This window comes from Peromyscus leucopus, chromosome 8b, assembly GCF_004664715.2.
Source record: "Peromyscus leucopus breed LL Stock chromosome 8b, UCI_PerLeu_2.1, whole genome shotgun sequence".
In the NCBI taxonomy this organism is placed as follows: Eukaryota; Metazoa; Chordata; class Mammalia; order Rodentia; family Cricetidae; genus Peromyscus; species Peromyscus leucopus.
In genome coordinates, this window is record NC_051086.1 from 37,544,419 (window position 1) to 37,613,070 (window position 68,652).

General features: G+C 50.5%; 1 protein-coding gene across 1 annotated transcript; it reads right to left on the reverse strand.

Moving 5' to 3' along the window:
* Positions 1-7,761: 7,761 nt before the first annotated feature.
* On the reverse strand, positions 7,762-57,582 carry Anxa6 (annexin A6). Its single transcript, XM_028880033.2, is given in 27 exon segments — positions 7,762-8,195; positions 9,697-9,819; positions 11,333-11,391; positions 13,312-13,407; positions 14,344-14,437; positions 15,284-15,301; positions 19,268-19,321; positions 19,850-19,929; positions 21,365-21,455; positions 21,548-21,661; positions 21,953-22,047; positions 23,303-23,384; positions 25,318-25,396; positions 26,664-26,722; positions 27,957-28,079; positions 29,632-29,690; positions 31,144-31,239; positions 31,598-31,691; positions 32,369-32,425; positions 33,267-33,346; positions 34,524-34,580; positions 34,583-34,613; positions 36,533-36,646; positions 37,087-37,181; positions 39,446-39,536; positions 45,987-46,030; positions 57,476-57,582. Coding segments are annotated over 26 exon segments (2,019 nt in total). The 5' UTR covers positions 46,005-46,030; positions 57,476-57,582; the 3' UTR covers positions 7,762-8,135.
* Positions 57,583-68,652: the final 11,070 nt, after the last annotated feature.

Consider the following 68,652-nt stretch of genomic DNA (forward strand, 5'->3'; position numbering starts at 1 on the left):
CAGCTCCTTTAAATTGTTGGTTCTGATGAAGGGGTCCCAGGAACTCATGGTTGAAGCACCCCAAACTGCATCTTAGTCCACTTTTTGTACCAGGGAAGCCCCTTCTCAGAGCCAAGTTACAGACTGAGGACATCGGATATTGGGATCCGAGAAAAAGTTCAGTTGCTCTGGAGGAGACTGCATGGCTCTTTTCTGGGCCACAGAGCACCACACACGATGGATATAAAAGGAAAAACTAAAGCTCAAAGTCACTTCAAGGAAATGGGGTATGTGTAATCCCATTTGATTTGAATTTGGATTTGAAAACTGGGATTCAAGGATGAGTTTTGCAAAATGGTGCTTTCCAAGGAAACAGATACAAAGGCGTGTGTTGAAAGATGTTTTGTTAAAGGAGAGGATCCAAGGACAGATGTTGCAAGGCTGTTAAAGGAAGTGGCTCCTTAGGCCTCGGGACTGGAACAAAGATTCAAAATGAGCCAGTTGGCGGTGGCACACACTTTTAATTAGAGCACCCAGGAGGCAGAGGCAGGTGAATCTCTGAGTTCCAGGCCAGCCTAGTCTACAGAGTGAGTTCCAGGACAGCCAGGGCTACCCAGAGAAACCCTGTCTTGAAAAACAAAAACAAAAGGTTCAAAATGATCTTTACCAATGTCCTCACTGGGCAGAAAGGGAAACTGAGGCTCATGAAGGGGAAGGTGAGGACCCGGGGCGAGGCAGGGAGCTGTTGAGGAGTTAGCTGGGACCCCTCCACCCTCCGGTCCTTTCTTTTGCTCCTCAAGTGTGTGTAGTACCTTGATGTCTTTGCTCCAGGTCCTTGGGGCATGTTCCAAGGTCAAAGACTGAGACGAAATCTGTGTGCCTGGGACCCACACCTGCCAGATGACAGGGACTGCAGCTTGCGGGTGACTGGGGTACATCAGAGAGGAAGGAGCAGTGTGATGATGTGGCCTAACCTCAGAAAGGAAGCCTGGTCACTGGGGAAATTCCCCGGTGAAGTCGTATGCCTATGTAAATAACTAACTCCCATTAGCTTGGACTTCAGGATGGGTGAGGGAGAGAGAAGAGGAGGAGAGGGTATGAGAAAGATCTCGGAGAGGGTCTAGGGCCTTGATATCCCTGGGGGTCCAACAGCCTGCTAGGCTTCTCGAAGGCTCCATTTCATTGTCCTTACAGCATCTTCCTGGGTCAAAGACTGGGAGGGAGCCTTGGAGCCTTTGGCTCAGTGAGACTGTCCTTGACTAAGAGCAAGTGTATCCCAGTTCGGTGGAGACTGGGTCTGGGGAAGGTGGCGTGATGACCGTGATGACGATGATCACGGTGATAGATTTGCCGCTGACAGAGGCGACAGAGATGGGGTGTGAGTCCGAGAAGTCTCTCAGCAGTTTCATTTTGGGTTTTCATCTCACTCACTGGGGAATTTCATTTTGGGAACAGCCCAAAAGGCATGAGGCAGGTAGTGAGTGACCTTGACTCACCTCGGGCAAATCCCAGCACATTGCATTTTCTAGGCCCCATGGGGGTTGTTAAAGTCTGGCACTGTTAACCTTCCTGGAACACTCCTGGCAAGGTGTCCACAGTGGGAACATCTCTCTGGCCTCCGTGAATCTCTCTCACCTTGGGCCTTCTGCTCCTTCGGGAAGGGGCAACCTACTCAGGATTCCACTTCTTTCTTAGGTCTGGGACTATGCACCACCTGGCTCCCCAGGGCTTGGCCTGGTGGGGCAGAGAGCAAGCCCTGGCTGGTGGGCACTACATGGGGCCTGTGTTTCTTCTTCACAAGACCAGGCAGGTGCCCAGGCCCAGGCTGGGCCAGGTGTTTCCCATGTGGTGATGTCCTTCTGGTGTGCTTGTGGGCCTAATCAATTCGGGTTTGCGTGGTTACCAGTGTGCTTCTGAGCAGTCCAGCAGGTCGTGTCTTACCGTGCCTAGCAGCATGTGCCTCTCTTTGGTCTGCCCCTGGGGGCATGGCTGGCAGTGATCTGACTTTCTGTATGACCTGTAGGGAACGGGGCTGGGTATATATATGGGAAACTGGGGAGTGGAGTGTCCCCTTTCCTTCCTCCCTGCTTTACCAGCCCCTCCCAGGTCAAAGTCCAGGGCTCTTTCACTGGGTGCCCAGGAAGGGTTTTAGCTGGCAGCATCGCAGACAGATGGTGATAGCTGAGAGGAAGGGGTGGGACCATCCACGGGAGGAAATGCATGTGCTGAAAGCTTCTGAGAACAGCTGGGCCTGGGGGAGGGGCCCACTCCCGGACAGCTGGGACGTGCGCGTCCTTACGCAGGCTGTATGGCCTCTATGGGGGCTCTAGCCTCACATTCTGCCTTCAAAAAGCCCCTCCTGCCCCAACCCCACCGTTAGGTTCCAGGTAATGACACCTCGCTTCCTACCTGTCCCCATCCCCTCCTGAATTCATTGCAGGGTGGGGGTGTGCCCTCTCTTCTTGTCACCCCTTCCTCTCATCTTTCTTCTCCCCTGCACCCCAGCCCCCCTCTTTGAGACCGTGTTAGCAGCTTCATCCGCTTGTCACCTCACTTGAGACAGGGGCTCGTGCTGAATACGGAGCTCACTGATCAGCTAGATTAGCCAGCGAGTAAGTCCCAGGGATGCCCCTGTCTTCACCCCCAGCCCCCACATTGCCACAGCAGGCTTTCTTCTTTTTAATGTGGGTGCTGGGGATCGAAGCTCGGGTCCTCATGCTAGTTCGGCAAGTACCACACTGACTGAAGTGTCTTTTCAGTCTTGACCTTGAACCCGGTTCTGCTTCCAACTTCCTGAGGATTGAACCCAGGCCTTTTTTTGCATTCCAGGCCAACACTACCAACCGAGCTACACCCCCAGTCTCTAATGATCCTTTTTCTCCACTTAGGTGGGGGCACAGTGTAGGGACTCCAGTGGGCATCAGGGGCTGTAGAGGCTCCCTGTGAGCATGTCAGTTATTAAGAATGAAGAGCTGATGTCATCGGGGTCAGTGGTGGCGCACGCCTTTAACCCTAGCACTCGGGAGGCAGAGGCTGGTGGATCTCTGTGAGTTCAAGGCCAACCTGGTCTGCAGAGCGAGTTCCAGGACAGCTAGGACTGTTACACAGAGAAAACCCTGTCTTGGAAAAAAAAAAAAAAGAATACAAGAGCTCGTGTCACGGAGTTGACCTTCCGGTATGGACAGTACTCTCAGAGATGCGCATGCGCTGCTTTAACTTTTAGCTCTGAGGTAGACGCACCTTTTCCGCCCCCATGTCAGAGAAGGAAAATAAGACATAGGAAGGTCAATGAATTCCCTACTGCTAGTGGTTGACTGGGACTCAAACTCATGCCTGTGGCCCAAGATGGAAGCTGTGGCTAGCTAGAATTTCCCTCTAGCCTCCCTCCAACTGTGAAATGAGGAAGTTTTCTCTGCCAATCCTGCTGTGATGTTGTCTTCAGGCAAGTGTTTCTACCTTTAGGAACCTCGCTTACAGGGACAGGAGAGCCCTGTAAAGGAAACAATGGCTGCCTTGGGTGAAGCTTCTCCTGGGAGGTTTGCTGAGGCTCGGCTCTGGCTTCAGCTGAGCTGGGGAAAGAAAACAGCAGGAATTCCACAGCAGCCAACCGTCTACTGTCTGTTAGCAGAAGTGTGAGCAGATATGGGGTTCAGCTTTAGCCAGGGCAACCCCCTCCCAAGCTGCCGCTTCCTTCAGGTGTTTCCTTGTGGTCCCCAAGCCCAAGGCTTCTGAAAAGGACTTCCCTGAAGGGAAAAATGCATGGTCCGAGGAAAAGGGACTAGGGGACCAGGGATGCAGGCATATAGCTTAGTTGGCAGAGTGCTTGCTTGGCAGGCACAGAGCCCTGGGTTTCAGCCCCAGCATGACATACTTTCGCCATTTGGGAGGCAGAGGCAGGAGGGTCACAGGTTCAAGGTCATTCTTAGTTACACAGAGTTTGAGGCTAGCCTGTGCTACACGAGACCCTGTTCTAGAAACAAATGGGCTGGAGAGATGGCACTTGTGGGCTCTTGCAGAGGACTTGGATTTGGTTCACAGCATCTACAGGGTAACTCCAGCTCCAGGGGATCGATCTAGTGTCCTCTTCTCGTCTCTGTAGGTACCAGGCACATGTGTGATGCGTATACATACATGTCAGCACTCCCCCAACTCAACACATAACATAAAAACAAACAGCAAAAAAGAGCAGTAAGGACTTGGAGGGAAGGTGACTCCAGTCTGGAAGCTCATCTCAGAGGGTGACCGAGATGCCGGAAGGTAGGGGGCATTTATTAGAACCCCAGACCTTGGAGGGACTGTGGAGTTCCCATTCTAACTCCTGTGACGGCCAAGCACTTCCTCTCTGTACAAGTGATGGTTGCCTCCTCTGTCACTGAGGGAGGTGAGAATTTCTGAGGCCCGTTCAGTGCCTGGAACCTCAGAGCCATCCTCCCAGTCTCCCACTTTGGGACAGCGGTGCTTTGAACCGCTGTCGCTTTCCTTTTAATTTAACCCCCATCACTTTTGTGCCTTGAACTTGGGCCTCCAGCGCTGTTGGGGAGAGAATCACACAGAAGAGGCACTCACTGAAGCCCTGTGAGGATTAGAACCCTCACCCCAGTTCTGTTCCCTGGCACCAGCATGGTACACAGCAGGTATCAGTAAACAGAAGCTCGTGAATGAATGAATAACGAATATGAGCAAGCTGCTTCAGATTCAGAACGACTGTCTTCTGTATGAGCATAGCTTGCGGAAGTTGGTAGGCCATGCCTGCAATCCAGCACTCAGAAAGCAGAGGCAGGAGGATCGGGTTATCTCCATCTCCAATAGCAAGTTTGAGGCCAGCCTGGGCTACATCATGAGACAAAGCCTCAAGGAAAAAAAAAAGGGAGAAAAAGTATGGCTTGTTCTTCAGGCACAAGGAGGCTTCACCACCCCATGCCCACAAGCCTTAGACTTTCCCAGAGTCTAGGAAAATCCTGACATTTCAGACCCTCTGGGACTGGATGCAAACTAACATGTCTGTCACAACCACTTCACCCTATAAACACTGAAATCCGCCCTTATGAGCCATCCCTGAAGAAGACTCACTTCAGCTGAGACAGAAGGAAAAAGTGTAGAGGCGCCAGACATGCCTTCCTCAGCGGAAGCCCTGGGCTCAGCGGTTTGCATTCCTGCTTCCCACAGTATTTTTGTGATTACCCTGTGGAGTCTCCTCTTTCCTAGCCCTCACATTCCTTTGCTTTTTTCCCCCTAGCTCATTTCTCTTTGAAATATTTAATATACGTATGCACATATATGCAATTTTCAATTTTTTTTTTTTTGAGACAGGGTTTCTCTGTGTAGCTTTGGAACCTGTCCTGGAACTCATTCTGTAGCCCAGGCTGGCCTTGAACTCACAGGGATCTTCCTGCCTCTGCCTCCTGAGTGCTGGGATTAAAAGATTTTTTTTAAATTAATTAATTTATTATGTATACAGTGTTCTGCCTGCATATATGCCTGCAAGCCAGAAGAGGGCACGAGATCTCATTGTAGATGGCTGTGAACCACCATGTGGTTGCTGAGAATTGAACTCAGGACCTCTGGAAGAGCAGCCAGTGCTCTTAACCTCTGAGCCATCTCTCCAGCCCCTAAAGGATTTAATGTATGGGTGTGAGTGTGGCCAGAGGATTGCAGGGTTCTGCTCTATCACTCACCGCCTTCTTTCCTCAAGGCAGGGTCTCTTACTGAACCCGGAGCCCTAGTGATCATTCCTACCATCTTTCCTACCAGCTGGAGTTACAGGAATTCACAGCCATACACTGCTTTTTAAAAAAATTTTTATTTTATGTGGGGAGTGTTTTGCCTGTGTGCGTTTGTGTACCACTTCATGCTTGGTACCTGAAGAAGAGGGCATTGGATCTACTAGAACTGAGATTCTAGAATGTTGTGAAGAGCAGCCAGCATTCCTAACCACTGAGCCATCTCTCCCAGCCCCCATGCACAGCTTTTTACCCGCGTGCTGGAGATTTAGATGTAGGTCTTTCTTCACCCGTATGCAGCAAACACCTGCTGAACCATCCCCTCAGCCCCATTTTAAGATGGGGTCTTGATATGTAGCCTAGGCTCACCTCAAACCTATTCTCTTGCCTTGGCTTCCTAAGTTCTGAGATCACAGCTGGCCATAGTGACCAGCTTTATATGTGTCTATGAGGGCATCATTTTTCTTCAGTTTGAGTGTCTCTATGATCCAAGGCTGACATACTTCTTGACGTCCAAGCCCAGAGACATCACGGGTTTACCTCTTAGCTCCTGCCTCTGAGCCTGGCTCAAGGCAGATGGTGATGCTGGCTGCCTTCAAGCCAAGTAGATGCTCGGTGGAACACTTCAGAGAACCTCTCACTGGATTCCCACAAAGGCTATGGGAGGAGATTTGGGAGCCCATGTTACATATAAGCAAACAGAGGTTCAAAGAGGCTACAGCTCACAGCACCGATAAGAAGTCTGACTCCAAAACCACGAGCCATTTTGTTAATTGTTAAATTGGGCAAATATCCCAAAGCACTCTCAAATGACCCTCCCTCTGGGGTACCTGGACTCCTGGGAGCCTGCTGGAAGAAGGAAAGAGATCTGACAAGCTAAGTGTTCTTAGCTTCAGACTCATCATCATGTCCGACTCTTCATCACGTCCAATCCTTCACTATACAAATGGGAAAACCGAGGCCCAGTGAGGCCAGTGAATAACTGCAAGGTCACCCAGTGAGGAAATGACAAATGACCAGACCCAGAATCTCCAACTGTCCATGTGGACAGCTTCTATCACGAACACCCGGAGTACAATAACCTTGATGGGCCAGCCAAGGGGGCAGGGCTGAGCCCTCTGCCCAGTAGCCAGCCTCCCATCACAGGACCTAGAAAAAAAAATCAGATCCAAGTGCAGAGCAGAAGGTGGCTGTGGGAGGAGGGACAGTGAAGCTGCTGTGGATCCTCATGGCTTATCTCCACCCACCTCTCTAGATGAATCTACTGATGGCATCGTGTCCTTGAGGATGTCGGAGAGGAAGTACGAGGTTGGCTGTAAGGGGAGGGCATTCAGGGGGGCAAGGACTGGGGGACCTGAGCCCCAGGAAGGCTGGAACTTCCTGGGCTTGATGTAGACTCCCACTCTGTATCTTCCCAAGAAGCAGGAGGAGGTGAAGTCCCATGATCCTCCAGTCTCCATCTCCCAGCACTGGGATTATAAATACACAATGCACCTTTTTCTTTGTTTATATATGCTTGTTTGTTTTCATGCAGGGTCTTTCAGGATCCCTGGCTGGCCTGAAATTGCTATGTAGACCAGGCTGGCCTTAAACACACAGAGATCTGTCTGCCTCTGCCTCCTTAGCGATGGGATTAAAGGCGTGTGCCACCCTGCCTGGTGGCTACCCAGCTTTCTTAATATGGGTTCTGGAGATTGAACTCAGGTCCTCATGTGTGCACAGAACTTGCTGAAGTGAACTATTTCCTTAGCCCCATTTCTTCCCCTTGTAAAAGGATGAATACGATTCAAGCTGCAGGCTCGGTCTAGGAGGTCAGAGTTAGAAGGGAAGTCAAGGTATTTGGGCCTCTCATTTTGCAGATAACAAAACTGAGGGCCAGAGAACAGAAAGGAAGGGCCCAACGTCTGAAGCCCCGGGTGTCGTGAAACCTGGGCATGGAAATTCCTCACTCAGTATTTTAGCAGATCGGATGGTGAGAGCAGGCAAGATCACCACTCTATCAGACTAATCTATCTCCTTCAGCCCAGAACGCTCACCTGGCACCAGCCACCACAGCCCGCCCTTCAAAGCACACACATCACTCATTTTATAGCCAGAGGCTGGGTATGTTTTGAGATGTGACAAAGCTGGAATCAGGGCAGGGATTATATTGAGGGCTGGAAGCTAGGGAGGGCTGGAGAGGAGGTAGAAGGGAGGCAGGGGTGAATGTGATAGATGGCTGTGGTTCTCTTGCCACTCAGCCACGAGCAGGAGGGATAACAGAAGGGACTGCCCGGGACCCTCAATGGCTAGAGAGAGGCCCAGCTGAATGACAGTCCAACTCCACCCCTCACCCCTCCTTCCTTAGTCTCTGAAGCTGGAACGATGGCTTGGTCAGGTCACGGTGGCTGGTGCTGCTGGCCACTGCTTGGCAGAGGGCCACCAAGACCAGTAGCTCTAGTCTTCTCCACCACAGAGAGCTAGTAAGGCCTTCAGGAAGTCTCCAGAGGTGTCACCCTGACAGGACAGAGAGAAAGCAGAGTGAGAAAGGAAGAATTCTGGTCCAAATCCCCCAGCCTCCTAGTGGCCATCAGCCTCGACATGACCCTCGGCATCTTGGTCACCAACCCAGTTGCTGTACCAAGGCCAGCGAGACCTCTCTAGACACACACCCGGTACCTCCAGGGATCGGCCCTTTAGAACCTGACCCAGCAGAGCTGCAGGGCACAGTGCCTCCTCTCCTTTTGGCAGCAGCTTGGATCCCCCTGCCAGCCCAGCTCCTGTCCGACCAGCCCTGCAGCTTCCCACTTGAAGGGCCTGAGGCCTCCATCTTGCCTCAGGAAGCCAGGCACATTCCTCAGCCCTTGGTACCCACTGTCTATAGCCATCATCTGAGAGAGCCACCCTGCACCAAGGCCCAGGCCAGCAACAAAGCTGGTAAACACCACTTACTCGTCTGATACACCACAAGAGTCTGTCTGTAGTCAGGCCAGGAAGCCAGACCCTCCCGAGTGGCACAGAGCCCCATTTAGAAGGGGCTTCTATTACTTAGAATGTTTTTGGTTTTGGAGACAAGGTCTCATGTAGCCCAGGCTGGCCTCCAACTCACTATACAGTCAAGAATGACTTTGGTCTATCGATACTTCCAGATTAAGGATACATGGCTACTTGGAAAATTCAGAGCTGGGAATATAGCTCATTGGTAGTGCACTCGCTTAGGATGTGTGAAGGCCTAGCTTCAATGCAGAGTACTACATCAAATAAATCAAAACTCTAAAAGAGGGGCTAGGAGTGAGGCTCGGTTAGCAGACGGCTTGTCTACCAAGCATGAAGCCCTGGGTTTGATCTCTAGCACTGTATGAACCAGGTATGGCAGCACACACCTGTAATCCCAGCAAATAGGAGGTGGAGGCAGGAGGATGGCAAGTTCAACATCAGCTTGGGCTACAAAGTGAATTTAAGGCCAGCCTGGGCAGTATAGTGACCCTGTCTCAAAATAATTTTTTTTAAAGAAGGGCTGGTGTTATAGCTCAGTGGTCCAGTGTATACTTAGCATGTGTTTCAGTCTCCACTACCAGTAAACAGAAAATAAATATTGAGTTGTGTTCTTAAAAAACAGATCAGTTTTGTGGTATGTAAATTAAACTTTAGCATGATTGACACCACAATTAGTGCTGATAATCTGTTACCACCTGACCAATCTGTAAACTATACTTTAATAAAATTACAAGAAGTAAAACACCAGGGGCCAGAGAGATGGCTCAGCAGTTAAAAGCACTTGATGCTCTTGCAGAGGACCCAGGTTCGGTTCTCATCACCCACACGGCAACTCACAACTCTGCAGCTCCAGGGCCAGGGGATCTTCTGAACTCTATAGGGCACCAGACTTACGTGTAGGCAAACACACATACGCATAAAATAAAAATATTTTCAGAGCAAAAACAACGAGGCGGGTCTGCCTTTAGCAGTTCCCCGAATCACACGGTAATCCAAGAGCCCGCGGAGCAGCCTCCCTCACCTCAATGGTCTGGTGTAGAGACTTGTCATATTTCTCAATGAATTCCCTCCGAATGTTGAGCAGATCTATCTCACTCCGGGAGACCATCACCCTGGTGAGGGTCTTCTCATCCGTGCCAGCACCCTGGTGGAGTCAAGAAGGAGAGATACATGGGGCACGAGGGAGAGGCAGAGCTGGGTCAGCAGATGTCTGCCTGCCTGTCGCTTCTGCCCTCCCAAACCAGGCGGGTTATTCCATCGCCATCTTCCACAGACAGACAGTACCAATCAAACTCCCTTGTGTCTTCCACAGACAGTACCAATCAAACTTCCTTATGTGGAGGAATGGCCAGACAGAGGGCCTGTGTGGGCTGAGCAGGCCCTTCTAAAATTCACATCCTCCTGGAACCTCAGCATGTAACCTTGGGAACAGAGTCTTTGTGTGGTTGTGGTTTGGAGGATGCATCCTTCCCCAAATTCATGCACCGAAGGCTTGGTCCCCAGTGCAGTGTTCAGAGCTAGAGCTTTGGGGAAGTGGATCTTTGGTTTCCGACTTCCTCGACAGGTCAGTGCACTGATGTATATACAATCTGGCGGCATTGCTGGGAAGCGGGGAAGGTGAAGTCAGTCCTGGGGGTGTTAGGGGATGGACTTTGTCTCTGGTCCCTTCCTCCCTCTCTGCTCCAGGTTACCAGGAAGTGAGCAGCTCTGTTCTCCCGTGTGCTCCCTGCCATGACATTCTACATCACCACAGGCTCAGAAGCAATGGACCAGAAGACCATGGGCTGAAGCCTCTGAAGTTCTGAGCCCAAATCCATTTTTTCATCCTTTAATTTGATTTTCCTCCCAGATATTGCACCACCGAGATGGAAAGCTAAGTAACACACCATTGTCATGAGTTAAAATGAAGTCATGTTGGATTAGGGCCCTAAACCCACGGGGTGGCAGCTTAGGGGAGCAGGGACACAGACATACACACAAAGATGAAGGCAGAGGCTGGAGTGATACAGCCAAACCCAAGGCACACAGGGGCTCCTGGCAGCCCCCAGGGGACAGGGGAGGGATGGGAGAGGAAGGAACAGACCTTGCCGATGCCTTGATTTTAGAACCAGAGATTATGTTCTTGTCATTCAGTTTATGGAAATTCACTACAAAAGTCTTGGAAACTAACATAGGATCTGGAATATGTGAGCACCAGGGCTTCCTCTCCTCCACCTCCAGCTCTGCCACTCATCGGGTATATAGACATGGGCCAAGTTTAACTGCCCTGTACTGTCTTTGTTGTTCTAGGAAATAAGGGGGTTACCATGGGTCCATAGCATTGCCATGGGGGTCAGCTGTGGTCGGAGGTAGACACAAGGCCCAGGCTTTGACACAGAGTGAGTTCTCAAGCAGTTGGGCTGGATCATTCTTTGATATGGGGATCCATCTTGTGTACAACAGGGTATATTAACGTCCCTGGTCACTCCCCCCAGATGCCAACAGCAATATTCTTTTAGATTTTGGCAACCAGAAATTTATCTGGATATTAAAAATATCCCTGGGTGGAGGGGTACAAAAATCACCCCGATTGAGAAAGACTATCCTTGGGCCAAAGGCAGATGCTGTGCCTGTTGGTTTGGGAAAGACAGTGCTCATGAACAGGTCAGATGCCATACCTTCATGGACTTGTACAGTTTGTCAGCAAAGAAGAGAGGCTTGTTCTTGACACTCTGAACTGTAGGGAAGAGGAGAGAGAAGCAGGGAATCTGGTCAGAGGCTGTGTGCCGCTCAGACCCTGGGCAGGGCTTTTCTCTATCTACTGCAACTAACAGACAGGGTCTGAAGGTCACTGCTAACCTGCCTTGCTCAGAGGTGTCACTTTAATCCCCTCCACGGTGCTACTCCCTTTTCTCCTCCCTATGTCCATCTCCCACTCTGTCATGTGCTGCGTCTTTCCTACAGTGAAGATGTTTGAAGCTGACTGAGGTCAGCAGAATGTGTAAATGGGATTTAAGCCCTAGGGGATGCTGGATGCAGGGCCACCAATTGAGTGCATTAAAAGCATGTGAGAAGATGGCTAAAAACTGAGTTTCTGGGTCTGGAGAGATAGGTTAGGGGTTAAGAGCACTTATTGCTCTTCCAGAGGACCCAAGTTTTGTTCCCAGATCTTCCTTTGGGCCACTTACTACTGCCTATTAACTCCAATTCTAGGGGACATGACACCTTCTTCTGGATTTCACAGGCTACCACACAAATGTGGCATACACACACACACACACTCACACACACACACACACACACCAACAAACAAAAAAACACCCCAAAAAACCAAAACCTAAAAACAACACGAGTTTTAGACTCCACTCTAGAGATATTCTGAGTGGGGTGGGGTGTGTGTGTTGGGGGCTAACAACTTGTGTGTCACTTGAGGACTGGGTAGAAGGCCAGTTTTCATGTCCTGTCACAGAGTGCAGAAGCTGAGACAGGTTCTGTGTTCTCCCAGGGACACACAGCAATGACGTGGCAGTTCCTACTTAGCTCCCCAGCTTCCAATCTCTATGCTGTCCTTTCTCTCTGGTGTTGCTGTAGGTGGTAAAGAGCCATTGTAAGCAACACCTCCATTTATCTAATCTAAAACACTTTTCCTCCACATTTTAGAATTCCTGAAATTCAAGATGCATTTTGCAGTTGATAGAGAGACTCTGAAAGCCTTCTATCGCCACCTGCTGGTACAATAAGGTAAGTACAGGATGCAATATTATGCTTAGCTCTGTATGGATCCATATTTACACAGCGAGAAATGAGACCCAAAAGGCAAAGACACCTTTTCAAAGTCAACATCTTTGGTCTGTGAGGTGGCTCAGCAGGCTAATGGACTTAAAACCAAGCCTAAGGACCGGAGTTCAATCCCCAGGACCCACACAGTGGAGAGAACCAACTCTATAAAGTTGGTTCCTTTGACCCCCACACACATTCTCTGGTACGCACAGACCTGTACATGCATTTATGTGTACACACACAAAACAAATAATAAAATGTAACAAGAAACTGAAAACCAAAAAGCCACCGGGCGGCGGTGGCACACGTCTTTGATCCCAGCACTCAGGAGGCAGAGGCAGGTGGATCTCTGTGAGTTCGAGGCCAGCCTGGTCTACAGAGCAAGATCCAGGACAGGCACCAAAACTACACAGAGAAACCCTGTCTCAAAAAACCAAAGGGGGGGGGGAACAAATGAAAAAAGTGGTAGCTGGGCGGCAGAATGTGGTATGAGAGAACATGCTTAAGTGTATACATTACATGCAGTGTGTGCCCTGTGAATGAATGCATCTTGCATGTCCTGTGAATCTCATGTGTGCATATTCGGTGTGTCTTGTACGATACACACACACACACACACACACACACACACACACTCCAATCCTGCAGAGCACTGCCCTTTCTGCTCTCCTGGTCCTCTCCCTGGGATGTCCTTTTCTCACCCTGCCCCCAGAGCCTTGAAGATGTCCTCAGGCTGTCCCCTACAATCACACTTTGGCAGGAGAGGTGACCTGAGAAGGTGTTTAGTTCCCAGAATGGTGCTAAGGTTACATTCCTCTAGGGAACCTGCCCACAGTCTCAGCAACCCCAGCCCCTTCCCCCGGGGCCTGCCAGTTACCGATGGCCACAAATGCATCCCTGACGTCCCCAGACATCTCCTTCTTGATGACGTGCTCTATGTCATAGTTGGTCATCTTGATGAACTCCTGGAAGACTGGCCAAGAGAAGTGAGGGAGAGGTGAACACCAGCTGGGCAGGGTCACCTGACCTACCTACCCCATGAATGCTCACACTACGCTCACAGTGTAAGCTGTGCACTGGGTAAGGCTGGGGTGACAGGCAGGTTCTGGCCCCAGGGCTGTCCTAAGGCTTAGAGCCAACTAGGTCACAGTAGCACCTGCAGGTCTGGCCAATAGCTCCAGGGCTTGGCAAGGTCTGTTATCGCAGGCTGATATGCAAAAGGAACTATACCTGGACCACCCAGGGTGGTCTTCCTCTCTGGGTTCCCTCTTATTCCCCGACACGCTTACTATATAATAATCAAAATGGCACCCAAGCGGCTCTGCGCGCCCTGCACAGGCTGACTGCTTTATGTTTATTGTAGGCTTGGTATCCTAGCAACCATGTGAGGTACAACTAAAACCCCAATTCTTAGATAAGGGGATCCAGGAACAGAGGCTCAGTCATCTGCTCAGCCACACGGCTGATAAGTGGGGGACTGGAGTCAAGGCGACGGAGCATCAGGCTCCCAGTATCTGGGTGTTGAAAAGGACTGAGCAGACACGTGCGAGGCAGCGAGGGTCTCAGCGACAGGGGACTTCAGGGTTGCCACTGCACACAGCTGTGGTGGCCCGTCCTGGGCCAGCCCCACCCCCCTCTGCCTTGTCCCTGGCAAGCATCACCAACGGACCATGACAGCACACCTCAGAATCCTTCACACACAGCCTGTTTCTGAGGCGAAAGAGGCTGCCCCTTCCTTATCCTAGGTGTTCCGCTTGCTTCTGTAAGGTGGGGAAGGGAGTTGGCTGAGGGCAGCCTCGGGCTCTGGAGTCCCCTAACACCGGAGTAAGGAGAGGGCTGGCAGGTTCAGGTCAGATTTGGGGCTCCACTGCCACACTGGAAGGGGTGGGGGTTCTGCAGGCAGGCTCACCTCTGCGGAGGTGAGGGTAGCTACGGGTGCACAGGACCGTCATGAAGCGAGTCTCCAAGGATGTTTTGTCTCCGCTGGGGGTGTCCGCTATTTCCTGCAGAGCCCAGGTGGGGCAAGGGTTAACATGAGAAAACCGTGGTTAGTCTGACTGTCTCTACCCAGGCTCAAAGCAGGCAGGGTGGGGTTAGACCCGCTATCCAAGGGGCTTGAGGTTGGTCCCTTCTCTTCTCAACTCTGGAGCATTGTGGTCGTTCCATCTCCCTTTGAAGTCCTCAGGACCCAGAGATGGGACTGGAGCTGGATATAGGGACTTGGTACTTCTGCCCAGTCACCAGAGAATCCCTCTGGGGAGCATGGACATGTGTGTGAAGGAGCAAAAATGTCCTGGCCAGATTCCCTCAGTTGGGGTCAAGGGCAAATACATTTTATTCTACCATCTAAAAGTTTCCACAGTTCCCTAGCTAGCTATGATCCTATTTGGATTCTCTTTTAAAAACCCACTTTGGGGTTAAAAAAGAAAATGATAATGAATCGATTTAAAGGCAACAACCATAGCTGGTGATTATACGGCATAAATCAAGCCAGAGATGGCTAAAGCATGGGAAACACTTGCTTTGCTCCCGCCTCCCGGTTTTTTTTTTTTTTTTTTGAGACAGGATCTCGTGTAGTCCAGGCTAGCCTCAGACTCTCTAAGAAGCTGAGGATGACTTTAAACTCCTGATCCTCCTGCCTCCACTTGCCACGTGTTGGGATTATAATCATGCACTATCACACTGGGTCCTTTTAAAACGGAGTCCTTGAAAGGCCCGGAAGGGGAGAGAGAGAAGCTGTGAGGAAAAGGCCCCACTGTTGCCCATTCCTGCCCCCATTCAGCCCAGCCCAAGCACAGCAGGACTTGACTCAGAGGCTGGTACCTCCCCGTGAAGAACAGAACACTCACCAAGATCTCAGCAGCAACCTGAGAGCGGGGAGGAGAGAGAGGAAGGAGAGAGGGAGGCAAGAGTCAGAGGCCGAAGTGAGTGGCCAGAGGACCCTGGAGCCCCAAGGCCTGGCTCAGAGTGCCAGAGGTCCCAAGAGACTCCAGGGTCACAGTGAAGGACTGTGGGGGACACATCCTTTCTCTAATCTCTGGGCTAGAACTCAGAACGGAAGACTACCAGACTGTCACCTTAGTCCCTCAGGTCCCAGACAGAAAGGCAGGGCAGCTGAGGTCTGGGAGTCACAGGCTTGTGGCATAGGTGGCACTATACCTTAGGAGCATTCTCCTTAAGAAGAATAGCCTGTGGAGGGAACACGGTGACTAGGACTTTTGTGAGCCAGGATGCTCGGACCCAGAAAGTCTGGGAATAAATGCAGCTGGTCTCCATGTACCTGAACTGTCACCTTAGTCCCTTCCCCAGCATCCTGCCAACCTTCGTATTCTCCTGCATAGACCAAGAGCCCAGGCTTTATTTATTTAGCTTTGAGACGGGGTCTCACTATGTAGCCCTGGCTGGACTGGATCTCATAGAAATCCACCTGCCTCTGCTTCCTGAGTGCTGGGATTGCAGGTATGCACCACTACACCTGGCTTCTTTTCTTCTCTTTGGAGACAAGGGCTCACCAAATAGCAGCCCAGGTAGGCCTTTTAACTGCACAGCCATCCTCCTGCCTCCACCTTCTGAGTTATGGGATTACAGATGATACCATGTTCAAGGTCCCATGAAGCTTTAAAAAAAAAAATAAGGTGGCTGGAAAGAAGGTTCAGTGGATAAGAGCAGGTTCTGCTCTAGCAAAGGACTTGAATTTGCTTCTCAGCACCCATGGTAGATGGTTCACAATTGCCCATAACCTCAGCTCCAGGGGAGGAGCTGCCCTCTTCTGGCCTCTGCAGGCACTGCATTTATGTGCACATAGAAACACATACACACATTTTCTTTCTTTCTTTCTTTCTTTTTAAAGGTTAAGACTGGGAAAGGGGAGAAGCTCAGATAGACTAAGGCCCTGGGTTTGAACCCCAGCACCATAAAAACAAGACTTCTCTGTATGATTTACATAAGTCCATATGGGCATATGCATTGTATATACTAGTGCTTCTTTTATCTAGATGAAAAATAATACTCATATTCACCAGGCAGTACATGCATGGACAATGTGGCTCTCGATTAGGCCAGAGTTAGGTGGCTCCTTTACCCACCCCGGAATTTTACAGTCATATTCCCCATTGTAGAAATATTTTATTTCACTTAGATTTAAATGTCAAGCCACCATGATCCCGTTTAGAAGGCTTATGGGCTACTCGGGGTTTTTGATACTTTCAATCACCTAGCTGAATCATGGGGGAGCATTGTGCCGGGTGAAGTAAGCCAGCTACAAGCAGACAAGCCCCTACCGTGGTGCTTGCAGAGGGGTCAAGTCCAGAGACTGAAAGCAGGCTGCTGTGGGGTAGAGGGAGAGGAAGTGAGGAGCCACTGGCCCATGGGCTCGGAGTGTCAGTTTGGTTAAGAGTTCTAGGGGGCGGGGTAACAGCAAATGGCTGTGCAATGCGAATGGATTGGATGCCACTGAAGAACGATTAACTCGGGCCGGACCCGAGACGGCTCAGCTGGCCAAAGCACTTGCCACGAAAACCTGCTGCGTGATCCCGGGAACTCACGCAGTGGTGCACATCTGTAATCCCAACACTCTCACAGGGAGAGCGGGTGTAAGCTTGCAGGGCCATTAGCAGTGCTGAGACAGGAGAGACTCTGCCTGGATAAGGTGGAAGGAGAGAACTGACCCCCGTAACCTGCCCTCTGATAACCCCCGCCACCTGCCCTCTGACCCCCATGTATCACTCCACTCCCCCTTCTTTCTCTCAATAGGGCCTTTGATAGTCCTGGAACTCACTATGCAAAAACAGGTTGGCGTTGAACTTGCATGGAGCCTCCTGCCTGTGCTGGGATTACGGGAAGGTTTATTCTGCCTGCTTATCTTAACTGCCATAAGCAGGAAACTATTTATATATGCAAAAACAAAGCCCAATTTGAATAGCTATATTAAGTGATGACTACGGGGGGCGGGCAGGAGTAAGATTTTTTTTTCCTTTAGCTATATTTTTAAAATTTTTTGAAAGCAGTCAAATTACTTATGAGACAAAAACTTGCTAGTTGTCAGGAAACAGATTGCACCAGGATCTGCTCCTTATTCATGGAGAAGCTACTGAGCCTCTGTCAGGGCTATGGTTCAAAGGGTCCCCTCCACTGCCTCCACCCTGGTTCTCTCTCTCCCCTTCCCTTGTAAAGCAGTTGCTGGGCCAGGACCACCACTGACCCATGAGCATCCACGGCAGACCAGGCACCAGGCACCAGCATTACCTAGAGATAATGTCAGGGTACAGGGTGGATGCTGGTGAAACCTAAGATGATCAAAAGCCTCCTGCTACGCCCAGAGGCTGCTCATGAATACTAAATAAACACCTGCTGCATGTGTGTGTGTGTGTGTGTGTGTGTGTGTGTGTGTGTGTGTGTGTAAAATGTGGGCTCAGCTCAGTAAACGACGGTGGGGTTACCCCATGGCTAGCTCCTGTGAACGTCTGTACTTAAATATAACTGAAAACACCCTGTTGGCTGGGACCCTGGAGCTTCTGACATTGTATTTCAGAAAAGAATTGGGCAACTGGACCACAGTTTCTTGAGCAAGAAGCTGAGTATTGGAGATAAGGGTCCTGGGTCCTGGAGGGAATTGTGTAAGCCAGACTGGAGATAATTGGACCTGAGTGCCAATCACACTGAAGCCATTCAGAAACTGTCCCCGTGGCAGGTTAAGGCTGCTTTCCTCCCCAGGAAAAACAACACGGCACACAGAAGGGCGTTAAAGGGCTCACCTTCCAAGCTGTAAGGAGGGTTTGGGGGCTGTTGGGGTTTCGTGTTGTTCTTTTGGAGACAGGGCCTCGGGGAGCTGAGGCTGGGCTCCTGCTCTTCCTGCCTCAGCCTCCACACCCGCTAGTGCAGGGGCGTGCCTGAACTTTACAGTTTCAGTTCCATCAGGCTACCCTAGGGATGGCTGAGCTGCCACTGGTGTCTCGGCCCCTGTCTGCTGGTGAAGCTGGGACTCTGGGTTTGTTAATGCTCCTTCTAGTGACCAGCTGTAACCCCAGGATGCTAGCGTTACAGTGGGTGGCATCTACACCCATCTCCAGCATGGTGCAGCTCTTGCAGCAGGTGGGGATGGAACAGATGGAGACCTGGCTCGGGTCCACGGGGACAGTAGTGAGGACCTCAGTGGGGGCCGCATAGCCATTAGTGTCCTCAGGGGAAAGGACACGGGGTTGCCCAGCCTCTAAGCACAGCTTCAGAGAAGCCTGAGAAGCAGAGCATCCAGGACTCTAGTGACCCCTCCTCGGCCGCTATTCGGCGGTATCCAGTCATCACTGGACACGGGGTACCTGGGATCCATCATCAGTCAGTGGCAGCAGCACCAGCCTTCAGGAGCTTGCTACACTTTGCCAAGTCACTCGCGTTGACTTGGTCTCATTTTTCAGATAGGAAACCCAGACATTTGGTTCTCAGGCCTCTTGCCCAGCAAGATTCCAAACCCATTCCTTCTGGGTCAGCTCTCCCTGGGCCAGATTGTGCTTGTGTGATTTGAGGAATCAGTCACCCTCTTGGACTTGCATTTCCCACTGCAGGCTGAGAGGTTTGAACCTGGGTGACCTATGATTGCCTTACAGTTCTGAGGGGCCCACTACCCACGTGGGAAGTGCCAGGAAGCAAGCTCCACCCTCCCAAGTCCACTCTGAAAACCCTCAAGCATTTGCTCTGCTTCTACAAGTGGAGGGAAAGGGGTCTGAACTAAGCATCTGTCAGTCGAACCAGCCATGTCCCAGCCAGGAGCCTGCCCCATCTACAGCCATTGCCTGGCAGGGACCCGCCAGCTGTCCAGTAGAGATGGGCGGGAGTCTCACCTGAGCATCTTCCCGGGCCTGGTCTCGGTTTTCTCCTCCTTCCTCGCGATTCCCCTGTCACACACAAGACCATCGAGAAGTCAGTCCCCAGACATTCCCCACTTGCACCCTTCGGTCACCTGTGGGTCTTGCTCAGTCACCTCCCAGCACCCCTTTTCATCTTTTGCAATACCGAAACAATTCCAGGGTAGGCCACGTGGCCTGGCCCCTGGGTTACAGGATCACAGGACAGAGTCACCCATGTGGCTTTGGCCTACACAAAAGAGACCCAAAAAAGTCACAATACCAACCATCAAAAAGGAATTTTCACAGGGTGGTAGTGGCGCACGCCTTTAATCCCAGCACTTGGGAGGCAGAGGCAGGTGCGTCTCTGTGAGTTCTAGGCTAACCTGGTCTACAGACTGAGTTCCAGAACAGCCAGGCTACACAAAGAAACACTGTCTTGAAAAACAAAACAAAACAACAAAAAAGGGGAATGCAGAGATCTGAGGTGGAACCCCGAGGAGGCAAGGGGGTGAGTGGCGGGGCATGCTCTCTCATAGTCTGTGCATGAATGGACCTCAGAACCATGAATTCACTCACCGTGGCCAGAGAAATGAGGATCCTTCTGAAGTGGCCAGATGTGTCTGAGCTCAGGGCGTCCTCCAGGGACTTGTGATAATCTGAGATAGGAAAAAAGGTGTGAGCAGCTGCAGGCAGGAGGCTTGGAGAGCGAGAGTCACACCCGAGCCAGGGCCACGTCGGCAGGAGAGGTGGGGATGAAGGAGTGTGCAGTCAGTTCCTGAGGGCCTCCAGCTATCTTCCTGCTGATTTCAGGAGGCAGCTGGTACTGGTGCCTGCCCCTCCACACTCCTGTACCAGCTCCCCACCTCTCCCATTCATTATCCATTCATTTTGGTGCATTGTTAGGAATTGAACCCAAGACCTTGTGCATGCTAGGCAAGGGATCTAGAGCTATACCCCCAGCCCTCAACACCTTCCAGTGGAACCTCCCTGCCTTCCTTCACTCTCTACCATCCCTCCTACCCAGCAGCCACCGAACCCCAAAGTACATCTGGGACCTTCGTGTCCCCTGTCCCCTACTTAAAATGACTGTTTTCTCAAAGCTCTGCAGAAAGAAAGCTGTTCGAGGTCTGACCAGAAGCCACAGTGTTTCAGAACGACAATCCAGGGCCGCCTGACTAAAGTTCAAGGATTTCCAGACTATAGCAGTGCAGGGTACGATGAGGCGGGGGAGACCCTTCTGAGGGCGGGTCTCTGTGCAACTGTTCAGGCCCCATTCCCACGAAGCCACCCTCCCCGTCCCCAGCAGGCCAAACGCTCTCTCTGCTCCCCAAATTCTATGCAAATTGTCTTCTACCACCAGGACTCTGTTCTCTTGGGGGCAGCCGACTCTCCCTAGGTGCCGAGCTGGGTACACTAAGAGGTTTGTTAAAGCCCCAGAGAAGGCCCCGGGAGAGAGCCCAGCCAGGAAAGGGCTTGCCACAGGAACATGAGGACCTGAGCTGGATCCTCAGACCCACGCGGCAAAAACAAACCAAACAGGCATGGCCGTGCCTACTTGTCATTCTACAGCTGGTGAGGGGAAGAATGGAAGATCACGGGGGCTCCTTGGCCATCAGCCTTGCCAAACTGGCAACCCTTAGACCAGGAAGAGATCCTGTCTCAAAAAGTAAGGTGGGGCCAATGAAGTCAGTCCCCAAACATTCCCCACATGCACCCACCCTTCAGTCACCTGTGGTCTTGCTCAGTCACCTCCCGGCAACAGGTAAGGGTGCTCACTGCCAAGCCTGATGACCCGAGTTCAATACTTGCAACCCACACAGTAGAAAGAGAACTGACCCCACAAGTTGTCCTTTGACCTACACATGCACATGCGCTCTCTCTCTCTCTCTCTCTCTCTCTCTCTTGCACACGCACGCACAAATTATAAAACTAAGGTGGATGGTACCTGAGATTGAACCCTGGTCTCCATCCACACATCATATACACAGCGTCATGGAGGCGGCAGGTCAGAGCTGTGAGCTGATATCGACAGGTGGGGGAACCCCTGTTTCCCAGCAGCACTGGGCCAGCTGCCCCCCCACCCCCACTCACCCTCCTTGTAAGCCTCGTTGATGGCCCGGATTTCAGCATTGGTCCGAGTAGCCAGGATTTCGATGAGAGCCTTCTCATCCGTGCCGGCTCCCTAGGAAGTCCATACAAAGGACATGTCCGCTACAGTTCTGACCCTGACTACCAGCACCTCCCCATCTCACCCTCTAGTTCTTGCCACCGTACCTCCATAGCTTTCTTCAGCTGCTTAGCATCATAATGGGCTGGCGGCATCATGAGCCCCAGGATCAGCCTTGCCAGGTCTCCGGAGATCTCGGACTTCAGGTCAGCCATTAAATCCTGCAAGGACAGACCCAAGGTCACACCAGTCTCAGATCCACACAGAATTGCCACCATCTTTGACTGTGTCCCCACCAAGCCATCTCACACACATCACCACTCACTGGTCACAAAGAATTGGGAACAGAGTGACCCAAGGCTAGAACATTCCAAGATGCCACAACCAGGTGGGAGGTCTCACTACCACGAAGCCCTCTGGTACCTAACTGGCCAGAGCTGGCAGTGACAGGCTGAGCTTCACTAGGGAGGTGTAACGATGTGAGACCCAGACTAGGGAGGAAGGACCCTTACCCGGCCAAAGTGAGATTTGAAGGTCTGCCGGATCTGCTGCCGCTGGGCGTTGCTACGGTGTGTGACGATGTCGATGATGGTGGCTTCATCAGTTCCTGGGTCACCAAAGCCACATACCTCAGAGGAGGTTCTGTGGCTCAGCTTCCCCAACATCCCCCCACTGATAGTTCCCATCAATCTTTGTCAGGGTAAAGGCCTGGGTTGGTGGCCATATGCTCCTGGCCCCTGTGGGCTCCTGGCCCCTGTGGGCTTGTGGCCCCATGCTCCTTGCTTTCTTCTGACATGCCACCGGATGAGATAAAACTATAACCAGGAGGGGTGGCGGGCACTGCGTGATGAGCACCTGGTTGGCAGTTGGGGTGGCAAGCCATGGGTTGGGTATCAGAGCCTCTGAGTTCTAACCTTGGCTCTAGCAATGGCTGCCTACCTTGGGAAGGTCCCTTTCTCTTTCTGGGACTCATTTTCCACATCTCTAACATGAACAGGGTCGAGTAACCACTAAGGGACCCTTCCAACCCTGTGATCTCAGCACAATTAGTGACTGTATTTCCTTTGTCTTCAACTCCCTGACAGTGGCTCCCAGGGAGTCCCTCTCAGCATAGCAGGTTGGCTGAGGGCATTGGGGTACCGCCTCCTGCCTGTCACATGAGCGCCACCAACCTCGGGTCTGACACAGGGATCTAATTTTCAGAGCATTTCCCCCGCCCTTCCCCTGTAGTCTCCCAGTCATTGAGATGCTAGATTACTCTCATGAGAAGAATTCACTGAGACCCAGGAGGTGCAAGACCCCTTGGGAGTTGCTGCTGGGCATATGAGAGGAGGAAAGACAACAGAAACCAAGTCCCCATTCTCCTTCCCAGCAAGGGCTTTCCAAGCACAGGCCCAGCTGGGAGCAGGCTGCTGACAAGTCATGCCGTGGCTTTTCCCACAGTCAGCCAATGCCGCCTGGAGGAGCCAACAATTGGGGTGCTGTCACCCCAGCACTGGGGCTCTGGGTTCTTAGGTCAATGGACCTCATTTTACACACTGGGAAAGTGAGACCCAGAACTGTTTAGGGACTTATCCAGAGTCCTACAAAGTCAACACCTGAAGCTTGAGTACGTTCCTCTACACCAAGCTCCTGCTCAGAAGCTGGGGGTCAGACACTCAGGTGTCCAGGAAAGACTCCGATGAAGTTCATTCCAAACCCTCTCCTATCTTTCCTTCCACTGAGGTGGAGGGAGCCCCCACAGACTCCTCCTCATCCTGCAGAGCCTGGCTAGAGGCTTCATCCCTCCCCTTGTCTAGTCCCTTACTGCCGAGCCCGCCAGACCACTGCCTAGGGGTCTTCTCTGGTCCTTGTCACCTTACCGATTCCCTTCATGGCTTTCCGCAGGGCCTTGGCGTCAGCATCGGGGTTGAAATCATTGGCTGCACACACGGTACCCCTCAGCTGTGAGAAGAGGGATGGGGTTCAGCACGTGTGTGGAGGCCCCTGGAGAACCAGGTCCAGAGAGGAGCATGCAGAGCGGCAGGGGCCGTCCAGGCTGAGTCCCAAGCCAAGCAGCCTGGGGGGAGGAGGCACAGCACACAAAGCCACTCAGGGCTGAGAGAGCAGAGTCTCAGGCCTGGGGACAGCTGAGTGCTGGAGAGGGAAGGGGCAGCTCCTGCAATTGGACGTGGTTTAGTTCCAGCTCCAGAGACTGAACGTGCCCCCCCCCCCGGCCCCTCAGCATCCCACCCACCCTGCCCCGGTGCCCTGATGCCAAGTGTAGCCACGGCTCCTTGGTAAGGAGGCCAAAAGACTCAGAAGCAGAATAGTTTGCAAAATTTAGTCATTACTCAATAGCATTCCCATATTTGCTATGTCTTAATATTTCTTTTTTTATTTTGCTTCAGTGGTTTTGGGTTTTATTGTTTTTTTTTTTTTTTTTTTTTTTTTTTTTGTGTAGAGACAGTGTCTCACTATGTAGCTTTGCCTGGTCTAGAACTCCCTAAAGAGCTCAGGATGGCCTCAAACTCAGAGAGCTGCCTGCCTCTGCCTCTCTGAATGCTGGAATTAGAGTAGGCACCATCACACCTGATCTTTGCTTAAGCAGCTTTATTTAGAATAATTCGGGGGCGGGGTGCTTGACATACCAAGCAACTTCTCAGCCCGGACAGATCCATCTTCAAGTATATTTAAATAGACCAGGCTGGTCTTGAACTTACAGAGATCTGTCTCTGCCTTCTGAGTACTGGGTTTAAAGGCATGCACCACCATGCCTAAACTTTTGTATATACTTTTTATATCCTCTTGTGTGCTAACAAGTGCCTGACATGTAACAGACACTTAAAAAAATACTTAACAAATTAATAAATAGGTGAAAAAATATTTTTCAATGGTAGCAATGAAACGGAAAGCCCCGTGCTTGCTAGGCAAACACTCCTGAGCTCTATCCCCAGTTTTGAGATAAAAATAATTTTATACTTTATATATACTATCACAAACTAGAAAGAATGTATCCCATGTCATTAACAGAGGATCACCCATAAGAATAAATGTAATGCCTGCCCCCACTCAGGTTAAAGGTCACCAAAGTTAAGACGCTATTGCTTGCCAAGACCACAGAACTTGAGGCCGGCTCCCTTGACTCTCTGTGTAAAAGGGCAGCCACCCTGCAGAGCACCAATGTGGCACCAAGCCGATTTCTCTTTACTTATCAGAGAGGCTGGTGGAACTGAAAAGGAGTAGGCTCTCTTTGAGAGGCTGGGTGTTACTTAATGCCCTGGGAGGCACCTCCATCTGCCAGGCCAAGCTCCTTCCTTGTATGACCTGAGATCTCCTGCAGTGCTAGTGTTTGCCTTCAAATTTAGGGGAGAGTAGAGTTCAAGGGCCTTTAGGCCACCAGGACTGCATGTATAAGGCCCTACTTTGAAAGGTTCAGGCATAGAGGCCACGAGGAGGGTGAGGACCCGACAGTGTCTAGATTGGTTTGCCAGGAGCCTCTGTGAAATCTTTCATCCTGTCCTTCGTGGCCCCCCAGGTGTGAGGGTGCTCAGGAGTACATCCCTGACCCCTGTAGGAATATACCCAGGAGCACCCTCTCCTCTCCTGGGGGCAGCCAAGTATGCAAAGCCCAGCTACCAGGTCCAGGATGCAGAGGCCCCCAAGGAACCAACCTAGTCAGTCTCACTAGAGGAAGCCCTGTTAGTAGAGAGCAGGCAGAACACTTCCCCGGGCTGTTAGAACCAAGGCAAGGACCTGGAAGCTTCAGAAGTAAGACGCCTCAGCTCAGGTTGGCCGCCAGGGGGCAGCCGAGGGCCAACCAGCTCAGCGGGAAAGGTGCAAGCAGAAGAGGAAGCCAGTGATGAAGAGGCCAAGCAGGAGGTGGGGAGGGTCTGACCTCGACTCGGGCCACTGCACTAAGTTCCCACATCTGATAGGCCACCTGTGCTGCCTCCGGGAAGAACTGGCCAGCCGCACTGGAATGGAGGGGTTCGGGAGAGGATGGGAGGGAATGTCATCAGGGGCGACCCCCCACGCTTCTAGCACACTCTTCTGCCCAGCACGCACACACAGTCAACACACACACAAGTACAACCAACACAGGGTGAGACACTCACACACATTCTAACACAAGGACACACAGGAACTCTTGGTGAAACCACAAATGTACACCCCAACACATGTATCCTAACACACACACACACACACACACACACACACACACACACACACACACACACACCTCTAACACCAACGCAGACCTCTCGGGCTTTATTTCTTCTCCAGCCTGAGCTCATCAGAGGAGCCTCTAGTCCAGAGACTCTCCTGCCCTCTCTTGAGCTCCTTCTAACCTGTGCAGTGGGGCTTTCCTCAGCAGCCTCGGTGGTCCCAGGCCCAGGTAGGACAGTCCCTCAATCTCATCTTTCTTCCTTATAGTCCTTTGGTGACTTCTGTCCAAATCCCCTCTCACATAAGCCAAGGGCCCGATATGGCTGTATCATTCCCATATCTCTTTTTGCAAGGAACCTGGACATGTGAGGGGCCAGTGTGTGTGGCACGGGACTTGTGGCCTTGTGGCCTGAGTGTAATCAATAGGAAGCTCTCGTGTCCCTTCCTTAACTGGCCATTGAACCCTGGAGAAGGAAGTCAAAGCACCCACGATCCCCTTGGTATAAATATCGTCATGTCATGACACAGTCACCTAGTTTAATATTCCAGGAAGGGCCCTTCAGCCCGCCTGCCTCCTCAACTCTTTCCCCAGCTTTCCACAGAATGCATTGGCGGTCACAGGAAGAAGCCAGGCCAGTCCTCATCACCAGGCCTTCTGAGAGGCAGCTTCTCAAAGCTCTCTCCTCCTGGCTCCTCCTCCTTTCACTTTTTGAGACAAGGTCTCACTATGCAATCCTGACTGGCCTGGAATTTGCTACATAGACCAGGCTGGACTCAGAGAAATCTGTCTACCTCTGGTGTGTGCCACCATGCCCAGCTTAAACCCCTGAATTCTAATCCCTGGTCCAGACGACAGACTGACTTCCAAGTTCACTCAGCAGAGATCCGCGTACAGTAGACCACACTTGTGCAGACACTCAGACCCCAAGACAGCAGAGATTGGAATGCTGAAGGCCACTTTCCTCCTCGTTTGGCATTCCAGCCTCAGAGGAGATCCAGGCTCATGCATCCGTGGGGGATGGTCCCCAGAAGTGCCAGGCCATCCTTCCGTCCTGGGGTCCGGGACCCACTTACTCATCATCTCCTCCACATAGCTTGAGTAGAGCCTTCTTGTATTCACCAGAGGTATCATTCTGGGGAGAGAGGAAAGGTGACCTCAAACACAGCCCTGGCTCTTTCTTGGACAAGAAGAGGGGGAGGGGCAGAACGCTCACACCAGCCCTGCCTCTCCTCCCGCCTGCAGTGGCTGAGGCCACCGAACAGTGCAGTGCCAGTCACTATCCAGTCATCAGCTCTCTGGGAAAGACAGGAAGGAGCGAGTCTCTGGAGTATGCCATTTGCCACATTTCCTGAGGTACGAATACTTCCGGTAATAATGACTCACTGACATGTTGACTTCACTAATCATGGAATTCTGAGAGACTTGCTGTCCTCCCATGGCCCTGGCATTCCACTGTCCCTGGTGCATCACATCCAAGGGAAACATTTCAAGCAAGTACAGTTCCATGAACAAACCCATGGGAAAATGCTCAAAGTCAAGCAAATACGATGATGTAGATGACTTAGTCCTTGAGGCTTTGGAATGGACCTCAAAATATTAACGGCTATGTGAAGTTCTAGGGTAGAGGCCCTGTGCGACAGTATCTTTGCTTATTCTGGACTCTGCCAGACTTATTTCCCCATGGAATGTCCAGGGCATGACACCCATAAAAATCCTCTTTAGACACCATTTATGAGTACAAATTGGATCTTTTCCCCTGTCGGCCTATAAAACCTTGGCAAGGGCTCATGGGATGGCCACCCCTGAGATAGTACTAATTACCCAGCAGGCTCTAGGGTTCTCTAATTAGTGCTCACTTGTGTTCTTCAGTGAACTTCTCTGCAGAGACTGTGGACACCCACTGCCCTTGGGACAGCATCCTGGTCCTTAAATCTCTTTGCAAGCCCTGCACGATCCAGTCATGCCTTACTTTTTAAAGTTTTATTTATCTTTACTTATATGTATGAGTGTTTGCCTGCATGTACGCATGTGCACCACATGTGCCTGTAGAGGCCAGAAGAGGGCATTGGATCCCCTAGAACTACAATTATAGATAGTTGTGACCCCTCAGGTGGGTGCTGGGAACCGAACCTGGCTGCAGGAACAGCCAGTGCTCTTAATAGCCCAGCCATCTCTCCAGCCTCCGCACCTTCTTTCAAGTTGTTCCTGCTACCAGCTCCCCTGGGGCTTCAACTTCCTCAAAAAATGCCCTAAAGCAAGAGTTCTTGGAAGGCTCAAGACCTGCATGCTCCTGTGTAAAGGTTTCCAAGATCTTGGTGGTGGTGGGAACCCTCTGCTCTTCTCCTCACCCCCGAAAGCCCGCTCACCTTGATCATGCTGTACAGCGACTTCTCATACTTGGTCCGGAAGATCTCCCGAATGTCAAGCATGTCCAGCTCGCTCCTGGAGACCATGATGCGGATCAGGGTGTTGTCTCGAGTCCCCAGGCCCTGGAGGACATGAGGGACAGTGCTCACGGGGAATGTCTGACCATCCGCTCTGCACTTTTGGAGTAGCCGAGAAGGGCTGGGACAGCGCATGCTCCTGGATCTCTCATAGCAAATGTTCATTTACTCTAATGTGCCAAGGAAATGTCACAGGTTTCGGTGTCATATGAGAGAAAGATTGGGAAATGCTGTCCTTTGGAACATGCCTAGAGGGAAACCAGCTGCCTGGTCACAATGATCAGCATTGTGATTGTGGAGAGATTACTGACAGAAACCAAAGTGTTTTCTTTTTCTTTAAAAAATATTTTTTATTTATTTATTCTATTTACAGTGTTCTGCCTGGATTGCCTGTGCACCAGAAGAGGGCGCCAGATCTCATTACAGATGGTTGTGAGCCACCATATGGTTGCTGGGAATTGAACTCAGGACCTCTAGAAGAGCAGTCAGTGCTCTTAACCACTGAGCCACCTCTCCAGCCCCACCAAAGTGTTTTCTAAAATGGTCTGATACACGTAGGAATATTCTGATTTGTTACTTATTTTTTTAGTTTAAAACTTTTCAAAGATACTTTGATTTTTATCTCTGTATCTATTTGTATACATGCCATATGTGTGTAGGTGACTGAAGAGGAAAGGGCATGAGATCAGGTTAGAGTTACAGGCAGCTGTGAACTGTTGGATATAGGCTCTAAGAACTGAACTCAGGTCCTCCGGGAGAGTAGCAAGTGCCCCAACCCCTGTGCCATATCTCCAACTCATAAAACTTTTAAAAATAACATTTATTTATTTGTGTGGGTGGATACGCACACGCCATGGAGTGTGTGTGGAAGTCAGAGGACAACCTTTGGCAAACTGTTCTCGCCTTCCACCATGATGTCTCCAAGGACTGAACTAAAGTACCTGCCAGCCTGACTTTGTGCTTTTGTGACCAGGTTCAGGATGACCTTGAACTACTAATCCACAGCCTCACCATGCCAAGCTGTGAGATTGTAAGTATGAACCACTTTGCTCCGCTTTAATTCCTTTTTTTTTGGGGGGGGGGCAGGGTTTCTCTGTGTGGCCTTGAACTTGTCCTGGAACTTGCTCTGTAGCCCAGGCTGGCACTGAACTCAGAGATCCACCTGCCTCTGCCTCCCGAGTGCTGGGACTGAAGGCGCGTGTCACCGCTGCTGGCTCAGCCAGCGCTCTTAACCACTGTGGAAGGCACCACTTCCTACACAAGTGATCCTGGGCTATATAAGAAAGCTAGCTGAACATGAACCTGAGTGTGTCAGCAAGCGGGCCCTCCGTGATTTCTACTTCAGTTCCGCCCTACTTTCCTCCATGATGGACGGTGTCCTAGAAGTATGAGCCAATACATCCTTTCCTCCCCTAAGTTGATTTTGGTCAGAATCTTTTTTTTTTTTTTTCTCCCCACCCCTGGTCACAGTATTCTATCACACAACAGGCTCTTTTAGGCACTGGACACCAAGGATTTGGTAAAATCCCAGCAGTCTTGAGGGTGCAGGGAGAGGCTTCCCTCCCCCAACCTCATTTCCACTAACCCCACTACATACCTTCATGGCCTTGAATAGCCTTTCAGCGAAATATTCTGGGGTACTGCGGATGCATTTCACTGGAAAGGAGGGAAAAGGGAGATGAGGATTAGTTATCTCCATTGCCTCGGAAAAGGGAAGGCACCTATGGGGGCTCACTCCCTTCCCCCTCCCTCCTCCCTCCCTCTCCTCCATTTCTAGCCTTGGGTGTGCTGGGAAGTGACTGAGACAGAGTCCACATCCTTTCATTACTTTTTACTTTGAGACGGTCTCTGCTAAATTGCCCAGGCTAGCCTCACATTTATTCTTGTAGCCCAGGCAGGCCTTAAACTTGCAGTCTGGCTGCCTCAGGCGTCCCTAGTGATGGGATTGCATATGGTGCTACCAGTTGTTCCTAACTTTTGGGGGCCACCAAGTTCAAAGGCAGGAGGAGTCCTGGCTTCTGACTGTCCTCAGCCTCAGAGTACCTCCAGCTTTAAACACAAGGGAAGCGTGTTTGCCTGTGTGTGTGTAAGTATGTGTGTGTGTGTGTGTGTGTGTTTGTGTTTGTGGTTGGTTGGGAGTGATGCACACCATAATCCCAGCCCTCTAGAGACGGAGGGAAAAGGGTCAGAAATTCAAGGTCATCTTGGCTACACAGTGAGTTAAGGCCTGCCTCAAAAATTAAACAAACAAACAAATTAATTAATTAATTAATTAATTAATTAAGTCAAAAGAAAGAAGAGGGCTGGAGAGATGGCTCAGTGGTTAAGAGCACTGGCTGCCCTTCCAGAGAACCCAGGTTCAATTCCCAGCACCCACGTGGCAGCTCACAACTGTCTGTAACCCAAGTTCCAGCAGATCTGACATCTTCATACAGACATACATGCAGGCTGAACACCAATGCACATAAATTAAAGAAAAAAAAACATAAAGAAAGGAAAAGAAAAGAAAGCAAGAAACGAGGCTGGGCATGCAGCTCAGTGGTAGAGGGAGTCCTTGCCTTGTACACACAAAGTCCCCAGCGCCAACAAAGTCAAGCATGGTGGCGTGTGTGCACATGCAGAGGCGGAAGTAGGTGGTCCAGAGTCAGCCTCAGCGGACCTCATAATTCAAGGCCAACCTGGGCCAAATGAGACCGTGTCTCATAAACAAAAACCAACTAACTTGTGGCCTGTCTATGCCGACTCTTAAAATACCAGACTGGTGAAGAACTCAGTAAATCCAGCCATCCCCCCTCACCTTCATTTAATCACTGAGGAAACCAAGGTCCGGCTAGGCTAGGTGACTTGCCCCAGCTGAGCGGGATACCTAATACAGCGTGGTGCCTGGCGAGCAGATTCTCCCAGTCTAAGGTGGATGTTTTCTACCCTCATCACACAGGACACCAGTGTCCAAGGCTGAGTTCCTTCCCATCCCCAGCCTCAGCCATGCTGCTCAATCAATCCTCTACTTCCTGCTTTCTCTAACTCCACCCCATGGGAATCCCTTTCCTTCCTGTCCCCTTACTTCTGGGATGACATCCCAGACTCCTTTGCGGCCCCCAGTACATACCCACGGCCAACATCAGCTTCTCAAAGTCTCCAGACAGCTCCCCTCGGATACTGGCTTCAATGGGCTTCCCTGTGGTCTTCAGATACTCATCAAACACTGAGGGAGATGACAGACAGACAGACAGACATGACATCTAACTGTTGCCATAGCAACAACAAAAGACCAGAGACTTTCGAAGGGGATGACATAATAGCCAATAATCAAATGTTGGCTGGAGGCAGGGGCTGGCATTTGGTGCGGTGGCTGGGGGGTGACACAGTTGTGTCTTATTTGCTGTCCAGGACTCTTGAGACAGGGCTGTCCTGGCAAGGACTCTGGTAAGGAAGGACACAGCCACAGCAGGGCTAGTATTTGGTTGAGATGAAGTGGCTCCCCTGCTCCATCAGTAGAAAAGGGAAAGAGAAAGGGGTTCTCGGTGTCCCTCTTGGAGGAGCTGCGGTTTTCGGGAACTCACCCAATCGGAGGTGCTGTTTGCTGCGGTTTCCCAAGATATAAATGAACTGGGCCTCGTCCGTTCCCCATTTCAGTTCCCCCGCCTCGTACAGGTCCTGAGAAGGAAGAAGTGGGGTGAGATGTAAAGGAAAGAACAAACCTGGGGAGACGGGACACCCTCTGAGCAGCTACCTGATCCGGAACGCAGCAGTTACCGGTGACCTCTTGACCTTTGCTCACCCCCCTCTTTCTGTGGACGCTCCCACTCAACCTTTACTGCCCAGGCTGGACATCCTCCCTTCTTCCAAAAATACCCCCGTGGTCTGTTAGATGAATGCTTTCCTTCTCTCCCTTTCCAAAGCTCCCATAGTTTCCTCTCTCTGTGTGTGGCTGGGTGGGTGGGCATGGGTGGTAGAGGGGTGTCAGAGGGTCAACCTCGGGTTTTGTTCCTCAGGAACTGTCCACCTTGTTTGCTTGATATTTTTTTTTTATTTTTTATTTTTTTTTGGTTTTTCTGAGGTGATGTCTTCAGCTTTCTACGTGGGTGCTGGGGATCAAATGCAGGTTACCATTTTCCTCCAACACACCTGCTGACTTCACACAATACATGCTACCTCTGAAAGAAACCCTACCTCTCTTTTCCTGGTGAAATTCTATAAAAACCACACTGTGATTCAGGGATTTTTGGTGCTCGATACAAGACTTCACCCCCACCCCACCTCAAAGCCTCTGACCTTTCCCCTCCCACAAGGCTCCTGGCAGAGCCATAGAGACCTCCATCAGTATCACTTACCTGGACATCCTGTTGGACCAAGTCCTCGCTCACAACATCATCATTCTCCCGGGTTCCCTGGATGGAGAGACAAGGGAGTGTGTGTTTCCAGTGTATGGAGCCAGGGGGAGGCCCATGAGAGAGACTGAGCAGGAGAAATGCCCAGTGTCTATTTTGTAGAGAGTTGTAGGGAGCCTCTCCCTGACCAAACAGGAGTCTTGGGAAAGACTGAAGTCCTTCTGGTACCTCCATCCCAGGGCGGCAGACAAAAGCCCTGTACTTTGAAGACAGAGCTCTAGAGGGCAAGGCCACAGGTCTTGGCACTCTCCAGGTCATGTCATGACAATAATGCCCAAGGGGTAAAGGGTGGTCCAGGGTCTAACTATGTAGCCTTGGCTGACCCAGAACTTACTACGTAGACCAGGTTGGCCTAGAACTTACACTGATCCTTCTGCCTCTACCTCTTGAGCATTGGAATCTTAGACATATAATCATGTCCAGCCTAGAACTGCACATTTGTGTGCTAAAACTAGGGCCTCCCATCCCCCTAACCCAAGAATTTACCCATGAGGATTTGGGACTTGTATTCTAAGGTCTGAAATCCCAGAAGGGAGTTCAAGGTACATGAGGAGGGGAAGGAGGCTGTGAATGAGGCATCTGGGTCTCCATAGGGCATAAGCCTGTGTAAAGCATGGCGTTGGGACAAGGGTAGACCAACAGACTGAGCCTAGGCTTCAGAGTGGCCTCTCTGGCTCCAGAGGATAAAACAAATGGGAATGGGCAGTGAAGGAGGCCGGCCTAGAGGAGGCCCTCACACCCTGCAGTCCTCCAGGGCCACTTGTTTGAGAAGCAGTGAAAGGACCCTGTGGCTCGCATGGGAGAGCTGTAGAAAGGGGCATATGTCTGCACACAGACCCACCTGGAGCAGCACCACCAGCATCTTCTGGAAGTGGCCAGAAGTGTCTCCAATGATGTCTGACTCCAGATCTCGCTCATAGGCTGTGGAAGGAACACAGGGGCTCTAGTCTCATCCCCCACCCCAAGCCTCTAGGATCCAGAACAGAGGTCATTTGCTTGCCCCACCCCGTATGATTAGCTATTGTTATAAACCCCAATCCAATCTGCATGGCAGCCCTGACAAGTGTCTCTTCACAGCTGCTAGCACCAGGACACAATGAAGTGGATTCTTCCTACTTCTGTCCCCTTGTACCATCCCACTGGATCATCATCCTCACCTGGACAGAGGGTTCTTCCACCCACAGTGATGAGGCAGCTGTCATAAAGTTCATATCCGATTGCAACACCCCTGACCTGTCACTGGACTCTGAGTAAAATGTCAGTGCTCTTTTGGTTACAAAGTCCTAACTCACCCTCTACCTCTTCAGCCTCATCTGGTTCACCTAACTCACTTCTGCAGAGGGGTCTATGTACTGCTGTTCCCTTCTCCATACAACAAGCACCTCACTTCCTCCTAAGACAGGTTTTCTGACATTGGTCCTCTCTTAGGAATGTCTGGTTCTTGTTGTTTCCTTCATAAAATCTGACCACTGTCTGTCATTATTATTTTTCTCTGAGACTCATTGTTATTTCACGAGGCTACAAGTTCCAGCTATTAGAGACTACACTGCTTTTATCTACCACCATCTCCTGAGAACCTGAACACTGTCTGGCACAGAACAGGTACTTACTGCATGGATGGACAGAAAGATGGTGGATAGATAGAGGGATATATATGGGTGGGAAGATGGATATGGATGAGTAAATGGATAGATGAGTGGGAGGATAGATGGTTTGATGAGTGTATGGACAGGAAGATAGATGGGTGTTAGATGCATGGATAAATGGTGTATAGATGGGTGGGTAGATGATGGGTAGAAGGATGGGTAGGTGGTAAATGGATGGGAAGATAGATGGATGAACAGTAGATGGATGGGTTGATGGATGTGTGGGTGGATGGCGAATGGATGGATGAGTGAGTGGATGGATGATGGGTGGATGTATGAGAGGACAGACGGATGTTGGATGGATGGATGGTATGTGGATGGGTAGTGTGATGATGGCTAGAAGGATGAGGGATGGATAGATGGGTAGAGAGATGGATGGTCAGAGGGAAGGTGGGTGGTTAGTTTCAGTGTCCCCACCCTTGCAGTCTGAGTGTCCTTCCCGCCCATCTCACCGTCTTTGTACGCAGCCACTAGCTGGTGCATCTGCTCATTGGTCCGGGAGGCCAAATCTCAATGAGGCACTTCTCATCTGTGCCAATGCCCTGCAGGAGAGAAGGAACATGTGGGGCAGAGCAGAATGGGAAGCCCTTAGCCACAAGGGGACCCTGGGGCAGCCTGAGCTGTGACACCTCCTGTAGTCATGGTGTCTTTGGTTCAGCTCTCAGGCATCATTTGGGAGATGCCACCCTAAGACTCAAGGCATGGGTTCTAGTCCCACGTGTACAGCAGCTGTCTTGACTTCTCACTAAGAAATGCAATCTTGGGATTAAGGATGTGGCTCAGTTGGTATAGTTCTTACCCAGCATGCAATAAGGTCCCGGGTTTGACCCAGTGCTGCATAATAGGCACAGAACTCTAGTCCCAGTATTTAGGAGACAGAGGTAGAAGGCTTAGGAGTTTAAGGCCAGCCTGGGCTACATGATACCCTGACTCAGTAAATAAATAAAAATTGGAAAACCAACACAATCTTGCATTTTTTTCCTTCTAGAATCACCACCGAAAGCAAGATGGGGCACTGGCAACTTTGCTAGAATAGTAAAAGTTTACTGCAGAGATCACACCAGGGTTGACATTCCTGCACAAATCCTCACAGCCTGATGGGAAATAGAGCCTCAATGTGTATTGCCAGAGTCCTGTCTGTAGAGTACATGGTGTTCATTAAGTCGGACTGAGTGATCTTTGAATGGATTCTCCAAGTTACCCACCCAATGGAGGAAGCATGCCAGCACTTTGTACATAAAGTGAACATTTATAAAACCTTCAACAACAACAACAATGACTTCATCTTTCTGGCCATAATTTTCTCACCCATACAATGGGAAAGCTCTTTGTTGAGCTGCCAAATTCTAAGGCTGACCAAGAAAGCAATACATTCTCGCATGGCCAAGTGTATCCACTCATGAATTGAATCTATGTGTGGGAACTCAATGATGGCAGAGGTCATAGACTTTATAAACTTTAAAGTGCCAGGTATAATCAAGGACTTTGTGTACATTTTTCAGGATGCTATGGATGGAACCAGCCCAGAGCTTCAAAGCAGGCACTCTACCACTGAGTCATACACCCTAAATCGGGGGCTTTGTGTGTGTGTGTACACATGCAAGTATATGCATGCAGAGGTCAGAGGTCAACTTCAGGTGTCTTCTTTACCATTCTCCACTTTAGTTTTTTTCAAACAGGATCTCTTACTAAACCTAGAACTTGCTGTTCTGGCTAGGCTGACTAACCACTAGGCTCTGGTGATCTCTGTTCCCACTCTCTACAAGGTAGGGGTTACAGGTGCCTGGCTTTTATGGAGAATTTGAAGTCAGGTCTTCATGCTTGCAAGAGCCAACATTTACCCACTGAGCCATCTTCCCAACGCCCCACTCCCCTCTCCCCCTTTTTGGTCTTTTCTGTAACCGAGGCTATGGTCTCAAACTTACCATCCTCCTGCCTCCACTCCCCAGTGCTGTGACTGCTAGCCTGCACTACCACGCCTAATCAAGGGCCTTTGGCCCCTCTTCCTAGAGGGCATCCCTCTGCTTTAAACAGGTTAAGTCTTGCTGAAACCTGGACACACACACAGCCCCCAGCCTGGAATGTCCCCTGCACTCCTATCCACCAGAGCCTCTGCAGGCTTTTGGGCTCAACTTGGTCCTCTTAGACCCAGTGCCTTGCAATAATTAGTTTTCATTGTGTCCTTGAACTTCTAGTGTACTGGACAGCATTTGTCTCCATGTCTCCACCTTCTCAGGACTATAACCCCTGGCACGGGGATCAGAACAAAGGCCCCATTTTACAGGGTCTGCTTTTCCCTAACATCTGTCCACATCTGTCAGGCTGCAGAAGACTAGGAAACCCATCTGGGACAGGCTGCCTCTTAAAGCAGGACACATGGGCTGGGTGGGCTTGTGGCAGAGCCCAGAACTTATCACCCCTGTCTGCACCCCCAGTGCACACTCGGACCCATGCTTCTTACCGAGATGGCGTCTTTAATCTCTTTGGCATCACAATAGGCAAGCGGCCTCATCAGGTTCACAATCAGCCGCTCGAACTTCCCGGTCAACTCATACTTCAAGTCGGCAATGAGGTCCTGGGGGTGGAGGAGCACCGTGGTAGGAATGGGTGATAAGTGAATGCTTTCTGTGCCTGGTCCAAGGCCTTGCTGAATCCAGCTCTCGGGAGGGGACACCACCATCGCCCCTTACAGAAGATTCTAGAGACTTCAGGCCACTGCCCCAAGTCATGTAGCTAGCAAGTGGGCTACGCAGGTTCAACATGCCCTCAACATCCTCCCCCTCCACTGTCTGTCTTTTCTACGATCCGGGAGTGTAGAGAGTGGCTATGGCCTAACACCTGCAGTGCCCAGCCCAGGGTACTCAGATGACGCGAGAGACCGAAGGACAAGTAAGAGCAGGGTGGGAAGAGCCAGCATGCAGGCAGAGTGGAGAGGAATGCCAGGAAAGGATCCTGAATGACAAGACAGGAAGTGAAGGTCCCCTTCTCCCTTGGCCTTCTAGCCGCCATGTTTACCTTGCCATAGAGGGATTTGTAACTCTGGCAGATCTCCTGTCTCTGCTTGTTGCTGCGGGAGGTGATCAGCTCCAGTATGGACTCTTTGTCACTGCCTAGAAGAGTTGAGGGCACTTGTTGTTAGTGACTAAACAAGACAGGGCCTTCAGGCTCAGACTCCCGTGCTAACTTCAAGCGCTTTCAAAACGTCCTTTTACCAAAAACAAACAAAAAAACCCAAAAAATGTCCTTTCGACTGTTTGCACCGAAGGCTTCATGATTCGAGGGAAGCATGCCCAGAGGCATTTATGTCACTTTAAAGTGAGCATGCTTGGGACTGTACCCCTAACCCGAGGGCGCGCTCACTCCCATGGCTGTGTGAATCTGTACAGGCCTGCATTAAAATGCCCATGCTTGGTTTGTTCAGCGAGAACGCTGCCTTGAAAATGACTGCCGGCCTCCCCACCTGCCGCAGGGAATCTTCCTTCACCAATCTCTACTGTGCATATTTCGACTTGCTCGGCAAGATGCAAGCCTAGTGTATTTGGTTACACTGTCACCATGCCCAGCCTGCCTCCAGGAAGCCCTCCAGGGCTGCTTCCTTTATCAAGCAGAGGCCTTGCAGCTCCTGCAGGTTATCAGCAGAAATCTTCTGCTCTCAACAAGAAGGCGGCAGCATTGGTTCTCAACCTGTGGGTCACCCCTCAAATCAGCTATCCTGAGTATAAGATATTTCGATTACAATTCAAAACAGTTGCTGGGCAGTGGTGGTGCACACCTTTAATCCCAGCAAGTGGGAGGCAGAGGCAGGCGGATCTCTGTGAGTTCAAGGCCAGCCTGGTCTATAGAGCGAGTTCCAGGACAGGCTCCAAGGCTATACAGAGAAATTCTGTCTCAAAAAACAAACAAACATGGCTGGAGAGATGGCCCATCAGTTAAGAGCACTGGCTGCTCTTCCAGAGGACCCGGGTTCAATTCCTAGCACCCACATGGCAGCTCACGACTGTCTTTAATTCCAGTTCCAGAGGATCTGACACCTTCACACCAATGCACATAAAATAAAGTTTAAAAAATATTAAAAACAACAACAACAACAACAAAAACCAACCAACCAAATACACAAACACAAAAAAAACCCAAAAAATTTTTAACAGTAGAAAATTAGTTATGAAGTAGCAACAAAATTATTTTATGTATTAAAGGGTCACAACATCAGGAAAGTTGAGAGCCACTGGTCTAAAGGGACCTAAGTCCCCACAGAGAAGAGTCATTGCATTCACAACACCTGAGCTCAGAGGGTCCCTGACTGAGCTCTCTGTGGCACAGATACAGGAAGTGGGCACAGAGACAGGTGAGGACTTTGACAAGGCTTCACGATGCACTTGACTTAGAAAAACCCAGATGTCCTAACAGCTTATGTTCTGCCAACTGCAGACAAGCAAAGGTGTCGATAAGCACAAATTCAGGTCAGTGGTCACCCTGAAGAAAGGCAGGGAGTCACCAGGAGCGTGCCAACTCAAGGTTCCCAGCTATACTAACCAGGTCCATTCCTTAAACTCAGTTCTGTGGGTAAGGCTTCAGTATTCTTTATCTTTATCTCTTTAGTGGTTACACACACACACACACACACACACACACACACACACACTTTTTTTTTTGGTTTGACACATTTTATTGTAAATTTATAAAATATGAAAAGAGGCAAAAAAATTCAATTAAATAAGCTCAGAAGCAGAGCCCTTGTCTGGCCTGCATGAGATCCTGGGTCCAATCCCTAGCAACAGGAACAAAACAAAACAAAACAAAACCACATTGCGACATTCCAGGCTCCTCCCCCACCAACAGCTATTTGGTGGATCCATTTCCAGGCAAAGGAGACATTCTCTCAAGGATGGAGAAAAAAGGCTCCTAAGACTTGGAAGCTCATGAAATTTACAAGGCTCAGCAGAAGTTCAGGGACCTTAGCAGATTCAGAAAGCCCAGACTGAGACATGGACCATAAGGCTCCAAGATTCTGAAAGCAGTAACAATGGCTGGAGAGAGGCAAGCTTCTCTGGTGGAGCTGTCTGCAGGGAGACAGGCGTTACTAAGGACGCAGCTTTCCAGTGAGTGGGGTTTTCAGTCATGTGGCTGTTTTGGGGGTCACCTATGCTCCTGTAAGTAACCCCAATAAACTCACTGGTTTATCAAACTAGATGAGTGGAATGGTGTCTTTGGTTTGTTGTTAGTGCCCTAACTGGGTAAAGTCTGTTCATCTTTCTCTAGGAAAAGTCACAGAATACCACAAATGACTTGAGGGTAGGCCACATGTTGGGGGGACTGGCTAGCTCCCATGCACCCTCCTCCCCATAGGACCCACTCTTGGGGGGTCGACACCCACCGAAGCCCTTCATGGCTGTGTACAAAGCCTCGGCATCCTGATTTGGATCAAAGTCTGGGAAGTCATGGACGGAGCCTCGGTACATCGCACCCTGTGGAGAGAGAAGCAGAGGGTGAGTTCCGACCTTGGGCCTGGACCCAGGACAGACCGTTAGTTCTGGTTCAGGCTGAGCTCTGTTCCCCAGAGGAAAAAAAAAAAGGTTTGAGGTCACCTGGGAAGGGTGTGGCTGACTCTTCAGAACTATCAGATGCAGCCTGCTCAAAGGACAGTGCCTTTCCTCCAAGGGAGGGTGGCTTGGCCAAGGCTTCCCACCCTTCATCACTTGGCACCACCAGGAGAGGTTCAAGTGTGGCTGAGTGGCGGGCTGGAAATGAGCCCTGTGAGTGACAAGAGCCCCACCTGCGGGGTGTGTGTGTGTGTGTGTGTGTGTGTGTGTAGCTGGAGGTCAGAGGTCAATCACAGGTGTTGTTTCTCAGGTGTCACCCCCCCCCCTTATTTTTGTTTGTTTTGAGATAGGGTCTCACTATGTGGGCATTTTTCACAGCATTTTTACAGTTTACCAAGCTTCTTATCTCCACTATCACAGATATATTAGCCACTGCAGGAGTGTTGAAGGTCTACAACCAAACCATGAGAAGGAACCCCACAAACCCTAGCCCCTCTTCCCGGCTCCCCTCAGCTGCCAGCTCTTCACAGGGACCCAGAGCTGCTCTCAAATTCAATACCAAGATGAGCATTGGTCCTGGGGGCCCAGTAAACTGAGCTGTGCAGCGGCATCTGAGGATAAGCTGGCAGGGTCCCTGCAGGCCAGAAGGGAAGGCAGAGAGCCAGGAGACCTCAGACATCAGATCAAAAGCTGAATGCACAATGGTCTGCTTCACGGAGGAGTCAGATGTGGGTCAGCCATACAGTATGGAGAAGTATGGGGTCTGAGGGAACCACCGGGCAAATCCAGGACACCAGGGGCGGTCACTGGGCAGGCACACAGCACATAATCCGTGCCAGGCCCTGGGCCAAGGGCTAAGGATTCAGAAAAACCAAAGATCTCATTTTGTTGAGCCCCTCGCCCAGTGGCAGAGATGAGCTGTAAATGGTTGTAGTAAACACCCAAGGAGAAAGGTAAGTTACAGAACAACAGCTAAGCCCAACACTAGTTCCAAAAGGAGACCAGAAAAAGTTCTGTAGATGGAGGAGCAGCAGGAGGCCGGAGAGCGCAGTGGGAGACCAAGGAGCCCACAGATTATGCCTCCAAGGAGTGAGACACAGACAGGCAAAACGGGAGTCCTGTCATGGTCCGGTGTCCCCTGGTGGCTCTACCACAGAATCCAGCCAGACATCTGTCTGTCCTCTGCCTTCGGTCACTGAGCTGACTCTCGAGAGGCATGCATGTGTGGGTGCAGGGCGGCTATTTAAAGTTCTCAAAGGGCGGGTGGCCAGAAAGGGACACAGCCTTCTTCCCGCCATTCGTGAATCCCCTGCAACCTGATCTCAGCCCTGGGCAAAGAAGGAGAAAACAGGCCAGACAGCAGACAGGCGCATGCTGGCCCTACCTCCTGCCTAGACTCCCTCCGCCCTCTTCAGCCCTTCTGAGGCCTGCCACATTTGCATTTGCACAGTGCCACCCTGGAGAGTCTGATCCAGGGACCTGGGGTCCAGTGTCAGGCCTGACCAGAAGAGGCCCTCAAATCCCTGTTATCGGAAAAATGACAGCGTCCAGCTGGATTTTTACCTCCTAACCATTTGGTGTTTCTCTCTGTATATCCTAGTCTAGCAATGTCAAAAAAGAATGACCATCAGCTTTTAGGGTGGAGAAAAAGGGGGCAGAGGGGACCAGGATGTCTGCTTTGCAAAGGGCCTTAAAGACTTTTAGTCTAACCTTCTTCTTGATCCTTTTGGGTTGTTCGTTAGTTTGTTTGACATGAGGTCTCATGTAGCCAAGGCTGGTCTTGAACTCACTATGTAGCCAAGGCTGACCTTGAACTCCTGATGCACCTGCCTCTGCCACCTGAGTGCTGGGATTACATGTGAGTGACACCACTCAGCTCTTTGACTCTTGACTCCACAAGGACAGGAACCGTCAGGAATGGGACATGACTGCATAGAATAGTGGATCCCCACATCTAGCACAGGCTTAGCAATGGAGACCAGAGAGGCTTGCTAAATGTAACTGAGTTGAATGAAGGAACGAAGAGGTTCTCTTCTGAGGTGAAGAATGCTAAAGAGGGAGACAGGTGGAGTGTGGGGTAAGGGTGTGGGGAGGAAAGCAGTTGGACTCCTTAGCATGGATTCCTAGCCCCATGGCTCAGCATTGGAGATGCTGGGACCAGCACTGGAATGTCCAACTTTGAAATAGCTTTCTGGGAGCCGGGTCCTCTTGGGGTCTGTCTATCCGGGACAGCCAGCTGCTGCCATGACTCATGATATTTTCCTCTCCTCCTGCCTGAGCCCACATGTCTATCATCTCTCTAGATCCAATCTCCTTGCCACTGGTCCTGGGGCTCACTTAGAGAAAAAAGGCAATGCACCTTCAAATTTCAAAGACCCAAAATAGAGAGGACAAGTGACATGTGACCAGCCAGCATGTCAGAGGCCTGACTGGGAAGGGGAAAGATGGCTCCTTCTAGCACACCCAGCTTTCACCCTCCCTGCCAGATGCCAGGATAGTGTGGCGGGTCATAAGGGAAGGACTGACCATCACATAGCCTAGGGCTTCTTCCTCAGCTAATGACACCCACCTGCCTCTCCTTGAAGACAAACATGGAGTTACTGTACTGCACTGTCTGCCTCCCCTGCTGGGATGGCAGCTTCTGGAGACCTGTTTCCTCTCTGTGCCAGGGTGACCCACTTTCAAGCTATAAACAGGCATCAGTGCCCCATCATGCCTAGACCCCAACACACAGATTCTCATTTCCAAGGAAACCAGAGCCACCCACTCATCCATTTGTTATTCATCCACCTATCTACCCACCAATCCACCATTTGCCCATTTATGCTACAGTCTATCTTTCCATGCATTTAACTGTCTGTTTATTTGTCCATACATCTATCAATCTGTCCATCTGCCATTCCATCTACCTACCAAGATACCCATCTATCTTCATGCCCATCCACCCATCCACCTAACTATCCATCCATCCATCCCAACTATCCATCCATCCATCCATCCATCCATCCATCCATCCATCCATCTCTCAGTGAGAACCTACTTTGTGCTAAGCCCAGGAACCTGTAAGAACTCACAGCTGGCAGGGAACCACATGGTAGATGCAGCCACAATCCAGTCAGCTAAGAGTAGCACAGGGCTGGAGCAGAAACCCTGTGAAGGCCGGAACTGCATCTATCTTGCTCACTGAGGTATCCCAGCCCCCAGTACAGGACCTAGGACATCTAGGCACACCTTGGTATTTGCTTCAGAAATAGACGAGTGAATTACTGAGAATACATCCTGAGCAGATTAGAGCTGACTTCCTGGAGATGATGTCTGAGTTCCTGTGAGTTCTACGGGATGAGGAACAGCGGCCCTCCACCCTGGGGAGAGAGGCTGTGGAAATTACCGCACAGAGGAGACCTGGCAGAGGCCTGGGAGACAGTGAGAACATTGGGGAAGGGAACCCCAGGTTACAGTGCTTAGGAGCCGATGCCCAGAGTCTGTCAACTCGTGTGGGGTACAATGAGCCTGAAGCAGGAGATGGGGTTGCCGTGTCAGGGAGAGTCTGCAGTCCTGTTGGCTGCCCTGGGCATGCCACCTCAGTCAGGGCCTAGGCAAAGCAAGGCTCCTGCACCTGGTATTGCTGTCTCTGCTCATTCAACAGAGATGCTCTTCATGATACTGTTTCTAGGGTTTTGCATTTTTTTTTTCCAGGAAGCTTAACCGTGTAACCCATCTTCTGTGTAGGTTAAAAGCAGTCAAGCAGCAGCAGCCATTTCAAACTTTCTCAAGGTCAATAGCAGGGATGCCTTAGCTTCTTTTCTGTCACTGTGATAAAATACCCTGAACAGAAGCTACTTAAGGGAGAAGGGGCTTATTTTGGTGCAGTCCATCATGATGGAGAAGCTGGGGTAGCAGCTGGCCATGCTCCTTACACTGTCGAGAAGCAGAGAACAATAAATGCTTGTGCTTAGCTCATTTTCTCCTTTTCATACAGTCTAGGACCCCAGCCTAGGGAATGGTGCTACCCATAGTGGGTAAGTCTTCCTACCTCAATGAACTTAATTAGGGTAACCCTCCAGAGCTGGGCACGGTGGCATACCCCCTTAATCCCAGCACTCGGGAGGCAAAGGCAAGCAGACCTCTGTCTGTCCAAGGCTAGCCTGGTCTAAACAGCGAGTTCAGGCCAGCCAGGGCTACATAGCAAGACTCTCAATTAAAAAGGGGGAGGCAGAGAGAGAATCCTTCCCTAAGCATGCCAAGAGGACCATTTCCCTAGGTGGATCTAGAGCACATAAAGCTGACAACTGAGATGAATCATTACAGGGGATGTGTTAGAGGCAGTAAGTGCCAGGATAGATTCTGAGATGGTTCCCAAAAGCTCACAGTCACATACCCAAGGTCTCTATGATCATAGGATTGAAAGCCGCCTAGAGGGGCTGAGTGGAGACAAGAGGCCAATGGCCCGCACAGGCTTGGCCAATGTATTCACGGAAAGACATACCAAATGGGGATCTAGCTCAGCCTCCCATGCTGCTCTGCACAGTGACAGAGAAGTCTTTTCAGTGCTTGCCTGCTAGCCCCATGTTCCAAGATGTCACACGGTCATGGGTACAGCAAGCAGAGTGGACCTTAGCTCTGGCTGCTAACATAAAGGTATAGAAACATCCCCTCAAACCATCTAGGCCTAGCCCCCACAGGCCATGACTTGCCCCGTTGTGGAAGTTTATATTCCTAAATGCCACGTGTGCAGCGGCCCAGGCCACCTGTCATCAGCCTGTCCCACCCCGTGCAGACAGGACTCTGGATGCAGATACCCAGGGTGGAGGGAGTGGGGAGAATGCTTTCCACCCTGAAATATTTAGCAGACCCTGTTGCCAGGTGGTGAGCAGCCTGGGCCCTGGGGCTCCAGCCTGTGAGGCTCCACCCCAGCTACTACAGGTGTCCTGGGACTCATAGAACACAGATAAACATTACCTAGACAGACGACTGCCTGCACGGGAACTCTAGCGCGCACACATGCACGCACACACACACACACACACACACACACACACACACACACACACAGAGGGAAGCAGCAACAGCTCCTGGAGCTTTGCTCACAACAATGAACACTCTTCCCTGATCGGCCTGATCAGAGAGGCTGTGGGACAAAGCACGCTCCTCAGGGGTGTGGAGGGAAGCTGGGCAAGAGCTATTTTGAGGGTCTGCCTTGTATCATATAAACACGACTCTCTGCAAGCTGCGACTATCCCTGGTTCATTGGGTGTCACGTGAGGGATGAGAAGTGAAATTGGCTCTCAGTACGGCCAGGGGGTAAGAGGCCTGCTTTGTGATCAGAAGTTCCAGAGATGGATTAAGTAACAAAAGGGGGTCAGCTGAGGATCCCTCAGCTCATCCTGCCCTTCCAATGCCAGGTTTGCACCATAAGGGTAGCCAACTGGGACCTCTCTCAGGCAAACCCTGATACAGAGGAAGCCCTCACACCACCCTTAGCCACACAGGAGAGAATGTTCCATTTGGTCTCAAATTCTATCCCCCAGCAGAGTGGTCAGACAGTGTGAAAGACCAAGGTTAGAGTCTTCCTGGCCAGGAAAACTTAACCCCAGTGGGTATGACATGGAAAACACCTCTTCAGGGCATAAGCAACCTCACTGTGATTTGGTGTCTGTCTAGTTGCCCATCTCCCTTCCTGGGGCCACATAGTTCTGGTGGGGTCAGTTCAACTTCCCACTCCAAAAAGCATGTCACCCAGGCCCAGCCAACAAGGATAAAACCTGGAACCACTGGAAATAAGTTTTGTATCCGGGTCTATGAAGACAGGAGAATGGAAGCCCGGAGGTACATGATGCCCATCCTAGGCAACGAAGGACCTCTCAGGAATGAAGCAATCTAGAAAAAGCTGCCCACAGAAGCAGAATCCTCACTCTATCATCTAAGCTCTTAGATCCAGCCAGTCCCGAAGCCCTGCACTTCCCAGGACTTGAGCCAAGTCACATCCTTGTGTACTAGGGATTGCATTGTGTATCATCACAGGTGACTTGCATATGGAGAGCTGTGAGTTTAGAACCACCTCTATTCCTTTGGGGCTGAAAGTACCAGGGATTATCTGAAGGTACCAGGGGTTAGCTGAGGGTACCAAGGGTTAGCTGAGAGTACCAGGGATTATCTGAAGGTACCAGGGGTTAGCTGAGGGTACCAAGGGTTAGCTGAGAGTACCAGGGATTATCTGAAGGCACCAGGGGTTAGCTGAGGGTACCAAGGGTTAGCTGAAGGTAGCAGAGCTTAGCTGAAGGTACCTGGCTTAGCTGAGGGTACCTGGGACTCTGGCTTATTGATACTGGGGTTCCTAGACCTAAGGGCAGGATGTTGAGGAAGAGTGACCCTTACCTGGACTGTTTTGGCCATGGTGTCGGGTTCTGCAGCAAAAACCGCTGTGGAGAGAGAAAGAGAATTTGAGAGACCACCCTAGTACTCTGTAACTCTCCATCCTGGCTCCTTGTTTTCCCTTCTGCTGGTCTCATGTCCGGAGACCTGGTGGAGCCAGGAACTTTGCTTTTCAGGTGACAGTGGCCGGACTAGATAGTACACAGTCAGTCACAGCAGGGTGGGAAAGGGACCTGGAGGAGAAGGGAGGCTGGGTAAGACCACTGACCTAACCCTGTCCCAGGCCCTGCTGTGTGCCTATTATCTGCCCTTATCTTTTCAGCAATCCTTACAGGCAGCAGGTGCCCTTTGTAAGAGAGGGGAGACCACCCAGGCGGTGGTGGCAGCGGCACATGTCTTTAATCCCAGCACTCAGGAGGCAGAGGCAGGTGGATCTCTGTGAGTTCCAGGCCAGCCTGGTCTACAGAGCGAGTTCCAGGACAGCCAGGGCTACACAGAGAGACCCTGTCTCAAACAAAACAAAACAAACCCAAAAACACAAGAGAGAGAGAGAGAGAGAGAGCGAGAGAGAGAGCGAGCAAAAGCAGGGGTGGGGGGAGGGGAGAACAAGGCTGAGCACCACATTTGGTCCCAGGTCAAGACACTTAGCACCCCAGAATCCAGAGCCCCTGTGTTCCCTGTTTCCAAGTCACTGAGAATGGCTTCCCAACCAGGTCTTCTCGAGTGCAAATGAGAAGCAAGACTTCCCAGGTGTCTCCCTGAGGACATCATCTCAGCTTGAGTATGTTGCATTCACCCACCATCCACCCCAGCCAGCAGTGCTCTGAATCCTGAGACCACAGCAGGACATACTCAAGACTGGACAGTCCCATTTTCATGGGTCCCAGGGATAAATGCACCCACATGGATTACAATAAGCACCTGGAGGAAAGACAGTGTGCGGGACCAGAGGTGACAGGATGTAACCCTGGGTGGCCAGTCAGAGGTCTCAAACAGATGCCTGGGTATGAGGCAACACAGAGCTCCGTGTGACTGAGGTGGCAGCAGACAGAAGGACAGTGACAGGATGGTCTGAGCCAGTACCTGAGGCTGCTGTGAAAACTTGGCTTTACTCTGATGGAACAAGGCCATCACCACTGTGAGAGACTTGAGCAAATGGGATGAAATATCTTACTGAAACTGGGTGAGGACGATGGGCTGGAGGTGTCCGGGACAAGAGCCACAATGAGGGACACATTGTTGAAAGAGGGACACAGGTGTACTGCCTATAAATAAATGAAAAGAGGAAGCGAATCGAGTGCAGAGCTGAGCTGAGCTCACAAGTGCTCAGCAGAAAGGCTGGAGACGCAAGTTAAGCAATCAGGAACCACGGAGGGCCAGGGCACGCCACGAAGGGCGGCTGGCACACGAAGGCCTTAAAACAGCTCCATACTGCTTCGTAAGAGGAAAAATAACTTACTTGCAAGGAATGAACTAGAAAAGAGGATGGAACCATGGAGACCTGCAACTCTGCAGTCTCCAGCCCTACACATCCCCCAACTTAGGAGACCTCTCCCCTGACACTTATGAGCTTCGTGGCTGAGGGCTTAGGGCTCATTTCCAGGTTCAAGGTTACGCTAAGCACAAACTGCCTGGGAGGGCTGCTGGGGGATGGGGCCTGAATTACTTCCAGCACAGAGCGGACATATCGGGGTGGTGGCATTCACTGAAGCGGTGGGATGTCGGGTTCAGGGCTTTATCAGTTTGCCCCCATGTTGCCACGGCAGAAGTACTGCAGTCAGCAAGGGTCAGTCATCTGATGAAGCTGGGGGTGGAGGAGACAGAGATCTGCCTGCAATTGAAGCTCAGCTACAGGAAACCCTGCTGTTACCCTAGCAACCGGGGGCCCCTTGGTAAAAAAGTGCAGCTCTCACCAGGAAATGGAAACCTCACATGAGAAGGGGTGACTTCTAGGATTGGGCCCAGAACCAGCTCTGGGGTTTCTCAAAATCTGGAGACTCAAGGGGGCAGCGGGTGAAGGAATGAATCCCCAAACTGCCAGAGAGCTGGGGGGTGAAAGAGGCCCCGGAAGTGAGCTGACATGGGGGTGGGAGGGCTGTGACCTGTCACTTGAAGGCTGAGGTACTTTCCTTTGGCCTTCTTGCTGGAAACTTCAACAGCTGGCTGGCGCCCAGGCCCATCTGGACGAGAGCCCCTTTCCACTGAGAGCCGGCTCCAAGGAGGGGCCCTCAGGCCTTTGGGGAAAACTCCAAGGGCAGTTTCTGTGGGCCTGTTGAGGGCTTGTCTCCTGGGTATGTGGAAAGTGAGTTGTCTTTGATAACTTAACGTTCAAATTGCAGAGGGTCAAGCCGGTCCCTTCCCACAGGAAAGCTCAAGGTCGAAGCACAGCAGCTTGCTGCCTGAGCACTGGGCCCCTTCCCATGACAACCTACACCACACTGCCTCAGACTGGCCGAGCAGCCACCGGCCCAGGATCCTAGCGGAGGCCTGAACCATCTGTCTTCCAAGCCTCTTTCACGATGGCTAGGACTCAGTCAGCAGCCCTGCCTCACAGTCCCAGGTCACAACAAGCTTCCACACAGCTGGAGAGACCCAGGGTATGTGATTCCTGCTAGGTTCCCTCTCCAGGCCTTAATGAAATAAGGTCAATGCACAGCCGCCATCTTTGGGAAGCCCCATAGTCAATATGAACGATTTTCTATATTTCCGTGAGCGGTTTCCACAACAGAATGCTGGGGAGGCTCTCCCCAGAAGGACTCTTCGGCCCTCCCTCGGTCTGTAAGTTTTACCAACTTGCCTGAAAAAGGTGCTCAAGACTGATTAAAAATGGCTCCTTTCTCCTCAGAAAGAGCCCTAAGTCTCTTTCATCTGACCCCCCAATTGGATCATTCCAGAAAACTCCTCCTCCTAGGCAGTGACCTGGATGGTTTCTTCCTGGGTGGCCATCACCACTACCTTGAGTGGTAGGTAGCTTGTGACCATTGTGAATTTTTGGGAGTGGGGGGTGGGCAGAGTCCTACTGCCCAACCTAGAGGATGGGACAGGGCCACTGTGTCCCCTGAGCGCTGACTTACATAAGTTGTTTAAACTGAGTCTCAGTTTTCGCATCTGCAAAGACATATTGGAATTCCAATGTGAACTATGACACAACAGATGAAAAATGCTTAGCAAGACTGTCTGGCACACAGAAAAAAAAAAAGCAATAAATGATCCTTTCTATTAGGATAAGTTTGACATGGCAATAAATGAAGGCTTTGAAGTCAAGATCCCCAAGTTCAAATCCTGACACTGCAAACACCTAATTCAGGACTTTGAACCGGGTGTGTTACTTCTCTCTGCCTCAGTTTAGAAATTTCCCACTTAGAAATGGGAAATTTGTAAGGTTTTCTTAGGATATTGCAAGATAGTGCACAAAAAACCACCCTTTCTGTGGGGCACTAAAATAGCCTACCTGAAAGTAATTAAAAGTCTTTTTTTAGATGTATTTATGTGTATGACTGTTTTGCCTGTACGTATAGGTGTGCATCACATTGTGTATCTGGTGCTTCCAGAGGTCAGAAGAGGGCATCAGAACCCTGAAACTGGAGTTCCAGACAGCTGAGAGCCACCGTTGGATGCTGGGTCCCCTGCAAGAGCAACAAGTGCCCTTGACCACTGAGCCACCTCTCTAGGCCTGCAAAAGCAACTTTTTTTTTTTTTTTTTTTTTTGGTTTTTTCGAGACAGGGTTTCTTGTGTAGCTTTGCGCCTTTCCTGGAGCTCACTTGTAGCCAGCTGCTCGAACTACAAGATCCGCCTGCTCTGCTCCGAGTGCTGGGATTAAAGGCGTGCGCCACCACCGCCCGGCCAAAAAGGAACTTTTAAAATATTTCTTTTTATTATTTACGCTTATGTGTGTATGTCTGTCTGGATGAATGCATGCCACACATGAGCAGGTGTGTATGGAGAAGGAGTTAGATTTCCATAGGGCTGGAGTTATAACAGTTGTAAGTGAAAGGACCTGGGTGCTGGGAACCAAACTTGGGTCTTCTGGAAGAGTCGAAAGCGCTCTTAACCTCAGAGCCATCTCTCTGGCTTCAGGTTGTTTGCTTGTTTGTTTGTTTAGCTCAGTTTTGTTTTGCTTTTATTGAGATGGGGTCTCTTGTATGTCAGGCTATCCTTGAACTTACTACGTCTCCTCAGATGACTCATAAGGGGATCCTCAAGCTTCTACCTCCCAAGTGCTAGGATTGCATGTGTGCATCACTGCACCCAGTTTATACAGTGCTGGAGACTGGGCACCTGCCAGCATTCTACCAACTGAGCCACACCCACGGCCAACCAAATGTATTTCCGTGGCATATGTCAAGTTGGCCATTCCGAGGAACTGCAGACCTTTGCAGATCTTTGCAGATAGAACATTGACTCCAAGATGCTGCTTTTTTTTTTTGCAGGAAGCTGTTTACTTCTGCCCACATCTGTAGACAGTGTGTGCAGGCAGAGGTATTTCCCATACCCGCTTTTCTGCACAGGAAAGATCTTGTCTACAGGAGGACACTGGAGGTCTGATTGGCCCCGATGGAAATGACCACAGGTCACCCTGACCTGAGACATTTCATCTGCATTATAGGCCTGGGCCACTTCTTTTCCCCTAGAAGCCCAACCCTATCCATTTGTTTACTTCACTGAAGGGCTCCATCATCTGGCCCCACGTTTTGATTTGGTTGTTTTGAGACAGGGCCTGACTATATGGTTCAGGCTGGTCTGAACAGGATAGCCTCCCCTCTGTAATCCTCTACTGTGTGCTAGGATTACAGATGTGCACCCACCCGAGGCAGGCTCCCTTGCCTCTCTTTGAGTGCCTGATGTTAGCACCCATGCATATGAATACATGAACAGAGGTACATGGTTACAGTTTCCCCTCTTAAATTGTATAATTTCAGTTCATTTCAAAGATTATTTGAAAATAATCAAAACTGGCAGGTAGAGTCAGGAGTGGTGGCGTACATCTTTAGTCCAGAACTGGCGAGGCAGAGACATGTGGATCTCTGTAAGTTCAAGGCCAGTCTGGTGCGTGTAGTTAGTTCCAGGACAGCCAGGGCTACACAGTGCCATCCTGTCTCAAAACAAACAAAACTTGGCCAGTAAGACAGTTTCACAGGTAAAGGCACTTGCTGTGCAAGTCTGGAGACCTGAATTTGATTTCTAGATCCACGGAAGGTGGAAAGGGGAAAGTGGACCCCACAGAGTTGTCCTCTGACCTTCACATGCATCTCTCTCTCTCTCTCTCTCTCTCTCTCTCTCTCTCTCACACACACACACACACACACACACAGACACCAATAATAAATTATCTTTTAAATGATGGAAACTTTGCAACAGCCCTCCATCTAGCTGTGTGACAGAGGACTTGAAGGGATAGACCCAGTCTCCCTCCCATAGTGCCTTTCAAGGCCAGGTCTCTTGGCTCAGCATTCAAGGCCCTCGGCTACCCTTCATGTCTTCTGTCCACTCCTCTGCCTAAGCCAGGAATGTCCACCACTATCATTTTTCTACCCAGCCTTCAGGAACCTAGACCAGTGTTTCTCCATTCTAGCTTTATGAATACAACCTGAAGACTTTTTTTTTTTTTTCCCCTTCCAGATGACCAAAGGCCAACCCTAGAGATTGACTTAACACTTCAGGGCCATAGCAGCCAACAAAGTTGAGAACCAACTGACTGGTCTCAGTTGTTACCTCAACTGGGGAGCCACGGAGATTCCCCCTCCTTGGAATCCCCACAGGTTCCACATCACTTTCCCTCGACTGGCTTGTCGAGGATTTGCCATTCTGTGTAGCTGGAGGTCACTGGCCCTGAACGCACTGTGGGGAAGAATTAAAAACAAAAAAACAAAAAACAAAACAAAACAAAAAACCCTATCTTCAAAGAAAACCTTCCTGGGTTATCTGATTCTAGTTTTCTGCCTTCAGGCTCTTTATAGCTCAGTGATTTGTAGGTGACTAATGTTCATACATAGCAATTCTAATAACTTGCACATTCCACTGTCTCTCCCTTCCCCCTTGGGTGGAAAAACCAGTTTTGCCTCTGAGTGCATATTCCTTTCAATATGAAGGTGGCTATTGATTCCATTTTGAGCTGGTTACTAATAACCGCTTGGACTAGTTCATGGATTATAAGTAGAATAAAACCATGAGCGAAAGATCATTTTTATTTTACTGCATGTGACTCATGGCTTGGCCTTTTTTGGGGACTTTACTGCACAGCTATTGTGCCTGCTGTAACCCTCCCGTGGGGGATGGTGTTTCCTAAAGGTTGTCTTGCATGACGAGGCTAAGAAAACAATTCTTCCAGGATGCTTTTCCTCAAAAGCATAGAAACCCCCCCCCCACACACACACACACTCTGCTCACAAGGAAACTAAATCCAAGGTATCTCCCGGCATCCCTTTATCTGGAGTCTGTCTGTCTGTCTCCTTTGCTTTGGCTGAAAGTACAGAGCTAAGTACTGTCCTGAACCTTTCCTCTGGAGTCACCTTAGATTCCCAAAGAACAAAACTCCGCAGAACCCATCTCCCTGTAAAAGAGGACAGTCATTCCGTGAGGGCAAGCTGCACCCAGCAAAAGTGGTCTGTCCGCCAGTAGGAACCAGATTGAGCTCCTAAAGCAAGGACATTGATAACGACAGAGATGAGAGATAAGAACCGCCCAGAAGGACCAGATGGAGATAACGAAGGCCAGGCCACATCGGGACCAGGATTAGTTGACTGTGCTCATCTCCTGTCCCACTTCTTTCTCTATGAAGGCTCATGTCAGTATCCTAAAAATGGGCTTGGTGGTCAGCCTCCCTCTGTTCGGTCTTCTTCCCAGCTTGGTCACATTGAATAAACTTCCTTTGAATATCCCACCCCCCACCACCATTATTGGTCTCTAACTGGTTTATTGGGACCAGGTGGCTGAGCCTTGTCAGTTAGGGCTGCAGAAGCCCAGGTTTACAGGATAAAAACTCCAGTTACAACCACGAGAGGTTTCTTTAGTGGCACCCTTGAGAAGTCACAGGGGGAAAAAAATGGAACCATTGAACCAAATTGCTTTGTCCCCAGGCTGTGGCCAGGGGGAAATGACCTGAGAAGTTGGGTAACTTGTCCAAGTCCATAGAGAAAATTACTGATTAACTGGGACTCATGAGAACACAGAACAACAAACCTACCAGCACCTAGACTCACTGGCGGGAGCTGGGGTAAGGGCAGAAAATGGGATAGCCAAGGTTCCCGTGCCCATGGCACTGGCAGCCTAATACTGAAGTCTGCCCAGTAACTACAGAGGAAAAAACTGAGCGCTGATTATGATAAACTTTTAAATTTTTCTCAGGGATGGGGCACACATGTGCCATGGGATAGCTTATGAGGGTTGGTTCTTTCCTTCTTCCATGTGGGTCCTGGGGCTCGAACTCAGGTCCTCAGGCTCGGTGGCAGGAGCCTTTTTCACTTCCCCACCCTTCAATCTGCTTTTAAAATAATATAGAAAAAGTACATGTTGTAGGCTGGGATGTAGCTCAGCTGGTAGAGTACCTGTCCAGCATGCACAAGGCCTTGGGTTTGATCCCTAGCAACGCATACACCAGGCATGATAACATACACAAGCAATCCTAGCATGTGGGAGGTGGAGGCCGGAGGATTAGAAATTCATCATCAGCTATATAACAAGTTCAAGGCCAGCCTGGGCTACATGAGACCCTGTCTCAAAAACAATCATTTTAATAACAGAGTCTGAGAATTTTCTGTGCCCCAGAAAGGTCTGGTGCCTCCTAGGGTAAGTCTATTGTACTTTGAAGAGTTTGGTTTTCAAAATTCCTGTCAGACTGGGTATGCAGTTTAGTGTAGATTATTCATCTAGCATGTGTAAGTCCTTGGGTTCTAGTCCTACCGCCTAGAAAAGATAAATCTGGAAAATTCTTTCTCTTTCTCTTTTTCTTTTTCTTTTTTTCTTTCTTTTTTTTTTTTTTTTTTTTTTTTTTTTTTGGTTTTTTCGAGACAGGGTTTCTCTGTGTAGCTTTGTGTCTTTCCTGGGACTCACTTGGTAGTCCAGGCTGGCCTCGAACTCACAGAGATCTGCCTGCCTCTGCCTCCCAAGTGCTGGGATTAAAGGCGTGCGCCACCACTGCCTCTTTCTCTTTTTCTTAAGGGCTCCCTCCAGGCAGAAGGAGCAGCTCCCAGTCCCAGCTGATGCCCCCTCCTTGCCCTCCCCCTACTCCAGACGCTCAGGTTTCTTCGAGAGCAGTGCCTTCCAACTCCCGACCAACCGTCATTGATCCCTAGCTGGACAGGGCCCCAGGCATTCATCAGGCTGCCCCAGGATCAGAAATGCCCTGATTGTGGGTTTGAATCCCGGGTGAGGTCACTTCGTGAATGATAAAGTCTAGGACTCACAGGAGTCAGGTGTCCTGAGGTCAGAGCTCCAAGGTGCTGTTTAGAAGCCGCGTGGTGGGAAGGACCTGAGTTCAAATCCCCAAAACACAGGTAAAGCCCAGCACAGTAGCCAATTTCTACCATCCTACTGCACGATGGGAGGCAGAGACAAGAGGATCCTTGATAGCTCACGGGCCAGCAGCAAACAAAAAGAGAGACCTTGTCAAATATAAAAAGTGGGGGTAAAAACAGCTGTGAGATGCTCAGCATATGTGAGGAGCCTTTTGACTTGAGTTCCACCCAGGACTCACAACATAGAAGGAGAGGACCAACTTCCAGAAAGATGTCCTCTGATCTCCACATGTATACCATGGCATGAATGTACATATACAAATAAATAAATACATGTAAATAATAACATTTAAAATGTAACTCTCATAAAGGTTATGGCTAAAGTATAAAGAACAAAGTCAAATTGAGGTTTTTTTTGTTGTTGTTGTTTGTTTGTTTTAAAGACAGGGACTCTCTCCGTAGCAGACCAGATACATACGATAATATACACAAGTTCAGAGATCCAACTGCCTCTGCCTCTGCTGGAATTAAAGCAAAGGCATTGATTGCCTACCACACTTGGTGAGAATGAAGACAAGATGAGTGTGCACAAGAGGACCTTGCACAGAAAGTTTGCGCATAGGAAGTGTGTACAAGGGGGGCCTCCTGTACCCAACTTACTATGCAGCTCAGAGTGACCTTGAACTTTGAACTTCCAGATTTTGCAGCCCCCACCTCTGAGTGCTGGGGTTGCAGACACACAATTTATGTCTCCCTGGGGGAAGGAACCAGGGCTTCCCCTATGTAGGGGAACCTATTTCTAGCCACTTCTTTATATTTGAGGGTGAGAGTGTCTCTATTTCTTAACGGTCGGATAGCAGGCATCTAACAAGGGGTCCCCGCATCCACTCAGCTGGAGGGGTTCCATCAGTGACAAAGACTTGAAGGAGCCTCGGGATGCCAGTCCTGAGAAAGAGGAACCTGAGGCTCAGGTAGCCTCCCGAGGACCACACCCTTCTGAGGTTACCACAGCAACACTAGCTTCTCTACACAGAGCACTCTACAGTTTACAAGGCGCTTTCGAATCTGTAGGCGCGATACCACATGAAGGTATCAGTCCTCCTTTTACAGATGGGGGCATCTGGGCTCATAGTACCCAGAAGCTCACACAGCTCTGCAGGGCCAGCCTCCGTGGGGGCTTCTCAGTCCTCCAGGAGAGGAATCCTCCAAATGCAAATGGAATGCAGCATGTAAATAGCAGAGGCTGGAGTCCAAGCCAAGGAGCAGCAAGCTAGGATACATTTCCCCTCCACCCCATATGGGGAATCTGTGGAGACCACATCCTCAGCTTTGACCCCACCCAGGAAGTCTCTTGAAGAAGCTGGCTAGGGGTACCCCTGAATGGCACTGTCAAGAGCCATCACCCAGGCCCAACACACCTTACCAGCTGGAGTCTTGGGTACAGGTCTCCTCCTCAAGGGAGGAAGGAATCAAGGTGGGGAGGTGCCCAGCTGGTGGGTGGCGAGGTAAGGCGGGGCGGGGCCTGGCGTGCAGGACTCCTCTGGGAGCTGCAGTGCAGATGTATGTATGGTCTCTGGCAGCCATCCAGTGCTGCAGTCTCCCACTCCCAGCCCCACCCCCACCCCAGCATCTCCACTCTCGGGGGCAAACCCGTGTTCTGTCCAGCGACAGCTGCATCCCCTGCCCAGAAACAGCAAATAGGTTCGGTATCCCAGCAGAGGGAGGCATGAACAAAAGGACAGGAAGTAGAGGGACATGGTGAGCGACAGTCACAGCTGCAAGGGGACTGCAAGGCTTTCTCTTTCCTCCATGCCCGGCCACACCCAACTCCCAAATCTCAGAGCAGTTGAATGGGCCAAGTGTGGGGGGGGTGCCGCCGGAAGTAGCAGCCTCCTCAGCAGACTGCTATGGGGAACAAGGGCCCAGAGAGAAAAGAGGCCCCATCCAAAGGGCCTCAGGCAAGCCGCAGCCCATGGACACGAGAGAGGGGCGTCCAGGGTCTTCTGCAGGGCTCAAGGCCTGAAGCCAGAACAGCAGGGTGTATGAGGGGCAGAAACGGTTGCAGACGAGACAAGAAGGCTTCAGAGTCAGGCTGTCTTGTCTGGGGGTGGGGACAGCAGCGTCAAGATGGGATCCCGGCAGGAGAGGAAGGCAGATTCTCAGGGGACACCAGGACCTCTTACAAACCCAGGAGCCATATGCCCAAATTTGGAAGTGTCTGGGAAGACCCACTAGAGTTCAGACAAAAGGAAGGGGGAGGGAGGGAGGAAGCAGAGGCCAGATTCATTCTCCTAAAGGAGCTTTTCACCGCCCACACCTGTACCAGCAGCCGGATCAACCCACTTTCCCAGCGACTGCTTACCTAGAAAGAGGGGTTTATCAGCACCTGGGAGAGGGAGCTCAGAGAGAGAAAGAGACCAGCTCAAGGTCACACTGCAAGTTGGTGGTAGGGTCTGGGTTCGAGGTCATTAGAAAGTATCTAAGGCCCTGGAGCTTTGGAAAGGCACAGGGGTTGGCTTAGGAGAAGCAGAAGAAAGAGCGGGGCCTCTGCATGTCGCTAAGGGCCTCCGTGGCTCCCCGACAGGTAAGCAGCTGCGCAGTGGGGGCCGGACCATCAGAACCCTCGGGATGGACAGCTGGGCCTTCCTTGGTGGGCATCAGGGAGCCTCTCTCCGCGACCACTCAATAAGCCGTCTGGTGCTCAGCTCTCAAAGCTCTCAAAGTTGGGCACCTCACAGCCTCCCCCGAGGCTCCCCAGATCCGCGTCCCCAGTCTTTCCAAGTTTTTCCACTCGTGAAGTTAAAGCGATCAGGCGTCCGGGGACTTGGACCACACCCGCGGCGGACCCGGGGCTCCACCAGCTCCCCTCCCCCTCGGGGGCGCTGTCACCCCACGCCTGCACCTCAGGTTCCCTCCAGGGACACACCCAACCGCGACTCTCCCGGAGGGGCCTCATCCCGGCAGAGACCCAGCCAGATGCCCGTCCCGGGTCCCTGCAGCCCTAGACTCTGTGCCCTGCAACGACTCTGCACACTCACCGTGCGGGGGAGGCCTTGGGTCAGAGCGGACAGACAGGCGCAGCTCGAAGCCCGTTAGCCTAGCAGCAGCCGCAGCGCAGACTGGGCACACCGTGGCAGGGGACACGTGGCGTGGTGGGGCCAATCGAGTTCGCTTGCTGCCCGCCCCGCCCCGCCCCGGCCCGCCCCACCCCCGGTGCTTCACTTTTGGAGTCAGGGTGTCACCAGCTGCAGGGGAAGGGCGTGGGGGAGGGCGCTCTCCCCGGGAACCTGCTGCCTCCTACCTGGGGCGGTTAAGACCCCAGACCTGACGCCTCCAGAGCGAAGGGGACTTGGCAAATCAGAATTAGAAGTCAAGCTAATGTCCTGTTCTGGACACTTTCTCCCGCATTCCTGCCCCACTGAAGCTTTGTTGAGAAACAGAAAAGAGAGGCTTGTCAGAATCGAAGTGGAGACCTTCCCGGACTGATCAGATTTCACGCCTTCCGGCACTATCGGGTCACAGGCACAGTCACCTCCTTTGCGGCGAAGGAAAGCCCAGAGGAGACAGTGCCTCGCCCGCCCGGGTCATTTAGCTTGCAGATTGTGGTGTTGGAAATCGAACTTAGGGCAGGTGGCTCCAGGGGGATTCCTTGGCCTTAGGGAGTGCGTTCTGGACGAAGAGGGTCCATCTAGGAAATCAGAAGATGTGGTCTAGGTCTGTGTGGAGAAGCGGCAATCTCTGGGAGTCCCTAGGAAACAGATGGCCCGGCTTTGACAGAGATGGCTCCCTGCTTGATGGCCACAGAGTGGACAGCAAACTGTTGTTTGTCAACAGGTTCTTCTCCGAGCTTCTTCAAAGCGTCATCCTCAGGGGCCAGTGAGCTGGCTCAGCAGGCAAAGGTGCTTGCTGCCAAACCTGAGTTGGGTCCCTGAGACCCACCCACGTGTGGTACATTTTTCCTAGCTCTGATAAAGAAATAAAACGCAATTTTTAAAGTTTAAAAAATATTATCCTCAGAATCTGTCACTAGTTCAGAGGCTTGTAAGCCTCTAACAAGGTCTGATTGAAAATGTGTTCTCTGTCTGTCTGTTTCCCCCAGTGAACATGTATTGAGTGCTTGCTGAATACTAGAGCTAAGAGAGCAGTGGGCTCAGCAGCCCTGCCCCACCCTCAGGGACCTTCCAATAGATAGGAGGTTTTGATTGGTTTTCTGGGAAGCCTGGGGCTAAGGCGGAGGAAGCATGTGAGGTGAAGTCATTTGGGCAGTCTAACCTTCGGAATGGGAATGGCAGAGTTAGAACGTGTGAGAAAAGTGAGCTCAAGTGGAAAACGTTATCAGCCGAGCCTGTGTCCCAGCACTGAGAGGCTGAAGCAGGACAAGCAAGAGGATCAGGAGTTCAAGGTCGTCACTGGCTTCATATCAACTTTTCTGTCTCAAAAACATGCTACACTGGGCTGGGGGCTGGGCTCAGTGTGTAGTGTTTGGCAGGCACGAAGCCCTGGGTTGGATTGCCAGCACCACATGAAACTGGATTTAGTGGTGCACATCTGTAATCCCAGTACTTAGAAGGATCAGAAGTTCAAGGCTATCCTCAACCACATGGCTGTTCAAGCACAGCCTGGGCTACTTGAGACTCACAGAAAACCAAATAAATAAATGTAAAGAAGAAAATGAGAGAAGCGGGGGAAGAAGACAGAAGAGGACTGGCCCTGCCGAGATGGGGGTCAGTGATCTTGCACAGTCATAGCTGCCGTCATTTACTGAGCATTCTTCTTGAGTCACGCCGTTGTATACCCCCTCCCCCCATTTTAAATTCATGCATTTGTATGTACAGGTGTGTGCATGCACTCACCTTGGAACACAAGTGCCATAGCATCCATGTAGAGGTCAGAGGACAACTTGCAGGGCTGGGTTATCTATCTCTCAGGTTCATGCAGGTCTCGAGAACAGCACTCAGGCTGACAGGTTTGGGGACAAGCTCCTTTACCTGCTGAGCCATCCTGCCATCCGCGTACACCTTTTTAATGGTAATGTCATATCTAAGCCCAACAATTCATTGGTTGGATATTCATATTTATTTATTCAGCACCTACTATGTGCCCGGCCCTGTTTCAGAAGCATTATGACTAAAATAAGATCTCTGCTGTCCCAGCCTGGAGGAGATGGATACATTATAGCAGTGACAACATGTGAGCCAGGGACAAAAGAGGGGGAAAGAACAGGTGACATGTGCTGGGGGACGGATGTAGCTCTTAGTCGGGTGTTTAGCAAAGGCAAAATCGGAGAGGTCTGAGGAAGACTCGGAGGAGATGACGTCAGCAGAACTGAGCAGACATGTTGGAAACAGTAGTGGGAACGGCACTACGTGCCTGGAGACCAGAAGGGGTCCAGGGTGCGGCGCCAGCAAGAGGCAGAGGTAGAGGGAGGATTAACTCGCGCAGGGCCTGGAGTCCTTGGGGGGGTGGGGGGCTGCTGCAGGATGTGGGGTAAGGGCGGGGTGAGGGCTTAGTGCATCTATAGCTGTGTATGTGCCGTATCCAACTCCATGCCATTTCTTGACTACAAAAAGCCAGGAGACCTTCTTAGCAGTCACGCCCATCTCTCCTGATCCCATCCCTGACAACCACCAATTTGCTCTTTCCTCCTCAGCCCCCCCTCTGCTTCCTCTCTCCTCCCCCATTTTTGGTCTTTTGAGACAAGGTCTCCTGTGTTTGAGGTTGGCCATGAACTCCTCTTGTAGCTGAGAATGACCTTGAACTCGTCATCCACCAGCTTCTCCCTCCCAAGTGCTCCTGTTACAATTGTGAGCTTCCACACCTCGCCACCCCACCTCTACAGATTTGATTTTTCTGTCCCTATGGATTCCTTTGCCCACTTAATATAAAGGGAACAAGACACACGCAGCCTTTGGTCTGGCCTCCTTTGGCCACCTACATGGTGACATCTGTCAGTACTTCCTTGTGACGGTGAATAATATTCTGCTGTGGGAGTCTGCTGAAGTTTGCTTTTCAGTTCTTTGGCTGGTGGGATTTAACTCATTTCAACTCTCTGGCTATTGTATTGGGCCACTATTAACAGCGGGGACACTTAAATGCCAGTGTGTGCATTCCCTCACGTGATTACCTAGAAGTGAGACCAATGTGGCTATATGATAATAAGGCTCTCTGCTCCTTGCAGCACTGGGCAATGAAGGCAGGACCTTATGTGTGCTAGGCGACACTCTCCCATTGAACTACACCCCTCCATGTTGAGCTTGCTCAGGAGGCCCGTCTGACATTCCCATAGCAACGCACAGTGTTCAGGATTGTTCAGATTTCTCCACATCGTTGCCAATGTGTGTGTGTGTGTGTGTGTGTGTGTGTGTGTGTGTGTGTGTGGTCTCGAGCGTGCTTTGCTGGGGATAGGACCATGGGCCTGGTTACGTGTTAGTTAATTACTCCCAGTTAGAACTCCAGCCTGAGACCTGCCTTTATTCAGGTGTTTGTCATTTGACGGGGCTCCTGTAGCCCAGGCTGGCCTTCAGTTTGCATTGTAGTTGAGGATGACCTTGAACTCCAGATCTGCTTCCACTCCTGAGTGCTGGGATTACTGGCTTTCATCTGCACTGCCATGCTTCGTTTCTGTGGACCGGGGATCTAACCTGGTCTTTGTGCATGTTAGGTAAGCACTCTACCAATTGCTGAGATACACCACCCTAGTCCAGGTTTCCCACGGTCTCTATGATCATTCCCATCAGCATACAAATAGGCTCTTATGTCTCCATGGTTAGGCATGCTGGCACAATCCACACCTGTAATTCCAGCATTCAGGAAGTAGGACTGTCAGGAGTTCAAGATCATCCTCAGGTATATAGTGAGTTCAAGGCCAGCCAGGGATACAGGAGACCTTAGAGGGGGTGGGCAATGGATGGAGAAGAAGAGGTAGGGAGGGGTAATGACTGGCGTGATATTGTAGAGAATGGGATAGAGTGTACAGTCTCACTGCTCAGCCTGGGCTGTCACTATGACCCTGAACTATGACCCTCCTGTACTGGCCTCCCAAACACTGGAATTATAGGTGGGTGTCACCACACCCCGGCAGTAATGATTATATTTCACTGTGACTGACAAATTTGATTTTGTCTTTCGAGACAAAGTTTCCTGTATCTCAGGATGGCTTCAAGCTCTGTAGCTAAGAATAACCTGGAACGGCTGATCTTGCTGCCTCCACCTCCCCAGTGCTGGATTATGGGCCTGCATGGCCATCGGCTACCATTTAGTATTCCTACCTTGCTGTACTTGTAATCAAAACGATCACTTTTACCTGAAGTCAGCTGAGGAGGCTGAGGCAAGATTAAAAGGCGGTTCCTTTGGCTGCATAGCTGAGGCCTTAAGTCAGGAACAGAGGCACCCAGTAAGAATGACGGCTAATTACAGTTACCGTTCCTTGGCTGAGTTCATTGTCTGCTTCTTGGACTCAGTCCTGAGAAAACAATCTGAGATACGGGGAAAGCTTTGAGTGTAACACTGTATTTTTTTTCTAAGTATAAAAAGGAAGCCCTCTCAGCTGTGGGACTGTAAGTAAGCAGGTGTCCCAGCCTCGCAGGCTGATGGAAACAAACCCTGGAAGGAAGCAAGCATCCAGATGGCGGCATCATGCGTTCAGAATTCTCTTGGGGCTCTTCCTCCACAGACTGGCCCGTCCAAAGGGGTCTGCATGGGAGAGGGTAAGATGCTGTGACTCAGACCAGAACAATGCACCGGGATTGGAGATTTTCTTTAACTCTCTGCTCTGGGTTTTAATGTGAACTCTCCTTATAGCAAGAGGCTCTTTGGGCAGAGAAGCGGAAAGTGGACAGATACTGCCACCTGCTGGCCAGTTGCTGGATGGTGGCCCGACAATGCGGTGTCTTCCTGCAGGTTCCCACATGAGGTGGCCCTAGGAATCCTGTCTGATAATAACCTGGAATGCTTTCCAGCGAAAGCCCTCAAGGCCTCTCTCAGGGCTTGCACAAGACTTAAGAATCTTCAAAGGAGCCGGGCGGTGGTGGCCCACGCCTTTAATCCCAGCACTCAGGAGGCAGAGGCAGGCAGATGGATCTCTGTGAGTTCGAGGCCAGCCTGGGCTACCAAGTGAGTTCCAGGAAAGGCGCAAAGCTACACAGAGAAACCCTGTCTCGAACACATCCCCCCACAAAAAAAAGAATCTTCAAAGGAAAAAAAAGACATGAAGCTGGAGGTGGAGGTGGATCTGGAGCAGTTAGGGGTCAATATGATAAAAATACTTGATATGGAATCCTCAAAGAATTAATAAAAATATAATAATAATAATAATAATAATAATAATAATAATAATAATAATAAAAAAGATTTATTCTCTCCATAATTCCTGACCATTTGGCATGAAGATTATTTCCTGCTATGGAATCTTGGGATATGAGTACACCCACTTTGGGACAGGAGGTCCCTTTAGGGCTGGGATGTGGCTCAGTTGGTAGCCTTGGGTTCCATTCCCAGAGCTGAAGGAACTGAGCTGGGCATGATGGTTCATGCCGTAATGTCAGGATTTGGGAAGTGGAGGCAGAGGGATCAGACGTTCAAGGTCATTCTTACCACACAGCAGAGAAGGGCCAATCTCCATGAGTTCCAGGCCAGCCAGGACTACATAGTGAGACCCTGTCTCGAAGCAAAACAGCATCCTCCCAAACTCCCAAACAACCCAAAGATTAAAAAAATGGTGCATCTGAGCTGGGCATCGTGGCACATGCTTTAATCCTAGCACTTGGGAGACGTAGCCAGGCTGATCTCTGTGAGTTCAAGGCCAGCTGGTCTACATAGTGGTGAGTTCCAGGACAGTCAGAGCTACATAGAGAGACCCTGTCTCAAAAAAAAAAAAAAAAAAAAAAGATTTGTACAAGATACCCCCTATGAAGGGTGTCTGCAGAACAGGCCTAGAGCTGTTCTGTGCAGGTGTCAGAAAGCAGTTGTGAGTGTGCAGACCCAGACTATTACAGCGCACTACTATGGACTTTATGAACATTCTTGGGCTACACTGTTTAAAATACACTTGCTATGGCCGGGTGGTGGCGGTGCACGCCTTTAGTCCCAGCACTCAGGAGGCAGAGGCAGGCGGATCTCTGTGAGTTCAAAGCCAGCCTGCTCTACAGAGCAAGATCTAGGACAGGCACCAAAACTACACAGAGAAACCCTGCCTCAACTCCCCACCCTCACCCCCCAAAAATACATTTGCTAGGTGTGATGGTACACGCTGTAATAGCAGCACTCAGGAGATGGATACAGAAAGGTCAGAAGTTTAAGGCCGGCCTGGGTAACCACCATCTCACTTGGAAGTTCTTCAGGACAGTAGGGAGCTGTCACTTCCTATGGCAATGCCTTCTGGAATAATCCTGAGGCACTTGAGGGTCCTCCTAAGGAAGAGTCATTGCTGACATTTGTACCTGGGTGGGCTGTGGAGATGGCTCATTAAGTAAAATGTCTTGTTGCACAGACTTGATGACCTGAGCTCCATCCTGAGATTCCATAGCGGAATGAGAGAATCAACTCCCTAAAGTGGTTCACCAACCTCCACACACCTGCTGTGATCTGTGTGAAATGCCTACCCCCTCCAATAACAAATAAAAACTAGATCTACCATAGGCAGCTACTGCTTTGTGAACTTCTCTCTCTCAAAGGGAGTTGCTGGGATTTGGGGGCCCAGGTCTCCAAATTTCCCAGATTTTTTTCCTCAAAACAGGGTTCCTCTGTGTTAACAGATCTGGTTACTAGCTGCCCTGGATCTCGTTCTGTAGACCACACTGGCCTCCAACTTCTTATTTTTTTTTTAAAGATTTATTTATTTATTATGTATACAGAAGAGGGTGCCAGATCTTATTACAGATGGTTGTAAGCCACCATGTGGTTGCTGGGAACTCAGGACCTCTGGAAGAGCAGCCAGTGCTCTTAACCTCTGAGCCATCTCTCCAGCCCTTATTCTTATTTTATGTGTATGCATGTTTTGCCTGAATGTGTCCTATTTGCATGCAGTGCCCATGGAGGCCAGAAGAGGGCGTTGGATCATCTGGAACTGGAATAACAGAGTTGCCCTGTGAGTCAGTTGCTGTGTGGGTCCTGGGAATATTTACCTGGGTCCTCTGGTAGAGCAGCCAGTGTTCTTAGCTGCTGAGTCATCTCTCCAGCCCTGTAAAAGGTTGGTTTTTTGTTTGTTTTCTAGGCAGGGTGCTGCCCAGACCAACCTTAACTCCCCATCTCCTTCTGCTGCCCCCAGTGCTAGGACGACAGGAATGTGTCACCATGCTTTCTGCATACTTGAAGTCTGGCTGGGGTCTGCAGATCTGCTGCACCCTTCTTTGTGAAGTTGCTTCCTCTGTTACTTCTCTTGAGACAGAATCTTACTCTTGCTACGTAGCTCAGGCTACCTAGCCTGGTCCTCACAATGATTTTCTTGCTTCATCCTCCCAAAGTGGGGGGATTGCAAGCACGGGCCACCACGTCCGGCTAAGGATTTTCTTTGTGGTTCTACTGTTTCCTTCCCTTTGCATCGTCTTCAGATATGTGCTGCTGTTCTGGCACGATCAAGTTCTCACGTTGTTAGTTCCTCAGGAGTCACGTTGGGGAGCTCGGCAGGGCCAGCCTCAGTCTCACTCAGGATGAAGTCATTTGCCAGCTCAGCCACGGCGAGCTGGTTTCTTCAGTCTCTTTCCCCTTGGCCAACCTTCTGAAGACACTTCTCCCAGATGCCTTCCATGCCCTGCTTGGTGACATCACCCACCAGAGCTCGAGCAAGACTCCGGAAGCAATCACTGGTTCCTGCTCCTCGATTGCAGCCACAGCCTGGCAAAGGTCCTCTAAAAGGAGTGGCCTTGAAAACTTCGATCGATGCCTGACTCATGGGCTGGATCAAAGTGGTGGCAGTGGAGAGAGAGATGCCAAGAGTAACAGGGATTGGGGGTACAGCTCAGTTTGTGGAGGGATTGTCCAGACTGCATGAAACCCTGGGCTCAATCTCCAGCACTGCTGTAAACCAGGGATGGTGCTACCTGCCTGTAATCCCAGCCTTTGGGAGGTAGAGGCAGAAGGACCAAGGGTTCAAGGCCATCTCCAGCAAAGATAAGGCCAGCCTTGGGCTGCCGGAAATCCTGCACCAAAATATAAACCACAAAAACCATCCATATAAGGAGGATGCGTGGGAGAGTTGTCAACAATATGGACATCTGGAAACATCTGCATGTCATCCAGTGCTATAGAAATCTAGAAATGTGTCTTGGAAGAGGAGTTGGATGAAGCCAGAGTCCTTATTGCCCTGGTAGTAGGTCGGCAATGTGTTGACTGATAGCCTTGAAGGCTCTGGCTTCTCCCTGCAACAGATCACCAAAGATTTGGACCAGTAGTTTGCAACACTGTTCCCAAGACTTTTGCTGGAGCCAGAATGTTAGCGCTATTGGTATAATGCTTGGCTAGCATGCAGGAGGTCCTGGGTTTGATCCCCAGCCCAAATCAGACATGGTGGCACAGGCTCCTTTTGATACCACTGGAGAGGTGGAGGCAGGAGGATCAAGAGTTCAAGGTTATCCTCAGCTATATAGTAAGTTTGAGGTTATGGTGTATGTGAGACCCTATCTTAAAAATAAAGGGGTTTTGGGGGGTAGTAGTCTTTGAAGTAAAAGGCAAATTAACAGAAGAACTCTGGGTTCCTGGTTCTACTACAGTCTAGCCAAGTGTGGTGGTCTGAATGAGAAAGCCCCTCCACCATAGGCTCATATGTTTAAATGTTTAGTCCCCAGTTAGTAGAACTGTTTAGGAAGGATTAGGAGGTGTGGCCTCGTTAGAGAAGGTGGATCACTGGGGGTGGGTGGGCCTTGAGATTTCACAAGCCCATGCCAGGCCCAGCCTCTCTCTGTCTCTGTCTCTCTCTGTCTCTGCCTGTTGCCTGTGAATCAGTATGTAAAGCTCTCAGCTACTGTCCACCATAATGATCATGGACCTACCTTCTAGAACTGTAAGCAAGCCCCCAGTTGAATGCTTTCTTTTATAAGAATGACCTTGGTCACGGTATCTCTTCACCGCAATAGAACAGCACCTAAGACACTGAGTGACCAGAGAGCACTTGTTGATTTTTCCTGAGGACCACAGGGGCATCAGTCATCTAGTACCAACTAGCTCTTGCCAATGAGACTAAACATAAGCACTGAACTCCTACTCTTCCCCCTCCAAGTGCTGGGACTGCACATGGGCCCCAGCAAGCCTCAGTGTATCGCCGTTTTTGCTCATTGAATGAGTAGAGGTCTGGTGTCTTCATAACGGGAGCTGAGAGTTCTGCGGGGCTCTTTGACTTTACATGTGTGTCTACGTAGTAGGAAAATGGCGTGAGCTCTGTCTTGTTTTCCTGTGTCCAGGCTGTCATTTTTAACATGCTAAGGTTTCATTTACTCCTTGGAGAACCTCTTAAGATTCTATGATTCTGAGATCCCCTGTCTCTGGGATTCCGAGATACCACAGCACAATCTAGGGTCTAGTGAAAGATCACATCTCCCTAAAATGTCCTGTGCATGGGGTGATAGTTCTTCTAGGCTGGGAGTCAGTCTGGTGGGTAACGTACTTGCCTTGGAAGCGTGAGGACTTCAGCTCAATCCTCAGAACCCATAAAATCCAGATTTGGCGGCTTGTGCCTATAATCCCAGGGCAGAGAAGGCAGAGATGGGAGGCTCCCTAGGGCTGGATGGCCAGCCAGTCTAGCCTAACTGTGAGCTTCAGGCCAACCAGAACCCTGATTCAATGGCACTGGATGGTGTTCCTGAGGATGACATTCAAGGTTTTTCTCTGGCCTACACACACACACACACACACACACACACACACACACACACACACTACATTACAAAAAACTAGAAGTTCTTCTAAGCCAGTGTGTAGCTTGCCTGACTATTTCGTATCATTAATGTCTGCTTTCTTCATTCCTGATTGTTGGTTTTGCCTGCTTTTGAAACAAGGTTTTGCTATGTAGCCCTGGCTTGCCTAGAAGTCACTGTGTAGACCAGGCTGGCCTCCAACTCATGAAAATCTACCTGTCTTTCCTTCCTGGATGCTGGGAATACAGGTGTGTGCTACCACACCCACCATGATTTCATTCTTGATACACACTCAGTAAACACACGACAAATGAAAACTAACTGATGTATGATCTCTAGAACTAGAATATTCCAAGATGGTTTATTTCCAAGGCTGTCTATTCCAGACACATATTCCCCACTCCATGACTTACCCCAGACTAGACACCAGGAAGGGAGTGAACTTTTCCAATTTCATAAATGTAGCCTGGACCACTTGTGTCCTGACCTTTTGACCTCATCTATCCTTTGTCTCTTTGGGAATCTTTGGATTAGAAAAGAAGATAAGGCTATGTCCCTGCTGTGAAAACCATTCTGGGGCACTTATCCATCCATCCATCCATCCATCCATCCATCCATCCATCCATCCATCCATCCATCAATCCACCCATCCATGTACTCATCCATTCATAAATATACTCACTCATCTATCCTTATATCTAGCCATTCACCGATTCTATCCATCCATCTATACATTGATCCATCCATTCATCAACTTACCCATCTACCCACTCACTCATCTAACCCCCAATCTAGCCATTTGCCATCCATCTATCCACTCACTCATCTACTCACTCATCTGCTCACTCATCTACCCACCCACTCATCCATCCATCAATTCACCAATATGTATCTAAGGTTCTGGGAATCAAGTATGAGTAATCCAGGCCTGGTCCAGCTTTGAGGGCCACATGCTCACCCCTGAAGGACTAGAGGCAAATGGTTCTGAAGTACTCACACAGGTTCTTAGACAGTTGTACACTGTGAAAAGTACAGTGGGAGAGAGAGGAATAGGTGCTCTGAGAGCCTTCAATGGCCCAGAGGCTAGACTTAGGGTCTATAACACACTCAAGGACATAAAGCCTCACTCCCCAGGGCCTTGAGCAAATCTCACATGCTGGATATCTGGTAGACATGGACACTACCTGTGTGAGGCTTATCCCCTGGAAACTCCCAGATAGACCTTGTGGTCTGTACAGATCTTAGCACCTCCTTTGAGACTGTTGAGTCTGAGGCAAGCACTTAAACCGCTGCTCTTCAAAGCTTCTTTCAACCCTGGGGGAATCGGCCATTGAAGAACCGGAGGCACCGGGGAGGCCAAAACCTTCCTT